This window comes from Rhinoderma darwinii, chromosome 4, assembly GCF_050947455.1.
Source record: "Rhinoderma darwinii isolate aRhiDar2 chromosome 4, aRhiDar2.hap1, whole genome shotgun sequence".
Classification (NCBI taxonomy): Eukaryota; Metazoa; Chordata; class Amphibia; order Anura; family Rhinodermatidae; genus Rhinoderma; species Rhinoderma darwinii.
The window spans coordinates 73,739,591-73,811,679 of NC_134690.1; the positions used below are offsets into that span (position 1 = coordinate 73,739,591).

General features: G+C 42.8%; 1 protein-coding gene across 4 annotated transcripts; it reads right to left on the minus strand.

The window, feature by feature from the left end:
- Positions 1-2,974: 2,974 nt before the first annotated feature.
- On the minus strand, positions 2,975-30,796 carry CEP63 (centrosomal protein 63). 4 transcript variants are annotated; one of them, XR_012883110.1, is made up of 15 exons: positions 30,679-30,757; positions 28,671-28,737; positions 27,680-27,857; positions 25,023-25,118; positions 24,598-24,714; positions 23,506-23,619; positions 21,189-21,401; positions 20,280-20,425; positions 16,983-17,232; positions 13,919-14,116; positions 11,090-11,176; positions 10,793-10,911; positions 9,743-9,971; positions 4,271-4,538; positions 2,975-3,707 (listed from the first exon to the last, which is right to left on the minus strand). XR_012883110.1 is itself a non-coding variant. In XM_075861194.1 (15 exons), exons 2-15 carry the CDS (start codon positions 28,718-28,720, stop codon positions 3,693-3,695), a joined length of 1,947 nt encoding a protein of 648 aa, XP_075717309.1. In that variant the 5' UTR covers positions 28,721-28,737; positions 30,679-30,757; the 3' UTR covers positions 2,975-3,692. The 4 variants fall into 4 exon arrangements, 3 of the variants coding, with proteins under 3 accessions (XP_075717309.1, XP_075717310.1, XP_075717311.1); XM_075861194.1 differs by having other exon boundaries at positions 4,404-4,538; XM_075861195.1 differs by having other exon boundaries at positions 2,975-4,538; positions 30,679-30,796.
- Positions 30,797-72,089: the final 41,293 nt, after the last annotated feature.

The following is a 72,089-nucleotide window of genomic DNA, read 5'->3' on the forward strand; positions in this document are numbered from 1 at the left end:
CCGGGATTTTAAAATTGATGGCCTATACTTTGGTAGCGGCTGTGCGAGGTTTTGTAGTGTTGTGCCATTCAAGTAAATAGGACAGTGCAGCAATACCTGGCACTGGATGTAACGGCACGTGCAAGTACGAACAAAAATGACATCTATGTAAACAGTGAAGGGGTTGTGGCGCTCGTATGAGCGATGCGGACCCTCTAAACAGCTTATCGGCGGGAGTGCAGAGTCGGACCCCCACCGATCTAATCGGATAGACCATCAATTTTAAAATCAAGAAAAAACCCTTTAACTGAAGCATTAAATGGATTTGTATTTCATATTATGTAACCTTGAATATCAAATTTAGCAAAGACCATCTTTATCCATATGCCCTATTAGTTTATATATGGATGTCCTGGGGATCCCATGTTTAGGACACCCTTTATGAGTCAAAGCGGTGAGTCATTAAACAAATATTACTCCAACAGACTTGAGGTATCCATGTTTTGCATGGATGGCCATTCATTGAAATGGCTGGCTTATCAGGGCGTAGTCAAATGCTGCAGAATTTAGGGATTTTCAGGGCGGATACCGCATTGATAATCCATGACACTGTACAGTATATGTGCATGGGATTTTCAAAACTCCATTCACATGTAGAAGAAAAAAAATCAGTATAGAATAGAGGACATGCTGCAGATCTTCTAATCCACAGCATGTCAATTCTGTTACGGATTTGTTGCAATGTTCCCTGCGGATTTCCCCTTTTGCAATGCACAGGGTGAAATCCGCACCAAACGCTGCTTCAAAATTTGCATGTTAGGGTGAATTCACAGAGGGCGGATAGGCTGCGTAAGAGCATGCGGCGTATCCACCCTGTGTGCCGCAAGGAATTCTGGGGAAAAAAAATTGCACAAAACTGTGGTGCAATTTTTCGCCGGGAATGTCCGCCGCGAAAATCTGCAGCATTTAGCTGGCCTGCTAGCAGGTCGGCCTCCTGGGATTACGTTTTATCACAGGAGACTGCTGAAGCCTGTGATTGGTTGTAGAGGCGGTCACATGGGATGAAGTGTCATCCCAGGAGGCCGGCCTTCGGAAGTCACCCAGGCCGGCCTCCTGGAATGACGTTTCATCCCATATGTCCGCCGCTATAGCCTGTGATTGGCTGCAGCGCTCACATGGGATGAAATGTCATCCCAGGACGGCGCGCTGGAGGGAGGAACACAGACTTCTGGGTAAGTATCAGAGGTCGCTTTGAACCCGCCGCAAAAAAACACAACAACTGCTATTTGTTGCAGGATTTAGCTCCCCATTGAACATTTAGCTCCATTGAACTCAATGGGGAATACCCGCACCAAATAAGCAGCGTTTACGCAAATACAATTGACATGCTATGGAATAAAACTCCGCACTGCAGGTCAAATTCTGAGCGCTTTTTCCGCTCAGAATTTACGCTGCGTGTGGATGAGATTTGTTCACATCTCATCCACTTTGCTGCGCCTTTTATTATGCTGCGGATTTCCTGCTACTAATTCTGTTGCGGAAAATCTGCAGTATTTACGCTTCGTGTGAACTCGGCCTTACACATGAAGATTTTGCTGCAGATTTTAGAGCTTGATGACTGAGCCTTATATAACATTTTCTCTGCAGCAGCATCTTCATCCGGAAAAATCAGATTTTTGCCAGGGGTGTGGGAAGTCTAACCTGCAGCTTTCATCTGAAAAACTTCCATCTATCTGTCGGAGACAAGCCCCTTTAAACAGCAAGAAAGCGAATAGTAAATGGTATATTAACTGTGGCTCTGGCAACACATGGGTTGACACACAGCTACTATGGGGGTAGTTTAGGGGTAGAGAGCCCAAAGCCTATACAGTACAACAGCACCCCCATAGGGCAGTGTATAAGGCCCATCCCTCTCCACTATTATTTTATGGCCACATATGATCATGTTGGAAAAGAAGAACAAAAACGGTTTACATGGAGACGCTGTATCTCTTAAAATGTTTACTGAACCCATGAAGTGTCTTCTTTTTTTTTTTTTTTTTAATGTGTTTAACTCTGAACTTTTGGAAACTTCTGTTTGTTCACTGTTATATTTAGTGTTACACTTTTGTCTAATCTTCTGATAACTATGCTTCCTGCTTTTTCTCTGACTTAAAATAGATAACTTGTACTTAATGGCCGTTACGTCTGGAAATGCAATAAATATAAGGGTGGTCTTTGACTTTAGTACATTATTGTAATGTCAAATGTTACATTTATGTAGAATTCTCATTTAAAGTGGATCTGTTAGCTGAATATGAAGCTCTTAAAGGCAGCATATTACAAGGGCAGGTCCGCTCTCCATTTAGGCAAAACGCCATCAAAAAATATTGTGTCGTTTGGCTAATTGGAGTAATCAGTGAATACACCAGAATCATAGTAACAAGTCTGGTGTTTTTATAAGGAGAGCGTTCCCCCGCCCCTCTCCGAGGTGACCGATGGCTGGCTGCGGAGTATCTGCACAGCAGTCCGCAAATCTCTGTGAGGCGGGTGAGGGAGGAGATGAAAGGCGGGGGTGGGTGCGCTCCACTCATAACTATAAGTCAGCTGTATTCTGTAACTGTTCCTTAGTCAAACGGCACAATATTTTTTTGTATTGTTTTGACTAATAGGAAAACGAACCTGTCACTGTAATATGCTGTCCTTACCTAGGGCAGCATACCCAGCTGACGGATCTGCTATAAGGCACTTCGGGACAAAAAGTTTTCATAGCAGTTGTGATTCCTATTCCCGCAGAAAACTGTATTTCTGAGCTCAGCATCTCCCCCCTCTATCATGTGCTGCCCTCAATGTTATCATCTTCGGAAAACAAACACAAATGATCTACCGTAAAAACAGAACATGCACCAAACAAACAAAATATGCAAAGCAACTTACATAAAAACCACAATGCAAATGAAGGTATAAATTATCATTTATTAAAAAACCAAATATCTTAAAATGAGTAAATGCATTCATCAAAAATTAAAACAGGCAGTCACTTCCGAATTTATATAAAAATAAATTAAGAAACTTTTAAAATAAACAAGTATTTCATTTAGGTTATAATAATAAATAATTGATCAAAGCCTATATACAGAAGGTCTACACAAATAAAGAGAATGTTACAAACAGATTTAAAGGACGATTTTGTGCGGTGTCCTCATTGGCATATATGTATCTTTGCTCCAATGCATTTAAACAAAAAAAAAAAAAAAAAGTAGCAACATTGAAAACAGTCTTGAAATTCCTATGGTCTTATGCAGACCTATGAGTGTCCATGGTAACAGACAGCAAACAAGCACTGTGTAGTCTGATCCTAAAGCCACAATCACTTTTATATGTCCATTTGAGATGCATTGGAGCAATAAAAACAATTGCTCGTGAAGGTGGACATAAGCTGGCCATTCATTAAGGATTTCAGGTGGCAATTTTCTGAGCGACCTATCATTCACGGTTAATCTGTGAAGGTTGATGTTCTGGATGAAAGCTCCATAAGTTAACATGACAAATCGCTGATCGATATCTACCTTGATCCATGGCCTGGCTTGGCTTCTATTGAGGGGATGCAGATCTTCCATTTGACATGAACGACTTTACAAGACTGCACCCAATGATCAACTTTTCCCACAGATAACGGTCTTCAGTCGTCAGAAAATAGTTAATATTGTCCTTTTCGGCCAACAAAAATATCTCTAGTATATGGCCAGCTAAACGGAACAAAAAAAAACAAAACCAAAGATTTGCATAGTATTATCTATAGAAGTAAATATGATAAAAAGAGTAATTTATTGGGGAAAAAAACAAATAAAAAGTAAAAATAAAATTGATACTACAGATATACGCTAGAAAGCTGGAATTGCTAGAGAAAGCTGCAAATGTTTTATACGACTACATTCAATATGCAGGGGTTTTCTCCACCTAAACATTTTATAATAAGTACTTCAGTCACGTCATAAGAGCCACATCGGCGGATATCTGGCAACAGTTTCCGCAACTCCCACTGCTTTCAATTTGGAGGTAGCCTTGTACCCTCATCAACGTGAGTCTTATGACAGGTCATGCAAACAAACCCCTTTAAATCACCAACTTTTTTTTTCTGTGCACCACAGATGGAATTTTACTTTAAAAAAACTAAATCTGTATATAAATTACAAATATTTTTTTACATAGTCAATGTAGATGTTGTATTTACATTCAGGATAAATAAAAGCAGCAAAACAGATTAAAGACGATTATGACTTATAAGAGAGCTACTGTATGAAAGGCATACATGAGGAGTGGGATTGTCTCGTCACCAACATCTTGTGGAGAAATAAGGACCTGCACCACACAAACTACAACTCCCAGGCTGGAGACTACTGCTCTATGATGTCATGTTATCTCAGGTTGATGAAGTGCTGTACCGTCCGCTGACTTTCTTCTTTTAATTCCTCAATGTGAGAATCCAGGCGCTGAATAAGATCCCGGGACCGGAGCTCTTCCTCCTGAAGGAATCTTGACGCTATGGTGTTAGGTGGGGAAGAGGATGACAATGGAAGCTGCAAGTACAGAAAACGAATAGATGAAATAAAGACTAAAGAAGAGATGAACAGTGAAATAAATTCCATTGTACTGCAATATTTTATAGTGGGATACATTTTTAGAGTAATAATAACCTTAACCTTTTTAGTAATAAATTTAAAGGCTATGTAAACCTTTGCATGGATCTTTTTTTATTTTTTTTTAAAAAAAAAAGGTGTATTAGTGTGTTTGGTGCAACTTTACAAATACTTTTTATTAAAATTTAATTTTTTTTTAGATACAGCTGCTCTGTATTCTCTATACAGAGCAGTTGTATCCAGCGCTATTTATTGAATCTGTCAGGGACGGCAGCTCGAGCGGTTAATCGATCATATCTAAGTTGATAACTTGGATGTGAAGGTTTACAAGTGGCTCCTGTGGACCCGTTGTCACTGAACCTGTCTGGTCCACGGGACTGACAAATTCAATGAATAGCGCAGGATACAGCTGCTCTGAATAGAGAATACAGAGCAGCTGTATCTAAAAAAGTAAAAATAGTTTAAAAAAAAAAAGTATTTGTAAAGTTGCACCAAACACTGATACTCCTTTTAAAAATAAATAAATAAATGGTGTACATGGCTTTTAAACTTAATACTAAAAAGTTTATTATTACTCTCTAAATATGTATCCCACTATAAAATATTGCAGTACAATGGAATTTATTTCACTGTTCATCACTTCTTTAGTCTTTATTTCATCTATTCGTTTTCTGTAATTTAAAAAAAAAAAAAATTGCCTTACAAAGGTGTACATAGCCTTTAAGATGCAGGAAATTTGCTTAAAGGGTAACAAAACATTCAAAAATCTTCTGACATGTCATAGTGACATGTCAGTAGTTTGGATCGGTGGGTGTTCAAGCACAGAGACCCCTCACCAATCGCTAAAACGAAGCTGCAGAAGGGCTCGGGCGAGCGCTGAGACACTTAGTCTCTGATTGGCTCTTCTCGGAAAGCCGAGCAGTGTACGGGCTCAATAGAAAGTCTATGAGCCAGTACACTGACTGCTCAGCTTTCCGAGAAGAGCCGATCAGAAATGAAGCGGCTCAGCACTCACACGAGCCCTTCTGCCGCTTCGTTTTAGTGATCGGTGGGGGTCTCAGTGCTTGGACCCCCACCAATCAAAACTTCTGACATGTCACTATGACAGGTCAGAAGTTTTTGAACGTTTAGTTACCTTTTAAAAAGAATCTCCAAAATAAAAATGAGAGCCACCTTAACCATAGCTCTAAATTAACCCTTTCATGAGTAGGGATGTTTTGGGCCTTCATGCCAAGAATGAAATTTCACCTTTTGGAGTGCTTCAGTCCTTGGCCGAATGCACACGTTGCATATTACGTGTGGATTTGCCCCCCGGATTTTCATGCAGCAAATCCGCAGCGTAATACAGTACCAGCAAAGTAAATGACATTTGAAGAAATCTCATCTACACGGTGCAGATTTTTTCTGCACGTAAATTGACCTTCATTACGTATTTTAAAATCCACAGCATGTCAATTTATCCTGCGTTTCCGCTTGCGAATTGTATCTGACTAGTTTTACAGAAAATGCACCAAAATCCGCAGCATAAATCCGCACCTATTTCCGCATGAAAATGTAAAAACCACACCTAAAAACGCATCAAAAGACACATCGTTAGGTGCGGTTTTAGCTACGGAATTACGTGGGTATAATGCAGTTTGGATTTTCCGCATCAAATTAGGCAACGTGTGCATGTAGCCTTAGGCTACATGCACAGGTGGTGGAATTTGATGCAGAAAATTCCCATGAAACTCGCAGAGTAACGCAGGTAATTCCTGCTGGTGAAATCCACACTTGATATTTCGGCTTTTTCAGTCATTTTTAATTCTGGATTTTACATTTTGATGCGGAAGCAGGTGCGGATTTTATTGTGTTTCTTTTATAAACTAGTCAGATATAATTCTAAGACGGAAATGCAAGATCAATGGACATGCCGTGGATCTTAAAATACGCACCGCAGATAAATTTGCATGTAAAAAAAATTGTGCAACTTGTAGATGAGATTACTTGATATCTCATTTACTTTGCCTGTACGTTGCGAAATTGACGCAGGAAAATCTGCGCGGCAAATCCGCAATACACATCGTGTACATGTGCCCTAAAAGTGTGTTTTTCTTGTTTCGTTTCTTAGTCTACCACAAATGTTTTGTTTCTTTTTTGGGCAGAACACACATGGCTTTATTATTTAGGGAAAAATGGTCAGAAACGGGAAAGAATTGTTTTTTCTCAAGGCAGTTTGTCCAATGAAAATTTACCCCAAAAATGAATTTACCTGTGCATAATGATGTCAAATATGTGTAAAGTATGATGTCAATATAGCGCCGAGAACAAGGACCCTATTTAAGCTATAAATGTATCTCCATCCTCTAGCTGTAGATGCAGCCTCTGTACATGGATGACAATCATCCAAGTACAACATACTTTTTGGTAAGGGCGCAAAAGCAGATAATGCCAGGGTAAAACAAACTAAAACTGGTGGTCCGGGGGTGTTTATTTTATATTTGGCGTAACGTACATTCTGTTTGTTGGCATGGCAGCATCGATGATGTGCCCATATACCCAAGTGATTGCTGCATGCAATCACTGGCCTCAGAGGTCCTGTGCGATATACACAAAGAGGCCAGTGATTGAATACAGCGATCACTCGGGTATAGAGGCACGTCGTCGCTGCAGCCATGTCAAAAACAGTGGCAGGACCAGCTATGTGGAAACGTTGGGGGATCTGTCCAGTGAGTAATGCCTCTTCTTTTGTTTTATTGCATCCCCCCTTTGCCACTTTTCTTATTAACTCAGAAAACCCCTTTAGTACACTCCTATTCACATATGAATATCTACGTTGATTAACATATAAATACCTACATGGAGTATTCCTATGCAGGGAGTATTAAAGGTATAAATGAGAAGCCCAGACCCTCCGCTCATTCTATACTATTGCACACAATGGGTAAGAACTAAATAGTGTCACATAATAATAATAATACCACATTCATAAAAATCTGCATGTTGATGGCTTCGATTTAACAACAAAACGGTTAATAAACACGATTATACACACACACACACACACACACACACACACTTTAAAGGACAACTGCAATTCAACATCTCAGATGACTCATAACAAGATCCCAGATGTGCAGAAAATTAGGTCAAATTGTTCCTGCAGATAATGTGGACTCCCAGGGTAATGATTTAAACTGCACCTACTGCAACCTGAAATGTTTTTTTAATTGTGCAAATGCTCCTTCAGTACTTGTCGACTCAGCACTCTTACTGGTCTGCACCAACTGGGATCCATGGTGCAAACTGTGAATAAGAATTTCAGACTGCAATGTGTTTAAACTTCATGGCCACCTCCTTTATCATAGTTTATCATTAAATAGCAACAATTCTGCTAGGCCAGCAATAAACTTTAGGTCCCTTTTGTATGGGCCGATATGAGCCTGGAAAACAAATGCGATCGACAACTCGTCAATCAGCGCTCATTCACAAGGAGCTATGATTGGTCATATATGGGGACGACCTGTCGTTACTATGATTGCTCGTCCCCATACATTGCTATCATGTCGGCAGCGCATCTCTGTTTACACATGTGCTGCCAACCAGCGTCCATCTTTTTGGCCGCATAAAAGATGCGATCAGCCGGTGAACGAGCGTTTCCCCATTTATCGGCTGAGCAATGATCGAGAACTAGTGTTTATAAACGCTCATTGTCCCAACCATTGGACCGTGTAAAAGAGCCTTTACTTTTACAGTGCAGTGGTAATATCTAATATATATATTTTATTGCTTTATTAGACCTCACCATAGATCTTGCAGTATGCCCATAGGTCAAGCAAGTGTCTCTTTCCTATGCCTAACAACCTGGACCACACATCCACTTGTTATACATTGATCTATTGCGTCTCAGCAAAATGTATAAACATGAAAATGAAGCATGTCATTTCCGGGGCGATCACTCTACATTCAGGGTACTCACACATGGTGTATTTTTCCTCAGCAAACTGCATGTGTTATGTGCAGATTTTGATGTGAATTCACAGCGGATTTCACCCATTTTATATTAAAAAGGGTGAAATACACTGCGGACATGTGGACAGAACGAGCATGCGGTGGATCTAGCGGTTGCTGTAGTATAGTAGTCACTAGGACAATTTTCATTCTAGAGGTTTGTTTGCTGCAGTAATATGATGTAGCCAGTACATACAATAATATAAGAATGTCACACCGTGCTCTATAATCACCCACTTGGCAGATGATAGGACATACGAAGTAAAGTGGTGTCGCCAGATCTGGAATTTACTCCCTCTGCAATCATCGATTCCAAAGACAAGAATTAGTATACAGCAGGGTAGTATTTACCACAATCACTGCACAAGCCTCTTTTTCTAATGAGTGAATGAACAAATAACCTGGACAGACAAAACCTTAAGGCCCCATGTACACGAACGTATTTTTGCGGCCGCAATTCACCCGCAAATCTGCGGGTGAATTGCAGCCCCATTCATTTCAATGGGCCCACGCACACGACCGTGGTTTCCACGGTCCGTGCATGGCTCAGGAGCCTGGACCGCAAAAAGAACGGACATGTGTTATTACGGCCGTGTTTTGCGGTCCAGGCTCATAGAAATTAATGCACGCGGCCATGTGCACGGCCCGGGATTTGCGGCCGTCCGAACCGAAAATCACGGCCGTGCACATGGCTACGGTCGTGTGCATGAGGCGTTAGATATACTACGCATTATTTTAGCCTGGTGTTTTCACTTATATTTTTAACGCGGTCTAATAAAGTTTATCTTTTAGATAGAATTACTAACGGAAGGCTTAGGGGAAGCAAGGATTTATCCAGAGAGCAGAAGGATGTGTGAAAATGCTCATTACATCTCTGAGGGAATTGTAATATGGGAGCTGGTGGAGACTCCATTGAATCCCTGTGAACAGTGGTTTGAAGATTACTTTATGTGGTTTCAATGTGTGTTCACTAGAAGATGTACAGTGGTCTGCAATCTGTCTCTCTCTAGCTGTTGTAAGACTACAACTCCTAGCAGGCTCTGACAATAGACACTGTTCTTGACTGCAGCAAAGAATATATAAGTGACGTTACAAAGAAGAACACTCGCCAACAGTATAAGTAACACCTTCCACCCTGTAGACACAAACATCACCTGTGCCTCTCGGTGGGAATCCTCAGAATTTCTATCATCAACATTGCAGAGTGCAGAGGACACAGACTCCAGAGAACTTGTTCTACTCAAACCCTGCAGAACACAGGCCGCTTCCTGCATAGCGTGTGGTGTTTGTCGTAGCTCCTCGTATCGCTGAGACACCTCGTTCAGACGCTCATTCAGTACCTTCAACTCCTCCTCATGTCTGCCCAACAGCTCTTGTGATCTCCTATGGAATTACATAAAGATTATAAACACTGTTTGTGGCCTAAACTTTCTTTATCTCAAATTTAAAGAGAGCAGAAGTTTAATTTAATTATAAAAAATATTGTGTTTCGTGTTATTTAAAAAAAAATATATTACATATGATACATATACATATTTTTGTTTCATAAAGGGACTGTTGATTTAGATTTTTAATTTACAATATACTGACATATGTGTATGCCAGAAGTGTGCCTTTGTATAGACATATGTACAGGGGCATACCAATGGTATGCCTTAAAAGACAACCCTGGAGACCTCTGTTAGGTCCCAGGCTATCTCTATAGTGACCTCAGCCTTGTCGATCACGTCACAGAAGACAACGATCAATGGTACAATGCGATCCCTCCCCCATTGTACTGCTGTGTTTAGGGTTGATCATGGCACTGAAGAGGTCAAAGGGGTTTCCCAGTGAGAAAAAAAAATTGATGACCAATAATATCTGATCGATGGGGGTCCGACTCTCGGCACCCATGCTGATCAGCTGTTTTGAAGTGGCCAAAGTGCTCGTACGAGCGCTGCTTCTCCTTTATTACTTTCACCGCTCCATACTGTGAAATGGTTCACAACATTACAGCCGTCTTCCATTCAATATTCTACTCTAATTAATTTGTATGAAAACGGTCTGGTCCGTTAAAACATTTCCAGTGGGAATAACAGAGGAACGGCACAATGCAGAGTTCTAAGAAAAGATGTTCCAGAATTGTTATTTCATGGGAAATGACCAGTATTTACTACGGCGGACATGTCAGGGGAGCTCTTTAACATTACAATTGGTTTCCTCACCTCTCCACTGAACTCTGGATATCAGACTGTCTGGTGTGCAGGACCAGCTCCAGGTTTCCCCTTGCCTGTGACAATTCTTTCTGTAGTCTCTGATTTTCACAGTCCAGGTTATCTAAAGCCTGAGAATGCAAACAACATAACGTAAAAATGCATATAACGCTAACCGTGAAAAGCAAGGTAATAAAAGGTCAAATTAAATCTATTCTAGGTTTAATACATTGCATAGAAAATATAAGAATAGCTGACACTTGTGTATATACAGATGTATACTAGGGCACAGCAGCATTTCCATCTTACCAGTCGCACATCTGGTTCTTGTTTCTCCAGCATCGCAGTCAGTTGCCGATTCTCTTCTCGTAAAGTTTCAAGAGCTGAAAGTGAAGCCTTAACAAAAGAATAACGTTACATACTTTAGTTGAAAAAAAGAAAGACAGTTGGTTAAAATATTATTTAAGACGTTAAAGCCAAGTACGTCGTCATTTAAAGCAGAACTCATTAGAGAAGTATTTACAAATCCATCCCACCTTTGGCAAGACATGCAATCTACAAGCCAAATCTTGTAGCTATGAAGGTAGAGAACACCTAGAATTTTTTTTTATCAAATCTCATCAAACCCTAACAATTATGGGCCAGTGGCATAAGAACTAGCAGTGTCAGCATTATGCAGGCCATTCTGTTTCTCTTCTAGTATTTACAAGACAAAGTCACATTCAGGATATTACACACGATGGTACTGGGGAATCGGGGATACACTATTTTTGCACTAGTAGTACACGCTAAAGATTTCCAGGCTAAGCCTAAATGAATGGTCTTCTCCCAGCATCAATTCATAAAACACACATCAAGCAAAACGTGTGTCCATTGGGCATCATGAAGCACAAATGTCTGAAAGAAAAAGAGGCCTTTCACCCACAACAAGCAGTCTGTGAGATCCAGAAAACATGGGGAGTTTGTATGGTCCCTACACTGGAGAGCTGGTGGGGACTAGACGGGGATATTGGAGTTCAAAGTAAAAATTTTAGTGGATTTCGAGTTTAATACTGAAATGAAAACATTTATTTTTTTAGTTGAAAATAAAATGCCATTTGTCAAACATGGCCAACATTAACTTTCACAGTTCACAGTATATTAATGGTCTCCATTTAACATATAGGCCTGGAAAAGCTCCAGATAGATACGTTTAACGGAGGCCATAACGGACCCATACAGGGGTATCTGTGTCCCACAGGCTCCCGATGTAAAACATTTTTTCTCGCTGTATACGTTTGTTTGTTTTTTTTAACCTCAGCGTCACACAGTAAAGGTAGAATGCAGTCTGTGTGTGTGGTGTATATGGCCAAGTATTGTGCCAAACCCCTCATTCCCCAGAAGCGAGGAGAGGTAACCGCTTGTACAAAGAGCTGCATGCGGCTCCTAGCAGCCCCGCTGACTACCCGAACATCAGACAAGTGTCAAGATCCAGTCACCGATCTAACAGGACATAGGGCAGCATGTCAATCCTTTTCACTGCAAAATCGGCTACATATTTTACCGCAAATTCGAAGTAAATCAGCGCCAAATCCGCCAAGACCAAATCTGCAACGTGTGAACACAACTGAAGGCCATATTTCTCGTCTGTGTGCTGTCAGACAACACATGGACATATACAAGTCAATGGGGCTATTCACAGATCCGTTCTTGTTTTTTATTTTTTTTCAACGGAGAGTCTGTCCGTTGTGAGAAACTCACGGCATGCCCTATTCTGGTCTGTTTTTCTGGATCAGAGCCCATTGAAGTCTATGAGTTTGTGAAAATACCGACAGCACAAGGACGACATTCGTGTGATGTCTGTTTTTTACTGGTCCGTTGCTAACCGAGGCAGAAAAATAAAACCAGAAAGTGCTTGTAGAGGAGAAAAATAGATGACAGGCAGACGTAAAAAAAATGATACACGGAGCGCACATAGACATTCAGGAGGATGAGAACGGTCCGGTTTTTTTTCAGACGCTTGTGTTAATAAGGCCTAACGGTAATAGCTAGAAAGCTCCTTAGTGAACACACCAAGTCAGCAGTTCTAAAAACAATGTAAGGTTCCAAACATCTCTTTCGGAAAACATAATTGAATATCATACACACTCTATCCACACAGAAAAGGAGAGCTATGAACTCTCCAGAAAATCAATACCGCCTTACCAAAGTAAAACATCATTTGGCTTTTCTTTTTTTCAGCATTCAAGAAAAATATAAATAGTCCATTAAATGTGCACGGTTACTGCGAGTGATGTCAAATCATCTGATGGCCTGGACCCGGGTCTTGTGATCGCCGGAGGTGTCATCATACTGGATTACACGTCACCTGCATTGTTTACATGCAGCTGTGCAGTTTTAAGACCATTCATTGCAAAGAATCGTGAAGTATTAACATGCTTTGTTTTTGAGCCTCAGAAATCTTTTTAAATGTTTGACGTTAAGAAAAAAATTAAATCAATAATTTTGAATGGTAGAGAATTCTGATGAACTGTGTAAGGGGCTTTATCGTCTCAGGTTTCATGCCTAAAATATACTAGGTGCAGTGCAATAATTGCAGATATTTTTCGCAAGGTACTCATACACCTGTACCAGGTCTGCTCATAGTGACTACAGAATGGTACGGTTCTTAATCAAATCTGCGAGTATGAAAATCACTCAACTTCCAATGTTTACACTGGACACAATCGTTTTTTATATTTTTTATTTAAGATAGGAATACAGGGTTGTCCTAGCGTAACATGAACAATTATGCACACTATAAAAAAAGGAAAAGTGAATCTGAAGTAAGAAGAAAAATACTTATCCTGTACTGACCAATGCTATCCAGGAGAATCTGGGTAAGATTTATGCGTGACATATCTGCTGTTAACTTGTAGCCCACTGTAGGGTCCTTAGGGATAGTTTTGCACAGCACTCAGCTCTGTAAAATGTGTGTGTACAAATGAATGGTCTGTTTCATGAAGGCAACCCCAGTCCATATGATCTACAAGGGCATATGGACATCATAGAGGGGCGACCCCTGCTTGGGATCTATGACAGGTCGGAAAGCCACTCGCTCTCGCTCTGGTAAATCCAGCCTGTCCATGTGCCTCCAGTGAACCTACTGCTCGCACTTACTTTATGCTCTGCTGCTCCTCTATCCGCTCTTTCTCGCTCAGCCTGAACCTTGCGCTCCCAGTCCTTAGCATTACAGCTAGAAGAAGCAATGCCGACGTCTTTCTGGTGCAGCTCCTTCGTCAGCTGAGAAATCTCCTTCTTCATTCCATCCAGCACACTGCTATACGAAAGTTCAGCCTGGGTGAGCTGACTCTTTAGCTGTAGGAAGATTAACATGCACGGTATTACACAGTCTACAGGAGAAACACTGAAAAATCTAAAGAAGTCTAATCTGTCATTAAAACATGTTGCCCCAGTTAAAGGAAATGTATCTTTAAGAAATAACCTTATGATAAAATCCACGTTTTACGTAAAAGGGATTGTACAGGATTAGAAAAACACGGTCCCGTTCTTCCATAAACTGTGCCACTCCTGTCCATGGTCTGTGACTCTTCTATAAAATGAAATCTTTTCACACTGGCCACTGAGCCTCAAAAATAGACTAACACTTCCCTTACATCCTACAAGCAGCACAATAATGGGGTATTTCTGTGCACTAGTACGACAGAGGGAATTTTGAAATAAAATGAAACACTAATTAACTAGAGCCCCTCCCTACATAAGGACATCTAGACCCCTCCCAGCTTGAGTTTTTTCTGTCCTGTGTAGACCAGTTTGCTCTGCTGGTTTGCTTTGTAATATGTATTTTTTCTTTCCTGGATATACATCTTCTAATGAATTTATTTCTTGGATGTCTTCAACAGGTTCATAGCGACAAAGGTTTAGGAGGAAGAAAAGCAACCTCCAAATAAAAGCAGTGTAGCGGCAGGGATTGTGATATCCCCCTTCATGTCTGCTAGGAATCTCTAGGTGCCAAGATTGTCACTCTCGTGATCTTGCCACTATGAGTTAAGGATTATTTCCAAGAATCTTTGCTGAGATGAAAGAGTCAGGCTGAATGCACATGTTGCGTATTACATGCGGATTTGCCGCGCATGTTTTCATGCGGCAAATCCGCAGCATAATACAGTACCAGCAAAGTAAATGAGATTTGAAGAAATCTCATCTACACGGTACAGATTTTTTCTGCACGTAAATTGACCTTCCGTGCGTATTTTAAAATCCGCAGCATGTCAATTTATCCGTTTCCGCTTGTGAATTGTATGTAACTAGTTTTACAGAAAAATGCACCAAAATCCGCAGTATAAAAACGCACCTATTTCCGCATCAACATTTAAAAAGCGGACCTAAAAACGCATTAAAAAAACGCATCATTAGGTGCAGTTTTAGCTGCGGAATTACGTGCGTATACCTGCGATTTTGATGCGGATTTTCCGCATCAAATTACGCAATGTGTTCATTCAGCCTGAGTCTCTCTTTTATCAGGAAAGTCTAAGGCCCTGTTCACACTGAGTTTTTTTTGGCATGGTTTTTGACATGGAAACAGTGCCAAGTAAAACTGTCGAAAGCGGAAAAAAACGCTTGCAGGAAAAAAGAAGCACCATGCTCTTTCTTCAGGCGTTTCCGTCTCTGACCTCCCATTGACATCAATGGGAGGCAGAGAATGCTGTTTTCGCAGCATTTTTTGGAGAATACTCTTTCACGTTCTGTGTATGGAGAACACTTAAGTGGGATGCTCCTCCAAAAATGTATATGGCTATCGCCAAATTGTCCAGGCGTATCTGCTGAGGGTGGGTCAAATCTCGGCACTTTGAAGGGCCTAATTGGCTGTGAAGGAGCAGTGGCACAATGGACTACGCGTCTGGCTATAAATAATAATATTGTAGGTTTGGTTCCTGCCTGGCTCCAGGCTGTTACCTTAATCCAATAGCCTGGCCACAGAATCTCCTCTTATCTAAGCTGAATGTACCGGACCTCGTCAGATCGCAGACATTACACAACTTTGGCCTTACAGGTGCCAGCATGGTAGACTGGCTGGGAATCCCTGGTTCCGTTGACCTTTGGAAATCTCCAGGGCTCTAAGAAAATCGATCCTTCAGGTCCAAGTAGATATAAATGCCGGAGTTATATGTAATGATATCATCAGTTGGGCTGACTATTTGGTTGATGCTAGCTCCCAACAGGTAAAATTGTCAGACAAGACTATGGCCTTATCTACCACTGGTTGAAGGGCTCTCTGGCATAAACGCTGGGTCACAGTTAAAGAGTTATTGCCCTCAGGACCCGTACATATATCGAAAACGGGAGTCACATGCCGCTGCAGCCAATCTCTGGCGGTGATTCTGCCATGAACTGCATGTGACCGTAGGAACTTTTGTTAGTTTATTCCTTTATGCCCTTCCCTGCCCTCCTGTAAAATTTGAAAACTCAGGGATAACCTCTTTAAAAGGTATAAAAAGATCTGCTAGAATGTGACCTACCATCCTCAGACCTGTGGCAAAATGAGACAGACAGCAAAGGGTCCCTGTGCAAGAAGAATATATGGGCTCCTCCGCTCTCCAATAGTTAAACATAGCGCACCACCGTATGTCTCTCAAACAATACACCAATAACTGTGAGCCATTGCCCCAGTCCCATACATGCAACAGTAAGGAGCTGGTTTTTAAGATGGCAGTGGGCCCCCTTATGTACTGGGCCCCTGTGCAGCAGCACAGGCTGCACATAAGGTATGTTCACCCCTAACTATAACATCAGAAATGAGAATCGGGGAGCTCCAAGCCTGGTCATCAGTGGATCGATGCATCAGATTCCTCCATGACATGGTCTTGTAAAAAAACTACTGTTAAACTTCTTTCAAAAAGTTGTTTTCTGACTGAGGTTTTTTATATGCATGTGGCTGCTGTGACGTAGATCAGAGAAACAGCAGCTCAGACTGCCCCAATAATCATGAAAAGAAGATAGAATAAAAAATATACAATCTGAAAATAACAACAGATTATAAAACAAGATCATGTTACAGTTACTGGTTTTAATTAATTAGAAAAAATATAGGCGATACATTTCCTTCACACAAAACAGCTCATATGTCATAAAACAGACAGTGGCACTGACGGATATGTATCATGATATATTTTCTAAAAGCCTATTCAATTTAAGAGCAAAAAAGGGAAAGTAGATCACTGACTTTTTTCATCTCTGACCAGCATTTCTTGTGCTCCTCTTCTAATAGATGCCGTGAATCAGCCTTGACCTTCATCTCTTGGGTAAACTGTTGACTCTGGAGGGTCACTGATCTGACATGGTCCCCCAAACGGGTCACTTCTTCTTGCAACCTCTGTTCGTTCAAACGGCTGATTGAAAGCTGAGAACGCATCACTTCTATCTCTGTGCGCCCATCTGATAGTTTTGTCTCTTTTAATCTTTCTTCCAATGACCTGCAATTTATAAGTGGAAGTTGTTTTTTGTGTATTCTGCAAAAAACACATTATTAATCTAATGTTTATATTTTAGGATACTAAGCACTTTTGGAATATACTTTTATTAAAAATGTTGCTTTGTTTCTGTTCTGCAGCTTCTATTTATCCACTATACATAGAAGCTGCAGAACAACGTTGTCAGCCGAATCTGTCGGTGAGATTGTCTGTCAGCGTCTCCTGTGTTGCGGACACCTCATCTAACCCTAATACTAATAAAATTGAAGTTGATTCATTTAGATTTTATCAGCATTAGGGTTAGATGAGGTGTCAAGAGGCAAACAGGAGACGCTGTCAGCCGAGCGGTCATACCATCTCGTTGACAGATTTAGCGGACAGGGGTGTTCTGCAGCTTCTATGTACAGTGAATACATAGAAGCTGCAGAATAGAAAAAAAGCAACATTTTTATTAAAAGCATATTACAAAAGTGCTTAGGGCTCATTCAGAGGAGCGTAATACTCGTCCGTGTGCTGTGCGTTGAAATAACGGACAGCACACGGACCCATTCATTTCAATGGGGCTATTCAGACATGCGTGAGTTTTTACATGAGTGTCCGTTGCATGAAACTCACTGCATGTCCTACATTGGTGCATTTTTCTACGAGTGCGTGAAAACCACATGGACAATATCTGTGTGCTGTTCGTGTTTCACGCATCAGTTACATAGAAAAGCAGAGAAATACATTTTAAAAAAAAAAGTCCTTGCACAGACGTAAAAAACGTATATGCCACACGCAAAGCACACTGATGCCGATACGCAGCGCACACCGACATGAAATGTAGGAAAAAAGCTGCATTTTTTACGCCCGCTAATCGGATACGCTCGTCTGAATGTAGCCTGAATATCCTAAAATATACACAGTACATTTAAAAAAATGGCATCAAAGGTTTCCATAGTGGGTTGTCCTCTTTGGACAATGTTCTTTACTACAAAGCCCCGCGACGATAAAAATAGCGATAAGTGGTGATCTGTTGGGGAACCCAGGAACAAGGGTTTGTTTCCACTGCAGCGCCACCACAGGGAAAATGAAGCATTACATGATGTTTATTAGGGTATGTGCACACACACTAATTACGTCCGTAATGTACGGAACGTATTTCGGCCGGAAGACCCGGACCGAACACAGTGCAGGGAGCCGGGCTCCTAGCATCATAGTTATATACGATGCTAGGAGTCCTTGCCTCTCTGCAGTACAACTGTCCCGTACTGTAATCATGTTTTCAGTACGGGACAGTAGTTCCACGGAGAGGCAGGGACTCCTAGCATCGTACATAAGTATGATGCTAGGAGCCCGGCTCCCTGCACTGAGTTCGGTCCACTACTTGCGGCCGAAATACGTCCGTCAATTACGGACGTAATTAGTGTGTGTGCACATACCCTTAAAATCTTGATTTGAAAATAAATCAATTTCAGACTTGTTGAAGCATTGTTAGTAAAAAAAAAAAAGGTGCAGCCAAAAGCCATAAAAGCAGAATAAAGTTCACGTTAAGAACGCAGGTTTACTTAACCCCCTGGAACTGCTGTTATTTTTCGTTTTTTCACTTTTGTTTTTTCCTCCCCGCCTTCCAAAATGCCATAACTGTTTTCTTTTTCCGTCGACATAGCTGTGTGAAGGTTTGTTTTTGCAGGCTGAGTTGTAGTTTTTAATAGCACCATTTAATGTACTGGGAAACATCAAAAACATTATTTGTGGGGTGGATTGGGAATACAGTAATTGCTCCTTTTGCTTTTTGGGTTTAGGTTTGGGTTTAGGTTTTATGGCATTCACATTGTAGTAAAAATACGTTAACTTTATTCTGTGGGTCAATACGATTACAGAGATACTACATTTATATAGTTTTTTTTAGGATGTACTACTTTTACAAATGAAAAACGAAAAAAAAAAAATTTGTGTTGCCCTATTCTGAAAGCCATAACTTTTTTATATTTACGTCGATGGAGCGGTGTGAGGACTTGTTTTTTTTCAAGGTGCGATATCGTTTTTCTTACCATTTTGGGTTACATGCAACCTGTTAACTTTTTATTTCAAATTTTTTGGGAGGTAATGTGACCAAACAAAACAGCAATTCTCAAGTTTTTTCTTTTTCTTAGCGTCCACCATGCAGGTTAAATAATGTTTACACTAGAGTGTGGACTGACTGCAGCATTTACACTAGACTGTGGACTAACTGCAGTATTTATACTAGACTGTGAATGGACTGACTGCAGCATTTACACTAGACTGTGGACTAACAGCAGTATTTATACTAGACTGTGGACTAACTGCAGCATTTACACTAGACTGTGGACTAATTGCAGTATTTATACTAGACTGTGAATGGACTGACTGCAGCATTTACACTGGACTGTGAATGGACTGACTGCAGCATTTACACTAGACTGTGAACTGATTGCAGAATTTACACTAGACTGTGGGCTGACTGCAGCATTTACACTAGGCTGTGAACGGACTGACTGCAGAATTTACACTAGACTGTGGACTGACTGACTGCATCATTTACACTAGACTGTGTACTGACTGACTGAAGCATTTACACTAGACTGTGGACTGACTGACTGCAGAATTCACACTAGACTGTGGACTGACTGCAGAATTCACACTAGACTGTGGACTGACTGCAGAATTCACACTAGACTGTGGGGTGACTTGAACATTTACACTAGACTGTGGACTGATTGACTGTCTGAAGCACTTATAGAAAACAATGTGCTTCTGGTTCTGGCCACCTCCAGTCACCACTAGAGGAGCATAGGAGCTTACTGCATATTGTTATATTAAATGAAATAATAAGGCAACAAGCAGTAAGCTCCCTCTAGGGGCAGCTGCAATCTTTTGTTTTAAATCAATGTCTGTGCAACCTTTGGGTCCCAAGTTTAAAATTTTTGGAGCCAAGTTATATTTTTTGGTCGCACTTGCAGCCATTTTAGTTGCCATCTGGTGCCCTGGACCAGACAAAACCTAGCAGAGATAGGTGCACATCAACACACTTGCTGTATGGTAATGACCTGATGTTGTTCTCTTTGTCCCTCAGGACATTGCTCACTCTGAGCACCTCTCTGTGAAGCTCCTCTTTCTGAGCTTTGGATCCTTCCAGGAAGTCTGCATGAGCTTGTATGGTCGCCCTCAGCTCTGCCTTCTCCTCCTGGAGAACCTATAGATTCAAAGAAGAAGAACATCACATCTACTGGTCCTAGGCTGGCCATTTGACATTTAATATGGAATATCAAGATCAGGTCCTTCCAGTCGGAAGCCTAGTCCCAAAGCTACCTTTTATTTATATCTTCCTATGTCATCTTGTTCTTATGGCACATTTAAGTTATAAAATATCAAAACCATGTGCCAAATACATAAAAGGTTGCTAGAAAAGGTGCAACCAAAAAACAATTTTTAAATGATGTAGTGGATGCCAAATCTTCATTGTAAAGGGTATTCCCACTTCAGACATGTCCACAGGATCTGCCATAAATTTCTGATAGTTGGACCCCTGAGCACCACTTGGCAAGCAAAAGCACCTGGCAACAGCAACACATAGGAAAGGTGGCCGCCCATGTGCAGGGCATTATGCAAATAAACGAGTAAGCTTCCTGTTCCCCAGATAGGTGGGCATCCCAGAGGGGGAGCCCCCACTAATCCTACATTTATGGCATATTCTGTGGAGAAGCATCTAAACAAGAGACAAAAATTGGGTGCATGGTGAAGTATCTACAAATCACCAGCATCAAATGGAAGAACGAGTGCTGGTGATTTGCCAGGACGCTCACCTGGTATCCTGTCTGAAGACAAAGCGTCGTGCGAGGACCTAATGTGCAGTTTGTGGGCCATGTAGTTATCATCTCGGATATGTCGGTAGTTTACAGCTATGGCTGATGAAAGGACAGCAGTCAGCTCTCATTTTCACAACTCACAAGACTCACCTTTATTGTTTGCCGAGCTTGCTCAAGTTCACGCTCGGATCTCTCTCGCCCTGCTATGGAGGACTCCAGTTGTAACTTTAGACTTTCAAGCTCTTCTTCTCTGGCATAAAGACTGTCATTAGCACGTACTAACTGCCCCCCGAGGTGCTGGAGCTCTGAGCGGCCAGACAAGCTTGTTCGTTCTAACATATGTTTCCGGCTCTGAGACTCTTCCTGATGGGTTACACAGAAGATGAACAGACATTTTTACAATTCTATAAATGAATAAAATTCAATGATCATCAAATTCTATACAAAGAAAAAACAGCAAAAGTAATAAATATTGTAAATAACACCTTGTATAGTATTTGTATTACTGACTGATTCTTCATTCTACAGTATGTGATGACTATTGAATGTGTCTGCAAAAGCCCTGCAGCCACCTCTTAAAGGGTAACTAAACTTTAAAAAAAAAAGCTTTTCACATGTCATGTCAGAAGTTTTGATCGGTGGGGATCCAAGCACTGAGGCCCCCACTGATCGCTAAAACGAACCAGAAGCGCTCGGATGAGCAGCGCCACTTTGTTTCTGATCAGCTTTCTATTTAGCCAATCTGAGGAAAGACGAGGAAAGCCAATAAAAAAAACGAAGCGGCACAGTGCTCTCTCAAATGCTTCTGCCGCATCATTTTAGCGATCGGAGGGGATCTCAGTGCTCGGACCCCCACCGATCAAAATTCTGACATGTCACTATGACATGTTAAAAGTTTTTCAAAAGTTTAGTTTGGCTTCTTTCACACTACCGTTGGTAAACATTTACCTCTATTCCGTCAGAGGAACAGAGGATCGAAAGATTAAACGGAAAGCAACAGTTCCATTAGAAGTACCATTAATTTCAAGGGTAATTCTTTTGTTCCAGTTGCTTTCTGTTTGTCTCCATTCGCTAGGTTTCCGTTTTTTCCACGGAAACAAAAGTTCTGCAGACTGCACTTTTGCTTCCGTCAAAAAATGGAAACCCAGCGAACGGATACAAATGGAAAGCAACTGAACTAAACTTGAAATCAATGGTACTTCTAATGGAACCGTTGCTTTCCGTTTAATCTTTCGATCCTCTCTTTGTCTGACAGAAGAGAGGTAAACTTATACTAACAGTAGTGTGAACTTAGCCTTACACTTTAAAGGAGCTCTGTCACTACTTTATTAATTCCCTATCTCCTAACTAATCGAATAGGCGCTTTGCTGCTGATAACTACAGTGTGATTTGTTTTAAAAAAAAAAAAAAAACTTTATTATTTTAAAAGTTCTGTGCATTTTTCTAAATATGCTAATGTGGCTCTAATAGGAGCCAAATAGGAGGTGACTCTTTCTTTTCACTCTGGGCGGTGTAATGTTTTCTGTATGACGCTGTCCAATCAGCATACAGCTCCTCCCCCTTCCCAGCCCAGCAACACAGTGTGATCATATAGTATACAGCTGCCATTCCCGACTGTGCTTTCCACTGACGATACCTCCTGTATGTGTCACAGCTAGAACTGCAATCCTGGTGTCATATGAAAGATAAGAATCTCCTCTTTCATATGACACAAGAACCGCTATTGTGGTCCACAGCTCGAGATATGGCTGTTTGAAATGATCCCCCTTCCCTCCAGCCTCAGTCTCTCACACTGTGTGAAGCAGCTTCATGCTGATAGGACAAGGTCAGAGGCTGTGAGGAGGCTCCACCTCCGGAGAATCGCTGTTGTTACCTCCCACTTGTCTAATAAAGCCTCATTTGCATATTTAGAAAAAAAGCTCATAACTTAATAAATAATAAACTTTCTGGGACACAATTTTCACTATCATTATCAGTGTGACAGCGCCTATTAGATTAGCTAGGAGATAGGGCATTACTAAACTAGTGGCAGAGTCTCTTTAAACTATATCGATCATATAAATTGATTTTATTATTGGCTATATTCTTGTAGGAGTAAATTTGTATATTGGTATATGTGTAATTCTAAACTACATGCAGTTTAATGATTTGTACTTGATATATTTACACTGCCATTTTTTTCATGTCATAAAAGCATTTTTTGGTTTCTCGATTCTTTCCCCCCTTTCTATCTTCCTCCGTTTTGAGTGCCAAAAGTTTCTGCATTACAACTATTTACCAGTCATGGAACCACAGCTCAGGTGCACATATCCTGTTGTATTCGGGGTGGCAGGAATAACAGCCAAAGGTAATATAAAGGGGACCACATGCTATTTATAATTTCCATGTCAATCATATCCCAAGATCTATTAAGCTCTGATAATTACAACAAAAACATGAGGACATCCTTCACCCCACTCCCATGTACCTGATATTTTTCAGTTTGTTCTGCCAAGCTCCTACGCTGAGCTTCCAGTGCAGCTACCTGCTGCTGATACAGAAGACGTTGCTTTTCCCAATCCAGAGATTTTTGGCGGAACTCCTACAAGAATCACAAGCATAGTGCAAAAGTGACATGAATGATATTTGTGTAAAAAAATAAAAAATGTCTGCACTGAAAAGGACATTTAGAAAGACAATTATACCAGAATCATTACGTGCAGGACGAATTTCAGCTACGGCAGTTATCAGAGCACAGTCTTATAACAAGCCGAGTACCTGTGTGTACATCACATGACCAGGACAGATTGTTATCCCCTGAAAGTACCTATTGAATGACTGCAAGCAGAGATCTTAAAAACCATGAGGATTCACTACAGAAAGTATATTAGAAAATGTTGTGACTTCTCATTATACAAAGCATAATCTTTACTTGTTGAAACTGGAATAACACTTTCACCCCGATCATGTCACATCACGAAAGCTCCTCATCATACACGCTATTTGTATCCATAGGACTCCATTCACCTGGTGGAGGCCAAGTTTCCATTTAGCCTCCGTTGGGCAGGTATACGTTGATATACCGCATTAAATATGTATGGAATAGCGTATTCCATAAAACTGTATATTGTAAAAAAGGTATACCACGCTATAATTTTTCTATAATGAGACCCTATAGGCGATATGTATATGCCTATACAGTGAAATACATTGCAGCCTTCCTTCGAAGATATACGTCAGGAGTTCTGCTGAAGACTGCCTTCGACATAGGCTCTAAACGTGGTGTTAACAGGGCCTTATACATAAAAAGTGTCATGTCCCAATAATGTTGTTTGATTTGTTTTAATATGGATTCTGCGGCAGCAAATTACTGTGAATATGTCCGAAAAAACATCCATGACTATGTAATATGTTGATAAATATGGCATACAAACTGTCCACCATACTTTATGATATATTTTTGTGTCCACAATTTATACACCAGTTAAAAATTCTTCTGTCCTGGTGTAATGTGGACACATCGGGAATATAACAAAGAAAAATGTTAAAAGAAAAAATAAATGAATAATGAAAGATTCACCTCAAGTCTGCGTGTTAACCTATTGACCTCTGACCTGTCTTCTTCACTGCTGCTTTTCATCTCCAACCTCTGGTGCCTCCTCTGCACTTTTTCATATGTTTTTTTCAATCTGTTCAACTAAAAAAAAATTAAAAAATATGCAAACAAAGTTTTTGGTTACAAAGCACATGAGTTCCCAGGGAGAAGCTGTAATAAAGATCCCGCTCTGATGTTGGAACATAAGTTCAGGTGAAGTCTATCAATATGCTTCGATGCTTCGACAAGACTTAATTTTATGGAGGTGACCTGGATTCTGTACCAAAACAGAGTATTATTTTTTTAACGAATATTTTAGAGTTGAGATTATAGAGCAGATAATATATACGTGCAGTGGTTTAGTGTGGAATGGTATTATAGTAAATAATAATGATAATCTTATAACATACCTCTTCCTGAAAGCGTGCCAGTTGGCACTCATACTCTGCCGTCTTACTGCCATTGTTTTCCTCTTGCTCTGCCAGCTGCTTTCTCAGAGACCTAATCTGCAAAAATGTGCATTAAAAAGCCTAATTCTCTCTCATAGACAAGCAGGCCAAACAATTGATCAAACGTGTACTATGATTAAGTAGTTCTAAGTATATTGGGTAACTTCTAAGAGAGAAGACCAAGGTCAAATCTGTTCACAAAACTGCTGGCCGAGGATCGGGCATTACCACTTATTATGCCGCTGGATCACACAAAGTCCTACAAAGCACTAAGCTATTTTAAAATAATTAAAGGCTCATTCTTATCTTAGACATTTATGGCATATTCACAGGATATGCCATAAATGTCCGACAGATGCTTGTTCCACTTCGGGGACTCGCACCGATCTCTAAAACGGGGCCTCGGACCCCTCGTTCTATCTTCTGCCGTTGTCGCTTTCCGGAAACAGTCTAACGTGTTTTGCTACACTGCTTCCGAAACCTTCAATATGAGGTGAATGGAAGTTCCAGAAAGAGCGTAGCAGAACAAACTCGGGAGCTACCGAAACAGCGTTTCTGTAGCTCCCATTCACTTCTATGGAAGCTCCGTAAACAGTGCAGCAAAACCCGCATCTATCGGACATTTAGGGCATATCCTGTGGATACACCATAAATGTCCACAATGGGAATACCCTTTAAGTTAGGGTTATCATATAAATTTGCTCTAAGCTTCTATTATGCTTCCATTCTGCTTGAGGGAACCCCTGTACATTTGAATCATTTCAATATAAAACAGGAGTGGCGGATTCTACATGGCTGATGAAGCTTATGCAAAGGTACAACCGGCGACCAAACATTTTGGGTTGAAATGCTTATCGTGATATACCAGCCATATGAAAGCAGTAAATGGAAGCAACAACTTCTAATGGACAGCTAGTACACACACACAGTCCTGCCACACACGCACAGTCCTGCCACACACGCACAGTCCTGCCACACACGCACAGTCCTGCCACACACGCACAGTCCTGCCACACACGCACAGTCCTGCCACACACGCACAGTCCTGCCACACACGCACAGTCCTGCCACACACGCACAGTCCTGCCACACACGCACAGTCCTGCCACACACGCACAGTCCTGCCACACACGCACAGTCCTGCCACACACGCACTGTCCTGCCACACACGCACTGTCCTGCCAAACACACAGTCCTGCCACACACACAGTCCTGCCACACACACAGTCCTGCCACACACACAGTCCTGCCACACACACTGTCCTGCCACACACACTGTCCTGCCACACACACAGTCCTGCCACACACACAGTCCTGCCACACACACAGTCCTGCCACACACACTGTCCTGCCACACACACAGTCCTGCCACACACACACAGTCCTGCCACACACACACAGTCCTGCCACACACACACAGTCCTGCCACACACACTGTCCTGCCACACACACTGTCCTGCCACACACACTGTCCTGCCACACACACTGTCCTGCCACACACACTGTCCTGCCACACACACTGTCCTGCCACACACACACAGTCCTGCCACACACACACAGTCCTGCCACACACACACAGTCCTGCCACACACACACAGTCCTGCCACACACACACAGTCCTGCCACACACACTGTCCTGCCACACACGCACAGTCCTGCCACACACGCACAGTCCTGCCACACACACAGTCCTGCCACACACACAGTCCTGCCACACACACAGTCCTGCCACACACACAGTCCTGCCACACACACAGTCCTGCCACACACACAGTCCTGCCACACACACACAGTCCTGCCACACACACACAGTCCTGCCACACACACTGTCCTGCCACACACACTGTCCTGCCACACACACTGTCCTGCCACACACACTGTCCTGCCACACACACTGTCCTGCCACACACACTGTCCTGCCACACACACTGTCCTGCCACACACACAGTCCTGCCACACACACAGTCCTGCCACACACACAGTCCTGCCACACGCACTGTCCTGCCACACGCACTGTCCTGCCACACGCACAGTCCTGCCACACGCACTGTCCTGCCACACGCACTGTCCTGCCACACGCACTGTCCTGCCACACGCACTGTCCTGCCACACGCACTGTCCTGCCACACGCACTGTCCTGCCACACGCACTGTCCTGCCACACACACTGTCCTGCCACACACACTGTCCTGCCACACACACTGTCCTGCCACACACACAGTCCTGCCACACACACAGTCCTGCCACACACACACTGTCCTGCCACACACACTGTCCTGCCACACGCACAGTCCTGCCACACGCACTGTCCTGCCACACGCACTGTCCTGCCACACGCACTGTCCTGCCACACGCACTGTCCTGCCACACGCACTGTCCTGCCACACGCACTGTCCTGCCACACGCACTGTCCTGCCACACGCACTGTCCTGCCACACGCACAGTCCTGCCACACGCACAGTCCTGCCACACGCACTGTCCTGCCACACACACTGTCCTGCCACACACACTGTCCTGCCACACACACTGTCCTGCCACACACACACACACACACACACACACACACACACACACACACAGTCCTGCACACTTTCTAAGTGAAGCAATATGAGACACTACCTCTTGGCCCAGCCGTTCTTCTCGTGTTTTAGCAGAGCGGAGTTCCTGATCTCGGAGTTGTAGAAGAGTGTTGAGCGTCTCGGTATGGGCTTCCCACTCTGCCTTTTTATGCTCCAACATTATATCAATCTGTCTCATCAGTTCTTGCAATTCAGCTTCACAGGAACCAAACAGCGTTCTGATAAAAACAAATACATGTAAAGGGGATGTGCACATACGTGAGTACAAATAGGTGGTGGGGTCAACGAGGAAAACGACTGTCTGCCAGAGCAAACGCCATGGATTATATCCGCACCACAGGTTAACCTCTGCTTCTATATTATAGAAGTGCATTTACAGCAGTTACCTAACCTACAGCTATTATCAGACTTGTGCCCTTTATAAATTAATTGTGATTCAACGTAAAAAATAAACAATTTAGAAAAAACTAAATTCCCTACTAAACCCCGGCTAATCTGTAAAAAGAATACAGGTGCTGCTATAGGTTCAGCCTATGGTCTACTAAAAGGCTCTGGTAAAGTCACCAAGACTTTGATTAACCAGCATCAATCCTTCTCTAGAATCAAAAGCCATTCTGTTATAGAGATATTTGTATGTTTAAAAACTTTGGAAACCTTTACTGGCATTTTTTTTTTTTTTATATATGTAATTGGGCTAAAAATCGTCATTCTACTTTATCTTTATTAAAAATGTTGCATTGTCTTTAACCTGAATCCGTCAGTCCTGCTGACTGACGGCTGGGCCCAGAGCAATCATGTGTACATATGACACACAGGAACACCCTAGTAATGATGATGAAATCTAAGTTGATGAACTTAGATTTTATCATTAGTAGGGTAATGCAGCTTCTATGCAAAGTGGATGCAACAAAGCAGCATCTCAACCACGATGTCAAGTTTTTAAAAACGAATATTTGAAAAAATGCTTTTTAGCCCAAAATACATACATTTGCAAAAAAAACAACAACAAAAAAATAAAATAAAACATTCACCCTATCTTCTTCTTCTGCATTCCTTCTAACAAAGCCTCCATCCTGTGCATTGGAAGTCTGCAGTCCCCTAAAAATACGGGAGTACAATACAGAAATCTGGTAAATAGGTAAAACATTTCTAAATACTATAAGACTGGCCAGGTGACATTGTGTAATATTGTGGAGCATAGACTTGCACAATATGTACTGTACTACTTAGAAGTAGAAATGGGCACCGCACCCAAGCAAGATCTCCATTGACTTCTAAGCATGGTCACCATGCAATGTGGCACAGTCACACTCAGCTCTTTTTTAATCAAAAAATAGTTTGACAAAAAAACTGAGCTTTTTAGAGCAGAAAGGAGAGGATGGGCAACAAGGCCATATATTCCTATTAGGCTCCTTTCACACTAGCGTTAAGCTCCGTTTAGCTCTCTGCCGTCAGAGGAAGAGGTGAACGAGAGTCCAAACGGAAAGGATCGCTTCCATTAGAATTAACATTGATTTCAATGGTAATTCTTTTGTTTTAGATGAATTCCATTTGCCTCCGTTCGCAAGGTTTAAGTTTTTTTTTTCATGAAAAAAAAAAAAAGGGCTGCAGACTGCACTTTTGCTTCCTTTGGACTCTAGTTCATCTCTTCCTCTGACGGAAGAGAGCTAAACGGAATTTAAAGGTAATTTGAACTTTTAAGTTTTGACCATCAAAGTGCGATGTGTACAGCTTTACGGCGGACAGGATCGATGAAATCCACAAAAGTTATGGAAATGGTCAGTACTGTGCAGCGCTATTGCATTATCAATGACTTCAAAGGAAAAGTTTATGGGGTCATATCATGTGGTCAAAGGCACCAAATGTCCGTGGACCGGAAAAAGAAAATGATGTGACTCAAATCATAACACAATAAAAAAAAATAAAAATAAAGCATGGAACAAGTATCTGTATCGTCAGCTTCCAGCAGGCTATGGATAAGAGTGTCACGACGTTGTCCAGTCAGCAGTTATCACCATAGATCCCTGTATGAACATTCACGTGCATGTTGTTTCTTCTGAGCTGACTATTGTCAGCCGAGCATGCTAATTTCTGCAAGACCAGCCAACCATCTAATGTGTATTAGGGTATGTGCCCACGGCTTATTTTCGTCCCAAAAACAGCCGAAAAATCGGAAGCAGAACGCCTCCAAACATCTGCCTTCATTTCAATGGAAAAAAACGTGTTCTGTTCCGACGGGGCGTTTTTTTACGCGTCCGTTTTGAAAAATGCCCGTGTTAAAAAACGCCCGTGAAAAATAAGTGCATGTCACTTCTTGAGCCGTTTTTCATTGACTTTATAGAAAAACAGCTCCAGAAAACGGCCGTAAAAAAACGTGAGTTTGATTAAAAAACGTCTGAAAATCAGGAACTGTTTTCCCAAAATCACTTATTAAAAATGCAAGTCCATGTGGTGACATCATACGCCGGTGATATGTCATTCATAGTGACGTCAGGTCCCGTGACCAACATGTACGGTGAACCATTGTGGGCTGGCGTGGTCACGTGATGATGTCTGCCAGGGTTGTGGAAGGGTAAGGTCTCACGGAGCGGGATTGACCCACGGTTGTCAAGTTGCTTGTTAATTGCCCGTGCGGTGTTTCAGATAAAACTGGTGGTTACCTGCAAAATCGTGCGGCCATAAGGGTGTAGTCATTAATTAGCGCAGGATTTTACAGACAAACAACTATAGTTTGGGGTTGGGATGAGAAAGAAATGCTGCTCTGTCCCAGTGTTACTAAATGTCCCCCAATGTGGTCAACCTTCTCTAGTGTATTATAACTATAGTGGCTGGTATGGCACCCATGACCCAGGTAATAACCGTGTCCAGTCATAGGCTGGTGGGCATGCTTGGACTACTAGTTCTACAATCCAAAGTCTATCTTCTTTTCAAAGTGTTTTTTTAAGCTTCTTGCCACTTGTGTGCTGCCCACTGCTTTCGTTTAGTCTATTGTCCTTTCCACGGAAATAAAGAATACGGTAGCGAATACGCCACACATACCTTCTTCCAGTAGCAGTGATGTCCCGGTAATAATAATGCTGTTCAAAATACTGGAATAGCTTTCAAAGAAGTCTAGCGCCTCGTCTGTACAAGGTCCGCATACATCGCCATTTTGATGACGACCAGTTTTGGTAATGTCTAAGCGCGTGGTGTGTAGAAAAATGGCGCCTGCAGAGGAGACTGTTCAGTGGTGTGGATGGAGCTCTAGTGGTTAGATACGGGTGGCGCGCTGATGGGAGGGGCCTCTGGTGAGCGAGGGGCCTCTGGTGAGCGAGGGGCGTGGTGTACGATGGGACGGAGCGGCTCGGAGTTGTACGGGTTTGCAGTGCAGTGAGGAGGTGTTGGAGCGTGGTTGATGCAATGGAGAACTGCAGCACATAGAAATGTATTACATAGAGTTGTCAACTGGTCAGGTTTTATCAGGACGCACTTGTGATACTGTTACGCAGCACTGGTTTGCTATGTTATAGGGCACTGTGGTTGTATTATGGGGCACTGTTATGGCAGCACTGGCTGGTTGTATTATGGGGCACTGTTATGGCAGCACTATGGTGGGTTGTGTAATGGGGCACTGTGGCATCTACTGTTATGTGATTATTATTTGGCAGCTGATGTTTTATCTTGCTACTACGACCGTCTAATCCCCCAAACTGGCAACCATTGTGTGCCCACTCATCATAAGAAGATAAAAGATCAGACCGCACTCCAAAAGTAAAAGTGATCCTTTCATCCCCATGTGCAGCATTTCGGCTCAGTGTGCGCTTTTCTCAAGCATTATAGGCTCACACTGAAATGTCGCATGTGGGAATAAAATGATCACTTTTACTTTTGGAGTGCTGTCTGATCGCCCGTTTTTTGTTCATCAATGGTCCACTGGTCTGTGTCCCTAAGACGTGCACCCACCTTATATTTATGTATTTTGATTTAGAGCTGCTGATATCCAGTGAATCATCATAAGAAGATGAATTGATACAAGTATGCAAAGATAAAAGCAATAAATAAATACTTATGCCTGGTTCACATCATGTTATTTTCTTCCCGTCTGAGGTATACGATCAAAGCTAGAGTTTTCATTTAGGAACTCCGATTAACACTTTACAATACAACAATAGGGAAAACTTACATGACCTAAAAGGTAAATACATACAGTGAGATATGTCACCTGAAGTCCCTGGCCGCAGCTCTACTTGAAGCGCTGTGCCAGGGGAAACACTTGATGTCATTGTACATATGTGGACAGTGACGTCAGGGGCTTTCACATGCAGAGTCCCCGGCCAGACATCGCAAGCTCTGTCTTTTATGAGCTGTTGATGTCACTGTCCATATATTGACAGTGGTTTTAGGAGCTTTAAAAACCTGGGATCTGCGGCCATACTGTCGACAACGCTCTTGCTGTGGATTTTGCTCCTGGGGATGCCTCTGACATCACTGTCCACGTATGTACAGTGAAGTCGGGGGCTTTCCCAGGGCCTGAATCCCTGGGTCGAGTGCTATCTGATGCTCTTCCCAGGGACTACGTTTAATGTAGTGTTAATTAAAAAAAAACAACGTATATCGCATGGTATACTTTTTTTGCGGGGTCCTTTAGGATGGAATAGTGCAGTTTACTACGTTAGTCCATCCTCCAAAAAAAGGTAAAGCGATGTGTACCGACTCGGTGGAGGCCAAAAGGACACTCTTGGGCTAATGGTGCCCTATGTAAATGTTTAGCGTGTACTTTGGTAGTTCTCCCAATGTTCTCGCTAAAGGTAGGCCTAAAACGCAATATGATTAAGGCCTTACCTAGCCATGTGCTGGGCCTACTACTCAGAGCGGAAGAAAAAAAATGTACGTTTGACGTAGGGCACAGATGTGATGTGAACATTGCGTAGCCTGGTTCCTGTATAGGCTCACTGAGGAAATATTTTGTATCCTAAACATTACTAATGAAGACCCCAATGTCTGCCATCTTTGTGCTCCCATGAAGCTTTGCTAGAGGCAGGGCTTAATAGAAGTCGGTAAAAATGTGCTGTTTTTTTGTTTTTTTCTATTTCAACCCACAGATAAGTTTTTTTTGCTGTTTTTCAGTATACTATATGGTACAAGAATTGGAGCTGTGAAAAACTACAACTCGTCCTGCAAAAAAAATAAGCCCTCATACAGCTATGTTGACAGAAAAATACAAAGTTATGGCTTTTGGAAGGTGGGGGAGGATAAAACCTAAATGAAAAGCGGCGGGAAGGTTTTTTTTGTTAGGTTTGCAAAATATAGGCCGATGATAGTGTCCCACTATATGCCGTTGATGAAATGCAGTGATGTGCTGGGTCCTCCAGGGCAAGAGACACAAGATAACCCCTTCCCGGCGAAAAAAGGAACGTTGTAATAGAAGGCATTCACTAATGTGTCTTCCTCTAGAATGTGTGGGAAAAAAAAAAATGCAACAAAATTTAGTGTATTTCGTTTTGGACTAATTTAAAGGGGATATCCGGGGAGCAAAAGTTGCATTGGAATACAATATATATGTGAAACGAAGTAACTTACTAATTTACTTTAATTTAAACTTGTACTAAATAGTGCAGTTCAAATCTCGTGAATCGTTCCCAGAAGTGCTGGAGCTTTTCTAATAATGATGACGCTCCGACATGGCCCCACGTGACTGAGGGCTTGCTTCATGTGCTGTTTGTGAACATGACCGCAGTCACATTGCCTATTGCTTGAGTCCTGAGCAGAGCATCCGCTAATGCTCTGCCTGGAACTCCAGCACTGCTGCCGACGTCACTGTCCATATATGGTCAGTGACTTCAGGGGTTTCCTATCGCTGGAGTCCCCGAGCAGAGAATCAGCTGATGCTCGGCCCGGGACTCCAGTACTTCTGCCGACGTCATTGTCCATATATTGACAGTGATGTTGGCAGAAGTGCTGCAGTCACCAGGCAGAGCATCAGCTGATAGGAAACCCCTGAATTGACCACATATGGATGTCGGGAGCAATGCTGGAGTCCCAAGCAAAGCGCTAGCTGATGCTCTGCTCGGGACCCAAGCAATAGGCAATGTGGCTTACCCCTTTAAGAACAGATGCTTGTATCTCACTAGGCTGTTTAAGGCTGGGTTCACTCGTCTAAATCATAGAAAAATGGTGCAATTTTTCCGCAAGTTGCAGCTAAAACACATTTTGACTGTGAAGTGAAAACCCAGCCTCAAAATTTGTCTAGGGGGCATAATTTAAAGAGGCTTTGTCACCACATTATAAGTGCCCCATCTCCTACATAAGGAGATCGGCGCTATAATGTAGGTGACAGCAGTGCTTTTTATTTAACCCCTTTAGGACTGAGCCTGTTTTGGCCTTGTGGACATAGATGATTTTTTTCAAATCTGACATGTCACTTTATGTGGTAATAACTCTGGAACGCTTTTACCTATCCAAGCGATTCTGAGATTGTTTTCTCGTGACATATTGTACTTTAGGTTAGTGAAAAAATTTGGTCGATAAATTCAATATTTATTTGTGAAAAACTTCACATTTTAGCAAAAATTTGCATTTTTCTAAATTTAAATGTATTTGCTTGTAAAACAGATAGTAATACCACACCAAATAGTTACTAGTTAACATCCCCCATATGTCTACTTTTTGTTTGCATCATTTTTTTTCACGTACTTTTATTTTTCTAGGACGTTACGAGGCTTAGAACTTTAGCAGCAATTTCTCATATTTTCAATAAAATTTCAATAGGCCATTTTTTCACGGACCAGTTCAGTTCTGAAGTGGTTTTGAGGGCCTTATATATTAGAAAGTCCCCATAAATCACCCCATTTTGAAAACTGCACCCCTCAAGGTATTCAAAACCACATTCAGAAAGTATTTTAACCCTTTAGGCGTTTCACAGGACTTAAGGCAAAGTAGAGGTGAAATTTACAAATTTCATTTTTTTTGCCAAAATTCATTTGTAATAAAAAAAAATCTGTACCACAGAAGGTTTTACCAAAGAAATGCAACTCAATATTTATTGCCCAGATTCTGCAGTTTTTAGAAATATCCAACATGTGGCCCTAGTTTCCTAATGGACTGAAACACAGGCCGCAGAAGCAAAGGACCACCTAGTGGATTTTGGGGCCTCCTTTTTTTAGGAATATATTTTTGGCACCATGTCAGGTTTGAGGAGGTCTTGTGGTACCTAAACAGTCGAAACCCCCAAAAAGTGACCCCATTTTGAAAACTACACCCCTCAAGGCATTTTTCTAGGGGTATACTTAGCATTTTGACCCCACAGTTTTTTTGCAGAATTTAGTGGAATTAGTCGGTGAAGATGAAAATCGCCTATTTTTCTGTGGAAACATAGAATTTTTTCATTTTTACAAGGAATAAAGGAGAAAAAGCCACCCAACATTTGTAAAGCAATTTCTCCCGATTACGGCAATACCCCATATGTGGTCGTAAACTGATGTTTGGACCCACAGCAGGGCTCAGGAGGGAACGAGGGCCTTTTGGATTTTGGAGCGCAGATTTTGCTGGATTGGTTTTCAGTGTCATGTCGGGTTTGCAACGCCCTGGAGGGATCAAAAGAGTGGAAACCCCCCAAAAGTGACCCTATTTTGGAATCTACACCCCTCAAGGAATTTTTCTAGGGGTATAGTGAGCATTTTGGCCCCTCAGGATCTTTTTTAGAGCTAAGGTGACCAAAAAACAGCGATTTTGGCGCTTTAAATTCTTTATTTATTACAGCGTTCACCGCGCGCAATAAATTACGTTTTAATTTATTCTGCCGGTCGGTACGATTACGCCGTTACCATATGTGTATAGTTTTTTGTAAGTTTTTCAGCGTTTGCACAATAAAATTACGTTTTTATAAAATTATTTATTTTCTGAGACACGCTATTCTGTGCCGTAACTTTTTTATTTTTTTGTCAAAAAAGCTGTGGGAGGTCATGTTTTTTGCGGGACGGGTTGTAGTTTTTATTGGTACCATTTTGGGGTAAATGCGACTTTTTGATCACTTTTTATTCTATATCTTGGGAGGGGTGGTGACCAAAAAATAGCGATGCTGACAGTTTTCCGTTTATTTTGTTTGCGGCGTTCACCGTCAGCGTCGCCGACAGTGTGCACCGGGAAAAACTCAGTAACTATACGTCCTGGTGCGGGTAGGGGTTAATAAAACGAACTGTTTTTCACCACTTGATTAGCGATTTTAGATTTATGCTAATGAGTTGCTTAATGTCCAAGTGGGCGTATTTTTACTTTAGACCAAATGGGCGTTGTACAGCGTCACCATGCTGTAAAAATGACATATTAACTTTATTCTGCGGGTCAATCCGATTATGGCTATATCAAATTTATATATATATTTTTTCTGTGTTCTACTACTTCTACAATTTGTTAAATAAAAAGGTTTGTGTCGTCATATTCAGAGACCCATAAATAATTTTTTTTCAGGAAATTATCGAAGCCTTTTTTAAAGCCATCTACTGTCCCTGCTGTGACCAGCTCCTGCGGTGACTATTCCATAAATTCACAGTACTCACAGTAAAGAAGGCTTGTCGCCTCTGCAGGTTGAACCTTTTTTTCTCCAGACGGAGGGAGTGCCCCTTTGTTTTTTGAGGGGGATTTACATGGATTTTACCATATTTTTTGTATGTGCCATTCATATATTTATATAAGTTAATCATGTCCCCCCTTAGTCATCTTTTTTCCGGGCTAAATAGGTTTAATTCTTTTAATCTTCCCTCATAACTTAGATTCTCCATGCCACTTATTAGCTTCGTTGCTCTTCTTTGTATTTTTTCAAACTCCAGGGCATCCTTTCTATGAACTGGAGCCCAGAACTGAACTGCATATTCTAGATGAGGCCTCACTAATGCTTTGTAAAGTGGTAATATTACATCTCTGTCCCGCGAGTCCATGCCTCTATTAATACACGACAATATCTTGCTGGCCTTAGAAGCAGCTGATTGACACTGCATGCGGTTATTTAGTTTATGATTTACAAGTACACCGAGATCCTTCTCAACAAGTGAATCCGCCAGTGTAGCTCCCCCTAGGACATATGATGCATGCAGGTTGTTGGTACCCAGGTGCATAACTTTACATTTATCTACATTTAACATAATTTGCAAAGTGGATGCCCAAACACTTAGGCCCAATGCACACGAACGTATTTTTGCGGCCGCAATTCACCCGCAAATCTGCGGGTGAATTGCGGCCCCGTTCATTTAAATGGGCCCATGCACACGACTGGTTTCCACGGTTTGTGCATGGCCCAGGTGCCTGCACCGCAAAAAGAACGGACATGTTTTATTATGGCTGTGGTTTGTGGTCCAGGCTCAGAAATTAATGCACGCGGCCATGTGCACTGCTCGCAGGTGACTCCGAGGCCGTCTGAGCCGCAAATCACGGCTGTGCACACCACTACGGTCGAGTGCATGAGGCCTAAGTGTGTTCAAATCAGCTTGCAATTCATGAACATCTTCCATAGACTGAACATTACTACATAGCTTGGTGTCCTCTGCAAAAATAGAAATAGTGCTATTAATCCCATCCTCTATATCATTAATAAATAAGTTGAATAATAGTGGTCCCAGCACTGAACCCTTATAACCGGGGACCATTCAGAGTAGGAATCATTGACCACAACTCTCTGGATACGACCCTTGAGCCAATTCTCAATCCAATTACAAACTATACTATCTAAACCTATAGTTCTTAATTTACCCATTAGACGTCTATGAGGGACAGTGTCAAATGCCTTTGCAAAGTCCAAAAAACACTATATCTACAGACATGCTCGAGCGGGCGGGATCAAAATCGGCGTAGATCCTGCCCGTTTAACCCTTCAGAGGCGGCGGTAAATAGCGCTGAGTGTCTTTAGAGTGAAGGGGGCTCCCTCTCACCCCACCGGCACACCTGCGATGTGATTCTGGGGTGCCGATGGTTTCTAGGACAGCCGGGGGCATAACAGTCCCCCAGGTCTGCCCTTAGCGAATGCCTATTTAGACCATGCCAGAGGCATAGCCTAACAGATACCTCTCTGTTTTACACTGCGATACAGAAGTATTGCAGTGTATTATAAAAGCGATCAAATGATTGCATAGTAAAGTCCCCTAGTGGGACTAAAAAAAAGTTAGTTTAATAATGGAATAATAAATAAATAAAAATCCCAAGTAAAAAAAATTATAATTATATGTACCCCAAAATGGAGATATTAAAAATAAATCTTGTCCCGCAAAAAAATAATATAGAAAAAAAATATATGTCTTTGAATGGGACGATGGAAAAACGTAAAAATGAGCTTGGTCATTAAGGCCTAAAATAGGCTGGTCATTAAGGGGTTAATCAATTTTAATACATTTTTTTTGTTTTTGGGAGGTGAGTTGACCAAAAAATGATTCTTTTAATAAATTTTTTTTGTACAGCTCTCAATGTGCAGGATGAATAACGTTATATTGTAATCTTGCAAATCGTTAGAGATGGAGAGATACCAATTATATACATTTTTGTATTTAGATTATTTTATATAAATGGAAAACGTAGGTTTTTCTTTTTTCTTTTTTTTTCTTTATCAAGATTTTTATTTTGCAAAAAAGGATTACAGCATATAAAACATTGTACAACATTGTCCAAAAAATTAGCATGCAATATAAAATACAGATTTTTACAGTATATGAACAGTATATAAAATGCATGAACACCAATGGGAGGTAACCTCCCAGCCATCTAAAGTGCGTATGAATCAAAATACAGTGGTACTAACTGTACCATGTTCACATCAAGATAGTGCAATAAACATGGGGACCAGGCCCCAGTGAAGTAAGAGTTGGTATGTATAAGTGCCACAAATATATTATAACACCAACACAAGACACCAGACAACAAAGGGAAACACAGACAGACATAGCGCATGGAGTAAGATCACAGAAGTTGCTCAGAACCTTCAATCCAGCCAGAGAGGTAGATCAGTACCACCCCGGAATCCAGACCACACTGCCCAAGTTTGGACGAAGAGCACAGACTTGCCCCTGTCAGCGGACAGCAATTCCTCCATCCTCATAATCCCGTTCACCTCTGTTACCCATTCCGTCAAAGAAGGAACCCCATTCCGTCAAAGAAGGAACAGTATGAGACTTCCAGTGACGAGGTATCACCGTTCTCGCCGCAGTCAGGAAATGCCTAAAGACACCCCTTTTGAGGTGTGGGAGTGATCCAGGAACCATGGAGAGTAATCCTATAGAAGCCGAGGTCGGGACCTCAGTGTGAAAGAGCTTGTTGCCCAAGTCAAAAATCTTTCCCCAGAAGGGACGTATCCTGGGACAGTCCCACCAAATATGCAACATGGTTCCAGGAGCCTTCCCACACCTCCAACAATCAGCAGACACATCAGGAAATATCCTATGCAACAAAGCAGGACAACGATACCACCGGGTGAGTATTTTGTAGTTTTTTTCTTGAGCAAAACAAGACGTTGGTAGTTTGTGAGCTAAAAAGAAAGAAGTATCCCATTCCTCTTCAGAATGTTGAACCCCAATTTCTTCGTCCCATGCAGTAGTGAAGGACAGTTGAGAGAAAGAAAATTTGGGCAGGAGAATCCCATGTAAATAGGACAAGACATGAGAAGGGGCAGTTGATAAAGACAAATAATGTTCCAAAGGAGTCCTATCCTGTAACAACACCAGACAGTCTTCCATGGAAGAGAGATAGGAACGCAACTGTAAGTATGACCACCAGGTTGATCGTCTCCCCGGGCAGGCCTCAGAGACAAAATTCATTGATAAGATGGCCCCGTCAGGAGTAAGGGTCTCAGCCAAATATCCACCCTCTCCTCTCTCCCAACAGAGGAATGTGTCAACACCCACCGCCGGAGGGAAGGAGGGGTTGTCAAAGAGAGGAGTCAGAGGACCCGGGCGATGAACAAGGCCCGCAGCACCAAAGATTCGCTCCCAGACTACAAGAAACTGACGTGTGAGGAAAGGCAAAGATAGCACATGGCGCAGTAGGACAGTCAACCACGGCAGAGAGGACAATGCAAGAGGAGACATGTCTCTTTCGATGCGCACCCATTGCTTACCTGTTTCCGAGCGGAACCAATCCACTACCCAATGCAGCTTGATGGTATCGTTTAAAGTCTGGAAGACCCGCACCCCCATCTACTTTTGGACGACTAAGGACAGCAAAACGGATGCGAGGCTTAGAGGAGCCCCACACAAATTTAGTTATGGCCCTGTGTAAGGTCTTGAAAAAGCCCGATGGTACTACAATAGGGACGGTCTGGAAAAGGTATAAAAATTTGGGCAAAATATCCATTTTGACCACGTTGATACGCCCAAACCATGACATACGGTTCCCACCATACTCTGCCAATTCCTTCAAAGTACGCTGCAGAATAGGTGTGTAATTCAAGGCGAACAGGTCTGCCTGTTGCGTGGGAACATGCACCCCCAGGTATTTTAAGGACGTAGTTTGCCATTTGAATGGGAAAACCCGAGCGAGATGGGTAGCCAGAGGAGCATCAAGAGATATATTCAAGGCCTCAGATTTAGAGTAATTAACTTTAAAATTGCTTAGATGACCAAAACGCTCAAATTCCTCAGTCAAAGATGGCAACGAAATCATGGGAGTTGTAATGTATACAAGGAGATCGTCTGCATAAAGCGCCAGTTTATGATGCTGTGATCCAACACGTACACCATTAACATTAGGGTTGCTCCGCAGTGCCACGGCCAGGTGTTCCATGACCAGAACATATAATAGAGGCGAGAGTGGGCACCCCTGTCTCGTGCCATTAGCAATAGACAAGGAATCAGATAGAAGTCCATTAACACAAACCCGAGCCGTAGGTCTATGGTATAATGCCATTATCCTATCCACCATAGTAGTGCCAAGGCCAACCTGCGCCAGGACACTGCGGAGGAACACCCAGTGCACTCTGTCAAAGGCTTTTTCAGCATCTACCGAGAGTAAGCACATCGGTATCTTACGGGATTGGCAGTATGATGTTAAAAGGAGAGTTTTGTTAGTGTTATCCCGCGCTTCCCGACCACATACGAACCCCACCTGATCATCCAGTATCAGGCCAGGCAACAACGGTTACAAACGAGAGGCAAGCAACTTCGCAAAAAGTTTTACATCTACATTAATTAGTGAAATGGGTCTGAAGTTAGCGCAAGATGTTGGATCCTTGCCTGGCTTTAGTAAAAGGGTGATGTGAGCCTCGAGGGACTGGGGCGCAAAGGGACACAAGGAAGACACAGAATTAAAGACTTTCGTCAAAAAGGGAGCCAGTTGAGCTTTAAATGTCTTATAAAATTTGTTGTTAAACCCATTGGGCCCTGGACTCTTGCCCAAGGGTGAGTCTCCAATAGCACGCTCCACTTCTGATTCCACAAAATCTTCCTCGAGCCCCGAAGGCTCCCCATCCTCCAAAGACGGCAACGTAGTATTGTGCACATAATGATCGATTTTATCCCCCAACGCCTCAGCCTGCATATCGTGAAATTGACCTTTAATATTATATAAGGCCGAGTAATAATGTCTAAAGCAATCAGTAATACCCGCCGGGTCATGAACCTCGTTGCCCGAGGGAGATAGAATTTTAGGGATGTAGGACGCTTGTGTACGGGGATGCAATATCCGCGCCAAAGACCTACCACACTTGTCTGCAAATTCGTAGGAGTGCTTCCTCATCCGATCCCTAAACCGGGCATGGGACTGATCTATGAGGGAGCGTAAGGATTCTCTCGCTGTAGTAAGATCCGCAAAAACCTGTGAAGATGGAATTCATTTATGACATGATTCCAAATCCCGAATCTGAGTCAGGAGACGCGCAATAGTTACCCCTTTCTCTCGCTTCAAACGTGCCCCGTGTTGTATTAGGACTCCTCTAATGACACATTTCAGTGCCTCCCACTGGAGTGGCAAGGGGGTAGGGTCATGTTCATGGACCTCGAGAAACCCGGAAAGCGAGTCCTTAAGAGCCGACACACACACTGTATCCCGTAATAGATTGTCATTAAGTTTCCAAGACTGAAAATTTGGGACCGAGTCAGGAAACGTAAGAGTCAGAAACACTGGGGCATGATCTGACCAGATCATGGGGCCCACATTAGTAGTAGGATGCCAGGTAAGCAAATGGTGACTAATCAAAAAAGCGTCTATCCGACTGTACATATTATGCAATGGGGAGAAGTAAGTATACTCTCTTACCTGAGGGTGCAGAATCCTCCACACGTCAATCAATTGCATGGAATGCATCATAGTCTTTAGTGCCCCCAAGTGCGATTTAGGAACAGTAGACCTGCCCGAGGAGGTATCAAGCCTGGAATCAAAAGTCAGATTAAGATCTCCTCCCATAATTAAAACGCCCTCGGTAAACTCTTCCAATTTCTTCAAAAACAAGCAACCCACTCTAGCCTGGTCCTAATTGGGGAGGTACAAGTTAGCCAGAGTAAAAATCTTATTGCGTATGGACAATTTGAGAAAAACATACCGACCTCCTGGGTCAACCAAAACATCAATGAGTTTATGAGAGAGTGACTTGTGGAGACATATACTAGCCCCTTTGGACTTGGATTCCGGGTTGGCACTGTGAAACCAAGTCAGAAAATATCGATTTGTAAATTGTGGCGTATGGCCCACCTGGAAGTGAGTCTCCTGTAGGAACAAGATATGTACTCGCTCTTTGTGCATGTTATATAAAATTTGCGAGCGTTTTCCGGGACATTAAAGGAACAGTGTCACCACAAATTTTTTTTTAATATGTTAAAGATGTTAGTGCTTTATTAAAAACGTTTGGATTAATTTGTGTGTTTGTGTGTTACTTTTACACTTTTTCTTCCCTATGGGGGCTGCCATTTTTTTTCCATTTCTGTATGTGTCGATTAACGGCACATACAGACATGGAATACGGCAGCTCCAGTCCCATAGGGACTGCGAACGGGGCCCGTTCCATCCACTAACATGCACGCCGCTGTGTGGGAACGGCGCATGCGCCGCTCCCACACAGTTCAATTTGAAATGCGCGCCGTCCGGCGCCATTTTCCTGTGGACCGGAAGTCGCGGCCGGACAGTAAGATTACTACTTCCGGTCGCGGCTTCCGGACTTGTGCACATGGAGCAGCGGCAGCAGACGGAGCGGATGGACCGGAGTGAGCGGCGGCGACTGGAGCAGGTAAGGGATTTCTATGTATGTTTGTGTTTCAGTGTGTGTTTACTACTGTATGTAAACCTTCTACACTGTGTGTTAGCTCAAAAAATGGTGACACACAGTGTAGGAGGTTAGACCGTTCAAACCCCTCGTTTCTCCCGGCACTAGCCAGGATAAAGGAGGGGGGGATGCTGAGAGCTCACTAGAGCGAGGGCTTTTTACCCAATTTTGCAGCATAAAGCAATGTGGTTGCTTTACCACATGCAATGCTGCAATTTTGGGAATGGCTCCATCTAGTGACCAGCAATGGGAAATATTATAAATTAGAATCCAATTGAATCCAATTTATAATATTTCCTGACTCGTGAAAAAAAAAAAATTAGAACAATGTTTAATCACCTATACACTAATTGTTTAACTAAAAAAAAAAAAAACATGTTTTGCTGGTAACACATTCCCTTTAAGCCCCCTAGCATTTAAGGTACCGACTTTCAATTGTGCCATCACTTCCTCCAACCAGAGGAACACACAAATAGAATGCGCTAAAGCAGTGGTGAATAGAACAAGACAGACAAGGAGGGGAGACACGACAACAAAGACAGACGAACGGGCGAAATAATCACCCACTCCTTGAGCTACTCAAGGAGAAACAATCTAATAGACACCGGAGTCAACCAGTGAGTCCCTAAGAGGAGAAGTGTCAGGACAAGGACTAGCCAGTGCCCCGCACCCCCCAACCCGGCAAATTACAATAAAGCAAATAACGATAGAACATAAGAGAAAGGAAAACCAAGGCACTTAGCATGATACCCAATAGTAGTGAGACATAGGTATGCAGCATTAATATAGACCTAAAGATACCTCAGTGGAGAACACTCCTGGATACATTCAATGTCATCATAAGTGCACATACAGGTTAGCAATACATGGAATTTATAGAAATATTAAGCATTCGCTTTTGTAGCGCATTAACAGCAATCGACCTACACCAATTAGCTATCAGATCTTCAGCAGCAATCATTTATAACGAGAGGTAAACACAGACAGCAATGGCTATAAGAAACACAGAATGCAATTGCTTCAGATGAAGAACACAATAGCTGTTGCATTGAACTCTGACAACAGACCGCAAGGAGACATAAGAAGGAGATCAGATCGGCTCAGCGGGGCGACCCTCATGACGCCGCATAGGAGAAGCAGGAGAACGACCTCGCCTGCGCGACCGTGGACGCGGCGGCGGAACGGGAACATAAGGCCAATCAGGTATGGAGACTCGAGGTAAACGGAGAGCAGCGCAGAAGTCCGGAACATCCCCTGGGTCCCGAACACTCAGTAATGTCCCATCCCTGCGGACCTGCAGCTGGAAGGAGTGACCCCAAGAATAAGAGATCTCATGCTCCCTCAACACATCCAGCAAAGGACTTAGCACTCTGCGCTTATCCAGAGTCATCCTGGACAAATCAGATAGCAGCTGAATCTTGACCCCCTGTAATAAAACCTCACCTTTATCTCGGGCCTTCCTCATTATCTGCTCCTTGAGAGAAAAGAAATAGACACGGCATAGCACATCTCTAGGCCTATCAGGATCCGGGTTCCGAGGGCCCAGGGTCCTGTGGGCTCTATCCAGCTCAATAGGGTCATCAGCAGGGCGCCCCAGTAAGGTGTTAAATAGAGACTGTAAAGCAGGGATGAGTTGACCCGGAGAGATATCCTCAGGAATGCCCCGAAGCCGAATATTATTGCGGCGGTTCCGATTCTCATGATCCTCAGCAAGGTTAAATAATGCATAAATCTGATGAGAGTGTTGATCCAATCGGGCGTCATGAGAAACTTGCTGTTGTGAAATAACTGAAACATCGCTTTCCATACGCTGCACTTGATCGGACAATTGGGATAGATTGGTGGTAAGAGATTGTATCTCTGACTTGTACGTCGTCTCAAGACGGTTAACATAACGCTCCATGTCCTGCTTAGTGGGTAATGCTGATAACTGTCGTCTCAGGCCCTGTAAATCATCCCCTAGGACAGTAGAAACTCCGAGTGGAGATGAGGGATGAATAGCCATATCTGTAGGAGAGGTAGAAGGCAGCAATGCAGGCCCCAGCACATGAGGGAAGGATGATGGAGAGACCCGGCCGCCATGACAGGCACCACGTGGCGAGCAGTCCCGCGCAGGCAGCGCCATCACGGCCCCAGAAGAGCTCGGTGTTACCCCATCCAGCCGAGAGGGAATCCGCCCAGACGAACCGGATAGTGAGGAGAAGGTACTAACGGTACCTGATGCAGCAGCGCCAGCCGCAGATGATATCCCCTCAGGAAGCAAGGTCCCAGTGCCATCTCGCCTCTCCTCCATCGGCGCCATCTTAGAAGATGTTCCAGCAGCAACGTCGGTCAGAAATCGCTGGATGGAGCCGGCTGCAGACATCTGCCGAGTGCAATAAGGAGTCCCCGTGGAGGCCTTGGATTTCCTGACCATTAGGCTAGTAAAAGGATGCTTTTTAATGAGCTTATGATCGGGTTAAAGGAGTGCAGGAGCGGAGCTCTCAAGCAGCACGTCTGGTCAGCGCCATGTCCAAGCCACGCCCCCAGGTTTTGATTTTTCAAATTTGTATATATCTATCCATATATATACAATGAGAGGAGCAGCACTTTGGCAAATATAAACCAATATGGTAGGTGCTATGCTTCAAATAAGGAGAGACCTCTCCTTATATGATAAACATCGAAAAGTAGAGAACAAGGAAGCAGCACTCAAAAATAAAGAGGAATTTATTCACCAAACCAATGCAACGTTTCACCTCCTCAATGAAGGCATTTTCAAGCAAATTGTGATAACAACAAACAGGTATATATAGAGAGCGTAGCTCAATTAATAAGTGCTACAAATATATTGGCAATTATACATAAAAATACAAAAAATCTTAATGTGTAACAGTGTGGTCATAACGATGACCTGATCATCAAACCCGCTGATAAAGGGGGAGCAGTCGTCGGCATGGACCGATCCATGTATTTACAGGAGACTTAGACAATTAAACTACTGTGTATAAGAGAGTTTCTTCAAATCCAAGAAATAGCATTCAGAAATGTATTCGGGTGCTTGTGGACAATGCTTTTGTGAGTGAGATCATAGACAAGGATTAACTTTCTTTTCTTATGCCCAAATTTTCAATAACTCCAATGTTGTATTGCTTACCCAAAGTTCACAAGAGTCTAGCTGCCCCTCCAGGCAGGCCTATAGTCTCGGGTAGGAATTCCCTTCTTAGTCCCATAGCGATTTTTTTTGGATAAGATACTAAGGGAATTTGCTATATCTGCCAAATCTTGGTATCCCAGTGAAAGTCTACACCAAACGCTGCTTTGAGTACGAATCTAGAAGACTCATTAATTTGAGATTACATCTATCACTATTGGGTGAATAATATAGACATCAGATCATTCCACGGGGATTTGAAACCGACTCTGTTTCCGAATAACTTGGATTTTTGCACTTGATTGGAAGGATTATCCGATAAGTATGCTTTGGATGTTATTCTACTCAATATAGAATTTTTACAGAAAGAAATTGAGAGCTGCAATATAAAGAAGGTGGAATTCATGGAGAAATTACGTACACTCATGGATGGTGAGGAGTTTTCTGTCTATCATGAGAAATTCAATGTCATTCCACAGAGATTTTTCGACGGGAACAAGAGGAGGTGAAGCGTCGCAAGGGGTTTCGCGATAAGGACGACTATGCTACGGGAAAAGTCTACAATTGGAAACAGGTTCGACAACAACAAAAAAGACCCATACAGAAGGAAAAATGCCTAGGAATAAGAATATCCAATCACAAATCGATTTTTTAGAGGGAACGATGAAGGATCCAGGAGAAGGCAACATCGTACCAGGAGAGGAGGGAGACGATATAATAGACTGTTCAAAAACAAACATCTAAGATCAACCTCACAAGTGAAGAAAACCCCTCTGATCACAAATTAGTGGTATACACACTGCATTCCAAATTATTATGCAAATGTTATTTTTCACTGATTTTCCTAAATAGTCGACGCAAATGACAGTCTGTATAATCTTCGAGCCATCAACCGTTGGAGTATAATGCTAATTTTATTGAACAAATCTCCTAATGATAACAGATTTTTTTTTAGAAGTACAAAACGCAAAATGCACTGTTTCACATTATTATGCACAACAGAGATCAAAACATTTTAAAGGTTGTAAAGAGAACTAAAATGGTAATTTGTTGAGTTTGCAGCATCAGGAGGTCATATTTACAGAAATCAAAAGCTCTTTCAATCAAAGAAAACTTAACAGGCCAAGTTACATGTTAACATAGGACCCCTTCTTTGATATCACCTTCACAATTCTTGCATCCATTGAATTTGTGAGTATTTGGAAAGTTTCTGCTTGAATATCTTTGCAGGATGTCAGAATAGCCTCCCAGAGCTTCTGTTTTGATGTGAACGGCCTCCCACCCTCATAGATATTTTGCTTGAGGATGCTCCAAAGGTTCTCAATAGGGCTGAGGTCAGGGGAACATGGGGGGCCACACCATGAGTTTCTCTCCTTTTATGCCCATAGCAGCCAATGACACAGAGGTATTCTTTGCAGCATGAGATGGTGCATTGTCATGCATGAAGATCATTTTGCTACGGAAGGCACGGTTCCTCTTTTTGTACCACGGAAGAAAGTGGTCAGTCATAAACTCTATGTACTTTGCAGAGGTGATTTTCACACCGTCAGGGACCCTAAAGGGGACTACCAGCTCTCTTCCCATGATTCCAGCCCAAAACATGACTCCGCCACCTCCTTGCTGACATCGCAGCCCTGTTGAGACATGGTGGCCATTCACCAAACATCCACTACTCCATCCATCTGGACAATCCAGGGTTGCTCGTCATTAAACAACACGGTTTGAAAATGAGTCTTCATGTATTTCTGAGCCAACTGCAACAGTTTCTGCTTGTGAGCATTGTTTAGGGGTGGCCGAATAATAGCTTTATGCACACTTGCAAACCTCTGGAGGATTCTACACCTTGAGGTTCGCGGGACTCCAGAGGCACCAGCGGCTTGAAATACCTGTTTTCTGCTTTGCAATGGCATTTTAGCAGCTGCTCTCCTAATCCTATTAATTTGTCTGGCAGAAACCTTCCTCATTATGCCTTTATCTGAACGAACCCGTCTGTGCTATGAATCAGCCACAAATCTTTTCACAGTACGATGATCACGCCTAAGTTTTCTTGAAATATCCAATGTTTTCATACCTTGTCCAAGGTATTGCACTATTTCACGCTTTTCGGCAGCAGAGAGATCCTTTTTCTTTCCCATATTGTTTGAAACCTGTGGCCTGCTTAATAATGTGGAACGTCCTTCTTAAGTAGTTTTCCTTTGATTGGGCACACCTGGCAAACTAATTATCACAGGTGTCTGAGATTGATTACAATGATCCAAAGAGCCCTAAGACACAATGCCATCCATGAGTTTAATTGAAAAACTAATAATTAAATGTTTATGACACTAAAATCCAATGTGCATAATAATTTGGAACACGGTGTATTTCCACATATAGTCTATCTACAGAGGAATTATCTGTTTTATTTAATGGTTTAGCTTTCTGTCCTATTAAGAATGCAGATTGGTTGCAACTTGACATTGACCGTAAAATTTCTTTAGGTCTGTTAGAATCAAGACATGGTTTTCCCAACAACAAATACCCACTAGTCATGATGATGCTGAGATGGGTCATGAGTTATGTCTAAAACAATGGGGCTTATTTAATAAGAGCAATTTTCAACTGCCCACATGTATACAGGTGATAGAAACATTCATCTCATCTGTTATTAACCCTTTAATGACCGGTGTATGGTGTTTTTACGTTGGCTGTTCAGGGTCGTTCTTCTCAAGCGCCGCCTTTTCACGTCTACACTTCAGAAGAACTTTCCCCACATCGTGCAGGGTGCTGCTGAAGCCCGGGCTGTTAGTAACAGCCTCGGGATTCAGGGCATCGATCGGAGACCACTAGTAGTTGTCTCCGATCATATTTAACACCTCAGATGCGGCGCTCCACAGCGAGCGCGGCATCTGAGTGATTTTAGAGGGAGGGGGCTCCCTCTCTCATCCCACTGGCATCCCTGTGTCATCGCGGGGTGCCGATGGGTTCTATGGCAGCCTGGGGGCCTAATAAAGGCCCCCAGGTCTGCCTTTAGTAATTGCTTGTTAGACCATGCCAGAGGCATGACCTAACAGGTGCCTGTCAGTTTTACACTGACCGGCAATAATACACTGCAATACAGAAGTATTACAGTGTATCATAATAGCGATCAAAAGTTTGGACAGTAAAGTCCCCTAGGGGGACTAAAAAAAAGTTAAATAAAGTTTGAAATAAATAAATAAATGTCCCAAGTAAAAAATAAAATAAAAAACCCCACTTTTTCCCCTTACAAAATTCTTTATTATGAGAAAAGTTATTCATATTTGGTATTGCCGCGTCCGTAACGAACCCAACTATAAAACCTTTACATTATTTAACCCGCACGGTGAACACCGTAAGAAATATAATAAAAAAACAACGCCAGAATTGCTGTTTTCTGTTCATCCTGCCTTCAAAAGAATTTGATAAAAAGTGATCAAACCGTCGCATCTACTCCAAAATGGTAGCAATAAAAACTACAAGTCGTCCCGCAAAACAAAAGCCCTCAAACAGCTGCATCAGTCAAAAAATAAAAAAGTTATGGCTCTTAAAATATGGCGACACAAAAGCAAATAATTTTGAAAAAAATTTGTTTTTACTGTGTAAGAGCAGGAAAACATAACAAAATCCATATAAATTTGGTATCGCCGAAATCGTAATGACCCACTGAATGAAGTTATGTTATTTATACCACACGGTAAACGGCGTCAAATTAAGACGCAAAAAAAATGGCAATTTCAGTTTTTTTTCCTGTACCCCACTAAAAAAGTTATTAAGTTAATCAATAAATTATATGTACCCTAAAATGGTGCTATTATAAAATACAACTTGTCGCGCAAAAAAAAAAAGTCCTTATACAGCTATGTCGACGCAAAAATAAAAAAAATATAGATTATAGATCTTTGAATGCGACGATGGAAAAACTTGCTCGGTCATTAACTGGTTCCCGACCACTGGCTGTGTTTTTACGGCCAGCGGTCAGGGTCCTTAAAACCCGAGCCATAGACTTTTTACGGTTCGGGATTTAACTTGCTGCCCGAGCGATCGGGCAGCTGGCTGCCGGTGACTGTCGGGGACCCTGAGGAGAGGATAGAAGCAGCTTTCGCTGCTTCTGTCTTCTCCGATGTCTTTTTACACAGCGCTCAATGAACGCTGTGTATATGAATAGAGGCATTGGCCGCGCCGCTGTCTCTATTCCTCCCGGTGTTCATGTGACTGGTCACATGATTGCCGGGTGCCGTTACTGACAGACTGCTGCTGGGTCTTACTAGACCCAGCACAGCCCTATTAGTGACAATCGTCACTATGAGAGGGCTGATTTCCCCTGTAACTCTAAATTCTAAAATAGCAAAAAGGATGTGTATAAAAATGATTAAAAAAAAACCTGCATTGTCTATGGAAAAACATCGCAAAAATCACTTCGTTAGCCCAACAAATAAAAAAGTTATAGCCATTTAACTAACACGTGCTAAAAAGGGCTAAACGGTGTCTGGTCCTGAAGGCTCAAAATAGCCCGGTCCTGAACTGGTTAAGGTTTTAAATACCACCTTCGGTATTAAAGGGTTAAAGATCTTGAGAATTATAAACATGAATGTTGATCAGGGCAACACAATACAATTGTATTCAAAACAATCTATCCCAAAAGGAAAAACAGGCCCTTGAAAAATTGGTCCATAACGACGACCTGATCATCAAACCCGCTGATAAAGGGGGAGCTCAATGGTTCCCCAGTGGCAAAATTTAGATCCCTGTATAGGGGTTAAAGGGTTAATACCGGAGTTCAGCATAGACTTTGCTACCTGGTTTAGCCCCACCTCTAATTCCTTGGTGACACAGTGGGTTCCCACCATCATCTGCAGGTCCTGTGACAGTATAATTTCCCACAGGCCTCATGACATCATACTACAACCATGTTTTGACTCCTAGTGGGATGTTCGCCGATTTTGTCTTGTGACACACATAAGAAGACTCGGTTTATCTCTCAAAATCAAGGGGAGGCAACCTTAGCGAGGTGGATATCTACTGTTGTGACTTGGGAACGTCATGCGATCTACTCAGTACTGTGTTGTGACAGAACCAGGAGGAATGATATGAACGTTATTAGTGGCGTCACTATGGTCCTAAAATACAAGATCCCATGATGGATATTACTTTTTAAGATTTTGCGCTACAAAACAGACCGGAGAATTCAACACGAATGAGATGCAAGCAAAATACACCACAATGACAACCAGTGACTTACGGGAAATGTCTTTTCTGAATAAACATTTTCTCTTTCCTCGTCTTCTACATCTGGCCCCGATCGCTAGGACGCTTCCTCCAGCCACTACTTGTCTCTGCAGAGTTTGCTGCCCAGACATCTTAGATTCCTCAATTTCTCCATCATCTTCCCTGTATTCTCAACACAAATTCCCTGTACAGATGCCCTAACCGTGTCACCCTGCTGCTACCCCTAATACTGTGCCAGCTGTGCTGTCCCTTGCCACAAATACCATACTGCAGAGATAAGTGACATATACAGATAGATAAAAATACCAGTACCACACAGATGGTATCCCCATACAGTAATTAGTTCCAAACCTCGTACCCTTAATCATAATTGTGCCAATCTGATAGTGCTCCCAACAGTAATAATGTCCACGAACGGCCCCAAAAAATAATTTTGGCAATTAGACAGACCCCTGACAGTAATAATTCTCAACCAGTGCTTCCAAAGATAATTGTGCTTTCCTGTAGTGCCCCAATTAGTGATAAAGCTCCCCCAGAGAGCTCCATTAGTAATAGTGCCCTTCTTAGTAAGAGTACCCTTCACAGTGCCCCATTAGTAAAAAATAGTGCTCCCCTACAGTGCCCCCATTATTAATATTGCTTCCCCCAGATTGCCCACATTAGCAATAGTGTTTTCCCCACAGTGCCCCATTGGTAATAGTTCTCCATCTACAGTGCCCCCATTAGTAACAGTCCCCCCATTAGTTACAGCGCCCCCCACAGTTCCCCTATTAATAGTGTTTCTCCACAGTGCCCCATTAGTGCTCCACAGCATACCCTACAGTGCCTTCTTTGTAACCGTGCCCCATTATAAATAGTGCGCCCCACAATGCCCTATTAGTAAGTGCTCCCCCACAGTTCTCCCATTCTTTTTCAAGTCTCCACAATGCCCCATTAGTAACAGCTCCCCGCCCACAGTGCTCGCAATAGTAATAGTGCTCTTCCACAGTGCTGCATTAGTAATAGTCCTCCCCACAGTGCCCCCATTAGTAACTGCATCCCCCATTGCACACAAAGTATGTATATTAGTATATCACAGCATGCACTTTTTGAATTTGGCAGTAATGCCCACCAATGAGAGCAGAATACAGGAAAAAATTAGTGAACATATACACTATATGGATGGCATATACCACTCTGCAAATTACTAGAGTGACTGGACCTCTTTGCCATTGTGCATTAAAGACCTGACAGCAGATTCAACAAGTTCAGTGGTTTAAGCAGAGCTCTGCATACTCCCATCCACAGCTGTTACCCCTGCTAAGCTGCTGGGTAAGTACAGTGTGCTTACATTAGCCTGGTTCTTTTTTTTATTAATTCCCACAGTGCAACTGATAATGTTACTTTATATTTGCATTTACATTCATATTTGGTGCGTACGTGATTTAGCTGGCAATGACTTCACTTCATCAGGCTGTTTGAAGCTTAGATCAGCAACAAAACATGAGATTACATGTAATGACAAATGTATTTGGAAAGTATTTTAACCCGGTGTGTCAACATTATAGAGGAAATGACTGAAGAATATTAAATTACAGGTTAGTGTCCGATATGCAAGGGGAATGTCTTGTGTCCAGTGGTCAGTGCATCCTCACTAACTTTCATGTTGTTAACACACATATATGTGCAGAATATATATATATATATATATATATATATATATACACACACATGTTATAGTAATATAAATGTTATATTTAAAGAGGACCAGTCAGCTCTCCAGACGTGTGTGATTTAGTAACAACTTTTATTCCCCATGAAATAAAATTTTTGGAACATCTTTTCTTAGAACTCTACATTGTGCCGATCCCCTGTTACTCCTTCTAGCAGTGTATGAATAAATTGACAACTGGGTGTTACCCGCACTATTTGTCAAAAGGGTGTGTCTTTATAGTCTGACACTGTCAGCACTGATTGGACAGTGTCACACTGTGGACACGCCCCATTGACAAAAGGAATCGTAACAGCCAGTTGTCAATTTATTCATACATTTCCAGAAGGAGAAACAGGAATGGCACAATAAGAAAACCTCCAGAGTTATTGTTTTATGGGGAATGCAAGTATTTGCTAAAACAGAAACGTCAGGAGAGGTGACTGGGTCTTCTAAGTATTCACTGGGTCCTCTGTAACTATTCACCTGAGCAACTTTTTACAGCCTAACTTGGTCACCAAGTATAAATAGTGTACCCCAAAGTTTAGCACTAGGATCACTAATATTTAACTTGTTTAATAATGATATAGTAGATAGGAGCAATAGCACTGTTTCTATTTTTGCAGACAGCCCAAATATATGTATTGTAGTACAGTTTATGGAAGATGTTCATAAATTACAAGCCGATATGGACACACTGAGTGTTTGTGCATTCACTTGGCAAATAAGATTCAATATGGATGAATGTAAAGTTTTGCAACTGGGTACTAATAATACGCATGTACCATTTGTCCTGGAAGGGGGAGGGGTACAACTGGGAAAAACACTTGAAGAGCAGGATCAGATCTGGGTGTACTTGTAGATCATAGACTAAATAACGGCATGCAATGTCAGTCAGCTGCTTCGAAAGCCAGCAGGATACTGTCGTGTATTAAGAGCCGTGCGGGACAGGGATATAATATTACCACTTTGCAAACCATTAATGCAGCCTCATCTGGAATATGCAGTTCAGTTTTGGGCACCAGTTCATGGAAAGGATGCCCTGGAGTTGGAAAAGGTACATAAAAAGAGCAACTAAACAAATAAGGGGCATGGAGAATCTTAGTTATGAGAAAATAATAAAATAATTAAATAAATTTAGTCTTGAAATGAGACATCTAAGGGAGACATGGTTAACTTGTATGAGTATATTAATGGGCCATACTAAAAATATAGTGACAAGCTGTTCTATATAAAATCCCCTCAAAAGACAAGGACGCACTTCCTCCGTCTGGAGAAAAAAAAGGGCAAGAAACCTTTACTGTAAGGATATTTTCACACGATTAACAAAATACGTCTGAAAATACGGAGTTGTTTTCAAGGGAAAACAGCTCCAGATTTTCAGACGTATTTTAAGCAACTCGCGGTTTTCGCACCGTTTTTTACGTCCAAAAACGTCCCAAGAAGTGTCCTGCACTTCTTTTGACGAACCGTTATTTTACGCGCCGTATTTTGACAGCGACGCGTAAAATAAAGGCTCGTGGGAGCAGAACATCGTAAAACCCATTGAAGGCAATGGGCAGATGTTTGCAGGCGTAATGGAGTCGCCTTTTCAGGCGTAATTCGAGGCATAAAACGCCTGAATTACGTCTAAAAATAGGTCGTGTGAACATACCCAGAACTGTGAATCTGTTGAATAGTCACCTCTGGAGCTGGTCACATTAGTTTATGGCTTTAATAAGGCCTCGTGCACACTTCCGACACCGTTTTCACGACCGTTTTTGACGGATCCGTGTGCCCGTTTTAACGGGCGTGTGCACTCCGTGTTTCAGTTTCCGAGCGCCGAGCATGGTATTATCCAGGGTGCTGAAAGAGTTAAAGGGCTGCACTGATCGGCGGTAACTCTTTCAGCACCCTGGACAGTACCATGCTCGGCGCTCGGAAAATAAAATTGTAATGAAATAAAAAATAAAAAAAAGTTCATACTTACTTTCCTCCTGTCCGGCCTCCAGCGATGACGTTTCATCCATGTCACCGCTGCAGCCAATCACAGGCTGTAGTGACGGTCACGCATGTCAGAATGACGTCAGAAGGCTGGCCTCCAGGGATGACGCTTCATCCCACGTGACCGCCTCTGCAGCCAATCACAGGCTGCCGCGTCAGAAAGGAAGGTCGGAATGGAGGAAGAAGAGGGACTCGTCACCAAGACAACGACCGGGTACATATGAACTGCTTTTTATTTTATTTTTAATCAGCAGCCTCTTTTCTCTATCAGTGATTGAAAGAGACAAGTGGCTGCAGATTAGTGTAACATTTCTGTAATGTTTTTCTGCCCGCCCGGCCGTTGCTAGGCAACAGCTCCATCACACACGGATGCCTTCCGTGTGCCTTCAGTTTTTTGGACGGCCCCATTGACTTGCATGGGCCTCACGGTCACGGAATCTCGGACCAAAGTAGGACATGCTCTACTTTGGATCGGAACGGAGCAACGGGACCGTCAAAAAAACTGGAAGTGTGCATGGCCCCATTGAAATGAATCGGTCAGGGTGCTAGGCGTCAGAAAAACGGCTAGCACCCTGAAGAAAAACACTGAAGTGGCCATGAGGCCTAAAGGGTTACATTTTGTTTTAGAACAATGTAACATCAACGCTTATGTAATGTATAGAATTATTGTTTGACTGTCGATTCAGTCTGATCTCCATTGTGGATCAGGAAATAAATCTTTCCTTTTTATGGCAGATTGGCTTTATTTTTTACTTCCTTTGGATCAAAAGGGAAAAAAAAGTTATAAAATTTACCCTACTCATTACCTTCACCCATCCCCTGGTTAAACTTGATTGACATTTTGTTTTCTGTTTTTCCAACATACCATGTTCTAAACATATAATTCAGTATCAGTACAAGATAAGTAAGGGTCAGTTCACACCAAGTTTTTTGATGCGGAAACCGCATCTTAAAACGCGCCATAAAATGTCCGAAAATGCCTCCCATTGATTTCAATGGGAGGCGGAAGTGTCTTTATCCCGCGAGCTTAAAAAATGGCTCGTGGGAAAAAGAGGGCATGTCGCTTATCTTCAGGCTTTTACGTCTGCATATTTTGTGGCGTTTTTTGCCCGCGGCACTCAATAGCCATGGGCAAAAAACTCTGTGTGAACCCAACCTTTGTGATTACGAAGTTACACAACTTTTTATTAAAACAAGATAGAATGTATAAGCAAACTGTAAATTGTTTTAAAATTGAAACATAGTCATTAATTTTATGTAGAAAAAAAGAGGAGGGGAACCTCCAGCTCACCTTTTGTATGCAGATTTTGTACTCTGGTCTCCGCACGGATCCTCGCGTCGGCACGCGCTATGTGGGACGCAGAAAAACAGGTGGGTTGGATCCAGCGTAGCTGCGGATAAAAAGGAACTTGTTCCAAGTTTAATGAGGATATTAAAAACGAGATCGATCAGGATGATGTCCTCGAGTGCTGGGAGAGAAATGGAGGGATTGAAGAAGCCTACGCGTTTCAAACGCTAGCTGCGTTCTTAGTCATGGCTGGGATAAACTGACTGGCTTGTCTGGTGTATTTATGTATGAAGTGTCTTAATTACATTCCAGGTGCTGCCACTTTCCCAGAACGCAAACCGGAAGCAAGGAGACTCTGCGCTCCAAAAACTCCAGCACACGGTAGGTATAATTGTTTTGGCAAACTATCTGGATGCACCTTTATTCAGGGAGCAAAAGCATTAATTTTATATGTGTATTTTATTAAAGGGGTTTCCTGCTTGGACAATCCCCACTTGTTGGAAGGAACAATGAGCAGGTCGCAGTCTCCCCCAGCTGTAGTCCGTGGGGAAACCTAACAGTAAAGGGCCAATTATCGGGCAAGCGAGCGTTCACAGGGCAACGATCAGCCAATGAACGAGTAAACACGTGTTCATCAGCTGATCGTATAGTTTATACATCCTAAAATATTATCGTTGTGTCTGTGTAAACATGGAGACGTGCTTCCGACATGATGATAATGTATGGGTATGAGCATTCGTGGTAATGAGTGCTCTTCCCCGCATATAGCTCCTTGTGAAAGGAACAAACGAGTGCCAATCAATGAGCTGCCTCGTTAGTCGGCGCTCGTTTCCAAGGTCCACGTCGGGCCTTATAAGGGATCCTAAGGCTACATTCAGACGAGCGTGTCCGATTTACGCACGTAAAAAACGCAGCGTTTTTCTTACATTTCATGTCCGTGTGCCATCAGTGTGCTTTGCGTGTGGCATGCGTTTTTCACGTTCGTGCAAGCAGTTCTTTTTTTTTCATTTTTCTGCTTTTGTTTGTAACTGAAGCGTGAAACACGGAAAGCACATGGATGTCGTCCGCGTGCTGTCCATGGTTTTCACACACCCACTGACTTCAATGGATGACTAGGCAAAAACACACTAATATAGGACATGCAGTGAGTTTCACGCAACAGATACACGCTGCGTGAACATTCACACATGTCTGAATAGCCCCATTGAAATGAATGGGTCCGCGTGCTGTCAGTTATTTCAACGCACAGCACACGGACGAGGAACACGCTCGTCTGAATGAGCCCTAAGTGTTCAATTTCCCTGCCATGCATATTCAAATCGATGGGGTATCTGGGTAATACCGGACCGGTCCCCCGGAGTAAAAGACGATCTTTGTCACCACTCTCCACTCTGGACACTTCTTAACTCAGAATTGTCAAATAGGCTATATGAATCTGAGTTTTCTAAACTGGACAACCCCTTTATAGAAGATCATTGGCATGATCATATATTAGCCCCCCATTACTCAGGAGCTCCTACTTTGCATACTGATCCAGTTTGTTGCTCTGGGCCTTTTCACAGCCTATATGTATAATTGTGACTCCATTGTGGAAGGGATTCTCTTTTTATATGTCCATATAAGTAGCATACAACCCGCAGAAAAAAAGCTACAGGACTTTTTGTGCAGCAGGAAGATTCACTCCCGAGTTAAAGTGCATAATTCAGTATTAACCCCTTAGTGACCAGCCTATTTTAGGCCTTCATGACCAAGCAATTTTTTCATCGTCGCATTTAAAGAGCTATAACTTTTTAACTTTTTCGTCGACATAGCTGTATGAGGACTTTTTTTGCGGGATTACTTGTATTTTTTAGTGGCACCATTTTAGGGTACATATAATTTTATGATTAAATTTGATTTACTTTTTAGGGGGGGGGGAATAAAAAAAAAACACAATTCCACCATTGTTTTGTGCGTTTTAAATTTACGGTGTTTACCATACGGCATAATAAAGATGTTAACTTTATTCTATGGGTTGGTACGATTACGACGATACCACATATGTAGAGTTTTTTTTTTAATGTTTTACTACTTTTGCACAATAACACTTTTGAAATTAAATTATTTGTTTTTGCACCATCGCTTTCAAAGAGCCATAACTTATTTTTCCGTCAATTTAGTTAGATGAGGGCTTGTTTTTTGCGGGACGAGACGTAATTTTCAATGGAACTTATTGATTAACTCTTATTATTACTTTTTTCGGGGGCAATCAAAAAAATTGTAATTCCGCCATAGGTTTTTGCGTTTTTTTCTTATAGTGATCACCTTGTGGTTTAAGTTACAAGTTATTGTTTGGGTCACTACGGTCGCGGCGATACCATATATGTGTACTTTTATTTCTTTTTTACACTTTTACTAAATAAAACCACTTTTTAATGGATTTTTTTTTTTTTTAACTGCAATCTTTATTAATGCATTTTATTTAACATGTATTACTTATTTTTTTTAGTCCCACGAGGGGACTTCACTATGCAATCTTTTGATCGCAGATATGAGTTGGTATACTTAGTAGACCAAAGCATTATTACCTGTCAGTGTAAAACTGACAGGCAATCTATTAGGACGTGCCTCTGGCAGGCCTAATAGTTATATAGCCAGGGCAGGCCCCCGGCTGCCATGACACCCCATCGGAGACCCTTTAGACGGCCGCGATCAAAGTAAACTTCATTCGCTACCGTTGAAGCAGGAGCCCGGCTGTCATCAGACAGCCGATCACCCACTCCAGACTGCACGGGACACCCGTGCAGGACTTAGACTAGGCTGCTGTGAAAAGGCAGCGGCCTAGCCTAATTCCCCTTAGAGACCGCTGTGAAAAGGCGTATTGGTGGCAACTAAGGGGTTAAAAGGAATATATTATCAGAAAATAACATATTATTTAAATCAGGTTTATTTTAGAATATATTTTTTTTTTTCCAGACAATCCATATATAGTATCATACTGGCCAATGGGGCACACACACAATAAGATGACTTTTCAGCTTTGCTGTGTACGCTGGGATGACTGTAATGACAGGGTAGGGAGACAGACAGGTGAGCCCTAATCTACCCACCACTCAGTCCCTGACTACTTGCACGGCCCGTCCTAGTCGACGGTGTACAACTGGGCGACGGTCCCTACGCTCAATATGTGCATGACAGACAAACAGACAAGGGTACACAGAAGCTAAGGGAAATGGGGCAGTTGCCCACGGCAAAACACCGTGAGCAACAAGAGTAGTGAATGAGCCGAGTCAAACCAGGAGTGTACGAGGTACCAAACGCAGAGCAGGAGTGTAGTCAGTAAAGCCAGGGTCGATATGAAGCAGAGGTCAATAGAGATAGCAGGAACAGCAGAGCCAGGAAACAAGATAGAATCACAGGCAAAGACAAGCAGGAAATTAAGGTATAAATAGACCGAGGGCGGGAGCTAGAACCGTCAGGCCAGGCTGTGATAGGTTCTCCCACTCCTCAGCCTACCAGCCTGAGTGGTAGCAGATCGAGTCACTCTATCAAACCTAGGAGCAGGTGCAGACTGATTAACCACGGGCGTCGACACAGAAGCTGTGTCTGGCAGATCCTTTACAGTACCTCCCCTTTTATGAGGGGCCACTGGACCCTTCGTAGGTGGACCTGGCTTATTGGGGAACCTCCTGAGCAATACCCCAGCGTGAACATCCCGGGCGGGTACCCAAGTATTCTCCTCAGGCCCGTATCCTCTCCGATGGACCATGTACTAGAGGGAGCCTTGGACCGTCCACAATCTTGGCCACCTCGAATTCTACCCCTTCAGGGGTGAGAACAGGGACTGGAGGTTTCCTCGAGGTAACCAAGGACGGGGAGCAGCGTTTTATGGAGGGAGGCATGAAACACGTTGTGTATTTGAAAAGACGGGGGTAACTCCAGCTGGAAGGAGACAGGGTTAAGGACCTCACTGACTTTGTACGGCCCTATATACCGGGGAGCAAATATTTTGGACGGAACTTTAAGGCGCAAATTTTTAGAAGGCAGCCACACCAGATCCTCGACCACAAACAAGGGGTTAGCAGAACGTCTTCTATCTGCCTGAGTCTTTTGTATGTCTCTGGAATGCCTCTAGGTTCTTCTGAACCTGGGCCCAGACTGTGCACAGTTCCCGATGAACGACAACTACCTCAGGATTGTTGGAACCACCAGGTGAAATGGAGGAGAACTGTGGATTAAAACCAAAATTACAGAAAAAGGGGGAGACCCCTGACTAGTTACTGACCCGGTTATTAAGGGAAAATTCGGCGAGGGGAATGAAGGAGACCCAATCATATTGACAGTCAGAGATAAAACACCTTAAATATTGTTCTAGAGACTAATTAGTCCTCTCATTTTGGCCATTAGTTTCAGGATGGAAGGCCGAGGAGAAAGACAGATCAATCTCCAGCTTCTTACAGAATGCTCTCCAAAACAATGAAACAAATTGTACCCCTCTGTCAGAAACAATATTGACAGGAACCCCATGGAGATGCAGGATGTGTTTGACAAACAAGGTAGCTAGCGTCTTGGCATTGGGTAGTTTCTTTATATATATATAAAAAAATGCTACCCATAGCTGCCCCCACACTGTATAATGCCCCCATAGCTGCCCCACACAGTATAATGCCCCCATATCAGCTCCTCCCACAGTATAATGCCCCTCATAGCTTCCCCCACAGTATAATGCCCCTCATAGCTGCCCCACATAGTATAATGCCTCCCATAGCTGCCCCACATAGTATAATGCCCCCCATAGCTTCCCCCACAGTATTATGCCCCCATAGCATCCCCCACAGTATAATTCCCACCCACAGCTGCCCCACAGTATGCCCCCCATAGCTGCCCCACAATATAATGCCCCCCATAGCTGCCCCTACACAGTATAATGCCCCCATTGCTGCCCCACACAGTATAATGCCCCCATAGCTGCCCCCACACAGTATAATGCCCCCCATAGCTGCCCCCACACAGCATAATGCTCCCCATAGCTGCTGTAATGACAGGGTAGGGAGACAGACAGGTGAGCCCTAATCTACCCACCACTCAGTCCCTGCCTACTTGCAACGACCCGTCCTAAGAGACGGGGTACAACTGGGCGACAGTCCCTACACTCAGTAAGTGCAAGACAGACTAACAGACAAGGGTACACAGAAGCTAGGGAAACGGGGCAGCTGCCCACGGAGACACCGTGAGCAACAAGAGTAGTGAACGAGTCGAGTCAAACCAGGAGAGAACGAAGTACAAAACGCTGAGCAGGAGAGTGGTCAGAAAGCCAAGGTCAATAACAAGCAGAGGATGAGTAGTACAAGCAGCAGCAGCAAGCCAGGAAGCAAGCATAGAAGAATCACAGGCAAAGGAGGAACAGGAAAGGCAGGTATAAATAGACAGTGGGTGGGAGCTAGCTCCGTCTGGCCAGGCTGTGATAGGCTCTCCCACTCCTAAGCCTGTCATCCTGAGTGGTGGAAGATGGAGTCAGTCTCACAGACATAGGAGCAGGTGCAGACTGATTGCCCACGGGCGTCGACACAGAAGCTGTGTCTGGCAAATCCTTTACAGCTGCCCCCACACAGCATAATGCCCCTGCTCCCTCCCATACACAGTATAGTGCCCTCCTTATTCCCATACACATTATGATGCCCCCTCCCTCCCATACACTGTATAATGCCCCCATATGTACGGACCAAATAGAAAAATAATAACATACATACTTGCCTATCCCCGTTCCCACAACGGGTGGAGGATCTTTTGCCTCCTCTGCACTGTGCTCAGTGTGCTGTGAGTGGCTCGGCGAAGGCAGTCATGATGTAGTGACGTTATCGCGCCTGTCTGCACCGAGTCACTCACATCGCACAGACCGGAGGAGGAGAAGGATCCTCCACCCGGCGAGGGAACGGGGATAGGTAAGTATGTATTATTATTTTTCTATTTGGTCTGTACATATGGGGCCTTTATACTGTGTGAGGGAGGGGTGCATTATACTGTGTATGGGAGGGAAGGGGTCATTATAGCTACAGCACTAATCACTCACATCTCCTTTCTCAGTCTTCTGGCTGTTGGCGGAGCTAACTGGCGGTTAAGCTGTGGGTGGAGCACTATGTGGGCGGAGCTCTATGTGAGCTTCGGACACCACGTCCTTCTCGGTTATATAATAGATTATATTGGTACTTTGGGTCTTCTCGTTGCGCTACATATATTTTAACGCTTATATTATATGGAGAGATGAGCGAATTTGGGAAAATTCGTCACTGGTCAATTTCGACCAAATCGACTGTCTGATTTGATTCAGTCCGAATAAATTTGCCGCAAATCACAAGTTCCACGATTGCCATACAAACTGGTGTCTGTCTCTCTGATATCTTCTATATTGTGTCCAACCTCTTTCAAGCTCTTTAAAGGGAACCTGTCACGTGAGTTTTCACATTTAATCTGCGCTATGTGCCATGTACAATGTAGTAAAGTTCATTGTTCCCCCGATGCCGCGAGTATTTGTTTGCTAAGTTTTTCCACGCTGAAAGTCAATGAAGTGTGAGGAGTCTGCTGGGCATGTAAGATTTCAGAGGAGTCCGGCGTATTCATGAGATTTGGCTGCAACTCTTCCTCCCTGGGGTTGATTGACACCGTCACCTCCAGGATGTGCTTATTGAAATTTTGCGCATGTTCAGTGGAAATGGGAGTTCCAGCCTGGCTACAAACAACTACTGCCCAGTGCTGCAGGTAGAGATAAAAGATGTTGTATTGAAGGAGTAATGGTGCTGCATGGGGAGAGTGGGGAACAATGTCAGGGTGATGAGTTGTTCTATGAGCAGATATGGAGTAGGGTGGAGCTGCCGATACCTGTAATGCCAGGCTATGATCTGCAAGCATCGTGCAATGTAAATCACGGTGGGAAAACTGGTTTACAGTTGAGATCTCAGACTGAGCTCAGCTTTCCCACTGCTTGGCAGCAGCGACTAATGAGTGGCCATGACTTACATTATAACCATAAAGCTAAGCAGTGGGAAAGGAGTAGCTTGGTGAAGCCAAGCAGGCGGCATAAAGTCTTGTGCTGCGCAGCTGCGGGATTTGTGCGACGCATACCCCAAAATATTTGGATTTTGCTGAATCCAAAACTTCTGGGAGATTAGGACAGAATTCGATTTGTGTAGATTCGATTCGCTCATCTCTAATTATATGGTGTATATGGAATTAACATCCAGAATCAGTTAACGCTCTGCCTGGCGACATGCCAGGATACCCGAGGTGACGTATCCCACTATGCCATACAGTGGGATACGTTTCAGCCTGCCGTCGGAGGTGTACGTCCGGAGTCCTGAAATATTCCTCCTACAGAAGGCCAAAATGTGATCTGAGGAGGACCTGAAGGACACAGAAGAATTTCTGGAGACAAAAAATTACGCCTCCCTACTTTCCCTATTACATCTACTTGTTAATACCCAAGAAGGGAAACTGGCTCACATTCTTTATTCAGATTACACCTGATTTGGTAAAATTGCACATGTTAAAAAGTCACATTAATTTGCATTCAACTTTTAGAATTATGTATTCAAGGCAAAGGTTAAAAAAGGAGCACATTAATGGGGCAGGCAATAAACATGAGGCTCTCATATACATTTAGGTCCAGACTTATTTGAACAGTGACACAAGTTTTGCCATTTTAGCTGTTTACTAATACATATTGAATATACAGTTCTATAATCAATATGGGCTTAAAGTTCAGACTCTCAGCTTTAATTTGAGGGTATTCACATCCTAATTTGGGGAAGGGTTTAGGAATTACAACTCTTTAATATGTAGCTGCCTCTTTTTCAAGGGACCAAGGGTAATTAGACAATTATCTGAAAAGCTATTTAATGGGCTATTCCCTCGTTAATCCATCACCAACTAAGCAGGTAAAGGTCTGGAGTTGATTCCAGGTGTGGCATTTGCATTTGGAAGCTGTTGCTGTGAACCCACAACATGAGGTCAAAGGAGCTCTCAATGCAAGTGAAACAGACCATCGTTCGGCTGAAAAAATCCATCAGAGAGAGAGCACAAATATTAGGAGTGGCCAAATCAGCAGTTTGGTACATTCTTGAAAAAAAAAAGAGCGCACTGGTGATCTTGTGAACTCCAAAAAGGCCTCGACAACAGTGGTGGATGATCGCAGAATCCTTTCCATGGTGAAGAAAAACCCCTTCACAATATCTACCCAAGTGAAGAACACTCTCCTGGAAGTAGGTGTATCAGTATCTAAGTTTACCATAAAGAGAAGACTTCATGAGAGGAAATACAGAGGGTTCCCTACAAGGTGCAAACCATTAATCAGCCTCAAAAATAGAAAGGACAGATTAGACTTTGCCAAACAACATGTAAAGAAGCCGCCCAGTTCTGGAGCAGCATGAAATGAAGATCAACCTGTCCCAGAATGATGGGAGGAAGAAAGTATGGAGAAGGCTTGGAACGGCTCATGATCCAAAGCCACCACATTCTCTGTAAAACATGGTGGAGGCAATGTGATGGCATGGGCATGCATGGCTGCCAAAGGCACTGGGTCACTAGTGTTTATTGATGATGAGACTGAAGACAGAAGCAGCCGGATGAATTCTGAAGTGTTCAGGGATCTACTTTCTTCTCAGATTCAAAATGCAGCAAGGTTGATTGGACGTCGCTTCACAGGACAGATGGACAATGACCCAAAACATACTGCGAAAGCAACCCAGGAGTTTTTTAAGGCAAAGAAGTGGAATATTCTGCCATGGCCAACTCAATCACCGGATCTCAACGCGATCGAGCTGCATTTCACTTGCTGAAGACAAAACTTAAGGCAGAAAAAACCCACAAACAAGCAACAACTGAAGACAGCTGCAGTAAAGGCCGGGCAAAGCATCACAAAGGAGGAAACCCAGCGTGTGGTGATGTCCATGGGTTCCAGACTTCAGGCAGTCATTGCCTGCAAAGGATTCTCCACAAAGTATTAAAAAAAACCATTTTATTTATGGTAATGTTAATTTGTCCAATTACTTTTGAGCACCTCAAATGAGGAGGCTGTGTCGAAAAATGGTTGCAATCCCTAAACGTTTCACATGATATTTTTGTTCAACTCCTTGAAATAAACCTGAAAGTCTACAATTCAATTGCATTTCAGTAGTTTGATTTCAAATCTAATGTGGTGGCAGCAGAGCCCAAATCATGAAGATTGTGTCAATACCCATATAATTCTGGACCTAACTGTAGGTTCTGACAGCCTAACCAAGTATTTATTATCTTGTTACCATTATATCCTAGCGATTTACTAATCATTCCGTCATGAAAAAGATATTACGAGTTTACGACTGATAACATTCACTTTACATTTCCATGATCTTTCGTTTGATTTTCCAATCACTGGTAAACTGTATATTCATTTTCGTATGTCTTAAATATTTGTGGAGTTTTGTTACTTATCAACCTTTTTATTATTGTTTATTAGGTTTAATTTGCTAATACAACAGCAAAAAAAAAAAAAGATATAAAATGTATTACAAACAAATTTTCTTTTCTTTTTTCCTTTTTTTTTTTTTGTCCACCACCCTGCCTGCCAGAGAGGAAGAATGTAATAAAAATATATATTTTTATAGGGGAAAGAGTAGAGTGAGTTTCTTAGATTGTAATCAAGAAGTATTTATGCATAAAGACCAGTTTTTTTTAAAGGGACTTTGTCGCAAATGTAATTACATTTTTTAAGTAAGTTACTTATTTTTATTATATTTTTTATGGGTTTTTTTTGCTGTATTTTTGTTTTTTCTTCCACATGGTGGGAAGTATTAAAAATTCAATAATAATTTGAAATGTTTTCCTATGTTGGCCACCAGAGGGAGCACTTCACAGAATTACAGCAGGGTGAATAAGGGAAAGCAACCTGACTCACAGCTGCCGTAAATGTGGGAGGGAATCTCACCCCCCCTCCCTATTTTTGGCTACACGCCTGGAAAAGGTGTCTTCATATTGCTAAGCATTGTCCGGCTCCCATTTTGGGAGAGCTTTTAACAATGTGGCTGGTAGGAGCTATAGGACACCAAATGGTTAAGAACGAAGAAAGTCAAGAGGGAGACCCTGTGGTGAATGACTTTTCAGTAGGCAGGTTCACACGGTGTGTATTTGACGTGTTTTTTTGAGGCATTTTACGTGCCAAAAAGCGCTTAATTACGCTTTTCATTTACATAATTGGTAAAGCGCGCTATTAGTACGTACAACGCGCTTTTTTACACGTGTTTTTAAAAAGTGCATTGTGTAAATAAATTGTCGTGTCAATTCCTTTGCACGTAAAACGTGCCAAATGTTCCCATAGTCAGTGGGAGTCCTAATTATTCGCCAAGAAGCGCACACAAAGTGCATAAAAAAAACACGCGAACAAAGCGTACACGCAAACCATCATGCAGTGGTGGGGGTTGTGTGTGGCACAGTTGCATGTTTGGGGGTATGTGTGTGTGTGTGTGTGTGTGTGTGTGTGTTTGTGTGTGTGAACACACTGCACACAGCTCTGCTGTGCGGCTGCACACACTGCTGTGCTGCGCGGTCGCACACACTCCTGTGCTGCGCAGCCGCACACACAGCTCTGCTACACACACACAGCTCTGCTACACACACACAGCTCTGCCACACACACACAGCTCTGCCACACACACACAGCTCTGCCACACACACTGCTTTGCTACACACACGGCTCAGTTACACACACACACACACACACACACACACACACAGCTCTGCTACAAACATACAGCTCTGCTACACACACACACACACACACACACACACAGCTTTGCTACACACACAGGTCTGCTACACACACACACACACACACATGGCTCTGCTACACACACACGGCTCTGCTACACACACACACACACACACACACACACAATTACAGCAGGTGTCTAAGGGGGGGGTCAGAGGGCGGTGCTTGCAAGAGAGCGACAGACACACACACCTTACCTGCAGTGCGGCCGCTCTTGAAAACGGCGCCGGCTTTCCCGCTACAAACCAGCTTTTATGCTGGGTCGCTCTGAACTATGCCTGCGCAGTACAGAGTGACATAGCAGAAGCTGAGGACGCAATGAACGTGTAATGGATTTGCCTGACACAGCTTCTTTGTCGACGCCCGTGATTAATCAGCCTGCATCTGTGCCTAGGTCTGTTAGAGTGACTCGATCTGCTACCACTCAGGCTGGGAGGCTGAGGAGTGGGAGAACCTATCACAGCCTGGCCAGATGGAGCTAGCTCCCGCCCTCTGTCTATTTACAGTGGAGGAAATAAGTATTTGATCCCTTGCTGATTTTGTAAGTTTGCCCACTGTCAAAGTCATGAACAGTCTAGAATTTTTAGGCTAGGTTAATTTTACCAGTGAGAGATAGATTATATAAAAAAAAAAAAAGAAAATCACATTGTCAAAATTATATATATTTATTTGCATTGTGCACAGAGAAATAAGTATTTGATACCCTACCAACCATTAAGAGTTCAGCCTCCTCCAGACCAGTTACACGCTCCAAATCAACTTGGTGCCTGCATTAAAGACAGCTGTCTTACATGGTCACCTGTATAAAAGGCTCCTTTCCACAGACTCAATTAATCAGTCTGAATATAAACCTCTACAACATGGGCAAGACCAAAGAGCTTTCTAAGGATGTCAGGGACAAGATCATAGACCTGCACAAGGCTGGAATGGGCTACAAAACCATAAGTAAGACGCTGGGTGAGAAGGAGACAACTGTTGGTGCAATAGTAAGAAAATGGAAGACATACAAAATGACTGTCAATCGACATCGATCTGGGGCTCCATGCAAAATCTCACCTCGTGGGGTATCCTTGATCCTGAGGAAGGTGAGAGCTCAGCCGAAAACTACACGGGGGGAACTTGTTAATGATCTCAAGGCAGCTGGGACCACAGTCTCCAAGAAAACCATTGGTAACACATTACGCCGTAATGGATTAAAATCCTGCAGTGCCCGCAAGGTCCCCCTGCTCAAGAAGGCACATGTACAGGCCCGTCTGAAGTTTGCAAATGAACATCTGGATGATTCTGAGAGTGATTGGAAGAAGGTGCTGTGGTCAGATGAGACTAAAATTGAGCTCTTTGGCATTAACCCAACTCGCCGTTTTTGGAGGAAGAGAAATGCTGCCTATGACCCAAAGAACACCGTCCCCACTGTCAAGCATGGAGGTGGAAACATTATGTTTTGGGGGTGTTTCTCTGCTAAGGGCACAGGACTACTTCACCGCATCAATGGGAGAATGGATGGAGCCATGTACCGTCAAATCCTGAGTGACAACCTCCTTCCCTCCACCAGGACATTAAAAATGTCTCATGGCTGGGTCTTCCAGCACGACAATTACCCGAAACATACAGCCAAGGCAACAAAGGAGTGGCTAAAAAAGAAGCACATTAAGGTCATGGAGTGGCCTAGCCAGTCTCCAGACCTTAATCCCATCGAAAACTTATGGAGGGAGCTGAAGATCCGAGTTGCCAAGTGACAGCCTCGAAATCTTAATGATTTACAGATGATCTGCAAAGAGGAGTGGGCCAAAATGCCATCTAACATGTGTGCAAACCTCATCATCAACTACTAAAAAAGTCTGACTGCTGTGCTTGCCAACAAGGGTTTTGCCACCAAGTATTAAGTCTTGTTTGCCAAAGGGATCAAATACTTATTTCCCTGTGCACAATGCAAATAAATATATATAATTTTGACAATGTGATTTTTTTTATTTTTTTTTAATATATCTATCTCTCACTGGTAAAATTAACCTAGCCTAAAAATTCTAGACTGTTCATGTCTTTGACAGTGGGCAAACTTACAAAATCAGCAAGGGATCAAATACTTATTTCCTTCACTGTATATCTTCATTTCCTGCTCCTCTTTTGCCTGTGATTCTGTCCTGTTTCCTGGCTCTGCTGCTCCTGCTTGTTCTATTGTCCTCTGCTTCAAATTGACCCTGGCTTTACTGACTACTCTCCTGCTCTGCGTTTGGTACCTCGTACACTCCTGGTTTGACTCGGCTCGTTCGCTACTCTTGTTGCTCACGGTGTTGCCGTGGGCAACTGCCCCATTTCCCTTAGCTTCTGTGTACCCTTGTCTGTTGGTCTGTCGTGCACTTCCCTGAAGGCTTTACAGTGCTTCCTGGGGTTCGCTAATAATTACAGGAGATTTATTGCTAACTTGGGTACCCACCCGGATGTTCACGCCGGGTTATTACGTAGAGAGTTCTGCAGGAAGAATGGTCTCTGTTTCTACTGTGGGGTTGACAAGCATCAAGTGAACGACTATCCTAGGCGTAAAAATAAGCAGCCGGAAAACTTCCGCGCCTAAGTGACCATCGGGGAGTTTGCTTGGGCGCACAAGTATTTCCCGTAAATATGAAGCCTAATAAAATCTTGCTTCCCTTTCAGGTCTCTTTTGGTGGTAGGTCTGCCTCCGGCAGTGCCTTCGTGGACTCAGGGTCTTCTGCTAATATTATGTCTGTGGAATTTGCTATGTCTCTAGCTATGCCTTTAATTGATTTGCCTAAACCTGTCCCGGTAGTGGGTATCGACTCCACTCCACTTGCTAATGGTTATTTTACACAGCATACCCCTATATTTGAACTCATGGTTGGCTCCATGCATTTGGAGCAGTGTTCTGTGTTAGTGATGCAAGGATTATCGTCCGATTTGGTTTTAGGCCTTCCTTGGTTGCAGATGCATAATCCCACGTTTAACTGGAATACTGGGGATCTTACTAATGCATGACTTCCTGTTTTTCTATTAATTTTGCTCCAACAATCCCGAGGTAGATGTCGTTCATCGGGAACTGTGCACAGTCTGGGTCCAGGTTCAGAAGAACCTTGAGGCGTCCCAGAGCATCCAAAAGACTCAGGCAGATAAGAGACGTTCTACTAACCCCTTGTTTGTGGTCGGGGATCTGGTGTGGCTGCCCTCAAAAAATTTGCACCTTAAAGTCCTGTACAAAAAATTTGCTCCCCGGTATATAGGGACGTACAAGATCATTGAGGTCCTTAACCCTGTCTCCTTCCGGCTGGAGTTACCCCCGTCCTTTCAGATACACAACGTGTTCCATGCCTCCCTCCTGAAAAGATGCTCCCCGTCCTTGGCTACGTCGAGGAAACCTCCGGTCCCTGTTCTCACTCCTGAAGGGCTGAAGGGTAGAATTCGAGGTGGCCAAGATTGTGGACAGCAGGATGGTCCAGGACTCCCTCCAGTACCTGGTCCATTGGAGAGGTTACGGGTTTCTGAGGAGAGGACTTGGCACCCGCCCGGGATGTTCACGCTGGGTTATTGCTCAGGAAGTTCTATCTTCGGTTCCCCAACAAGCCAGGTCCACCTAGGAAGGGTCCAGTGGCCCCTCATAAAAGGGGGGGTACTGTAATGGATTTGCCTGACACAGCTTCTTTGTCGACGGCGTGATTAATCAGCCTGCATCTGTGCCTAGGTCTGATAGAGTGACTCGATCTGCTACCACTCAGGCTGGGAGGCTGAGGAGTGGGAGAACCTATCACAGCCTGGCCAGACAGAGCTAGCTCCCGCCCTCTGTCTATTTATACCTTCATTTCCTGCTCCTCCTTGGCCTGTGATTCTGTCCTGTTTCCTGGCTCTGCTGCTCCTGCTTGTTCTATTGTCCTCTGCTTCAAATTGACCCTGGCTTTACGGACTACTCTCCTGCTCTGCGTTTGGTACCTCGTACACTCCTGGTTTGACTCTGTTCGTTCACTACTCTTGTTGCTCACGGTGTTGCCGTGGGCAACTGCCCCATTTCCCTTAGCTTCTGTGTACCCTTGTCTGTTGGTCTGCCGTGCACTTATTGAGCCTAGTGACTGTCGGCCTATTGTACGCTGTCGCCTAGGATGGGCCGTGCAAGTAGGCAGGGACTAAGTGGCGGGTAGATTAGGGCTCACCTGTCTGTCTTCCTACCTCGTCATTACAGAACGGTCCCGTTCGTTAAGTCCTATGTCCTGTAGCTGCCGTATTCCATTTGTGTATGTGTCGTTAAGAGACACATACACTGATGAAATAAAACATGGCAGCCCCCAGTAAGGTAAAGTGTTAATAAAAAAAAAACATTGTGTGTAAAAAAAGAAAGTCAATATAATATTTTATTAAATAAAAACACAAATTTATATAAAAATAAATAAATCATGACACCTTTCCTGTAAGTAAATGTTTTGTTACCAAGAAAAATGTTGGTTATTTTGCGTAAATTTTTATTACATCACTTGATAATGGCGAGGGTTTGCCACAGTTTACAGCAATTTTTTTTTTACAGCAACTTGTGACTCCAGCCGTATAAGTGTCAGATAGTTTTACTGATTAATAATTTTCTTCAGACAGTGGCCAAGCATTCATTGAGGGTGGATTACTAGATTTTGTTGTAAAGCAATGTTTCTTCTTGCATAAAACAGGCCTTTAGAACAATTATTTTTACTTTACTATTTTACTTTACTATTGCCAGTTAGCCCAATCTCTGTTCTAAGAAAACAACTTGTTATCAGATGGTAAACATGAACTTCAAATGAAGTTAATAATTAATAATAAACCCTAGTCCAGTAGCGAAATAGTTTGGGACACACGCCAAAATATATAGATACAGTCTGCATCCGATTTAGAACATTGAGGCCAAGTGAAATGATTTCTTAACAATCTTTATAGAAGTATTAGTGTATAATATGCCATATAGAGAATATACAATTGAGTCGTTCTGAAGGAGAGATTCTATATGGCTAGTAGAAGTGACTTCAGGGCAACCTTTAATATTTTCAGTATATTAATTGCTTTCAGTTACACTAATTGTGGGTTTCCTAGTCTTTTTGCATCGCCAACAACCCTCTCCGACATAGGAAGCCTACAATAGAGTTATTCCTAATTAGTACAAGCTTATAAGAAGAGCGTGAT

Bases quoted from the DNA above. Each gene is read 5' to 3' on its own strand.
- CEP63 (XM_075861195.1), bottom strand. From the start codon at position 28,720: ATGCACAGGATGGAGGCTTTGTTAGAAGGAATGCAGAAGAAGAAGATA. The intron at 27,858-28,670 runs GTGAATGTTTTA...TGTTTTTATCAG, and splicing joins ATGCAGAAGAAGAAGATAGG to AACGCTGTTTGGTTCCTGTG. The intron at 23,620-24,597 runs GTGAATCTTTCA...TGATTCTTGTAG, and splicing joins GGTTAACACGCAGACTTGAG to GAGTTCCGCCAAAAATCTCT.